Here is a 68,177-nt window from a genome sequence, read left to right on the forward strand (position 1 = left end):
TGTCCTTGTGGTTTGAAGCATCGCTCCCGACACGCCGTCTCTCTCTCTCTCCCTTTCCCGTTGACTTCACATCTCCGGCTCAGCTTAGCCGGGCCACGCTGTTCCAGTTGACAGTAAAGCCCCCCTCACTTGCTTCACTTTCACCACTGGCCGCTGCAGACCGCAGCAGCTTAGCAGACCCGTCGGACCACATGCAGAAAGCACCAGCAGCTAGCCGCCAGCCGCTGACTGGCAGCACTGCAGACCTGACCTTTGACTTATGAGGTGGAAGGGCGGTACCTCTTTGAGTGTGTGTGTGTGTGTGTGTGTGTGTGTGTGTGTTCTCCGTCCATGTGTGGCCCTAGCCTGGGGATCATGGGATGATCCACCGGCTGCATTGGGAGACTACAGCAGCAGTGGCAGCCTTGCCGGTCTGTGTCGCATTATGACCGACCACCTCACATCCACACACTTGAGCACACACACACACACACACACAGACACATGCACACACACACAGACATATCCTCTAAGCTCTAAGTCAGACTGCACAGGAACAACTGTGCTTGTGTTGGCCTGACCCCATGCTTGTGATTCCAACCGCAGGGTTGGTGTCCGTAACTGAGGGGAGGATCCCCCCCCCCCTCCCCCCTCCCCCCCAGGGGTTACTCGCCCCAAACTCAGCCCTCCCTCTCCCATCAAAGGGAACCCGCTCACCGCAAACAGCGGCGGACGTCACTTACAGTGCTCCACATGATTAATAAACTATAGGGCTGGCGCTGAGCCCACCTAAGACCCCCAGATCCCCCCCCCCCCCCCCGTCATCTGGGATGGGTCGGAGAGGAGTGTGGGTGGGTGTGGTCATCATCTAACTCGGATCTCCTCAACAGCCCTCTTTAAAACTGGCTGGAAATCCTTGAGGTACGTGTGTGCATACTGTACACTGTACCCACTACACAGTCAAGGATCTTCTCTGATGTCCTGCGTCAGTTCCACTTGGTCTTGACAGAAGGAGTGGCTGTTGGATTTGTTTTGCTTTCCACTGATCATTCATTGTCTCTTCCAAGTTTCTTGTGTGCCACAATAGCAACAGTAACTTAATATAATACATGCATAACACACACACATGCACACACATGCACACACATACACACACACACACACACACACACACACACACACACACAAACACACACACACACACACACACACACACACACACACACACACCACCTCTGCCAAAAAGTCCATCTTTGAACTACTTCTCCATTTCCTCTAGTGTGTAGATTTTCATTAAGGACAAGTCATAATCAAATATGTGTGTGTGTGTGTGTGTGTGTGTGTGTGTGTGTGTGAGAGAGAGAGAGAGTAAATAAGAAAGAAGAGTGAGAGAAAAAGTGAGTGTGTGTGTGTGTGTTATTATGTTTCACTCCTTGTGAAAATTCATCCATGCCTGCTTCCCAGACAACAGGACAGCTGTGTGTGATTGTGTTCAACTGGTGTGGTTTCATCATGATTACACAACACCATTTCAACACTTTGCCTACGGTACTGAGCGTTGTCTTTTTAATGAAGGCATTATTATAAAATATACGTTATAAAAACTCTATTATTCAGACGAGAATTATGGCTCATGAACCCTTGTGTTGTTTTTTCTAGGTTAACTCACTGACGGAGGGCCTTGTATCCAATTTTGGACAAAACCCCAACAGTGTTTTAGTAGCTTTTATTTTGTGGAGCTTGCCATTACTCTTATCTGTTTATTTTACTACCTGTACAAACATAAATTTGATTACCTCCCATTACACCGTCTGGTTTAGCTGCAGGATAACACAGTAAATCTTTCAAAAAATCAAGATCAAGAACAAAAGCATGCCTCATACATTTGGCATGCCTGTGCACCGAAAAGCAATAAATAAACACCGCCATTTTAAGCCATGAAACAAAGCCAGTCTCCCATAAACATTAACAGGCTTTATCGTGAACGCATACGCAAATAACTACTCGCGGAGCTGTTAAAAGCTGATCTCTCTCTCACTCCCTTTCTGCGTTCGTATTTATTAATTTGGCTGGGGCTTTCATCCGAGGTTTATGAGTGGTCTCCAACCCACACACGCGGACAAAGCGCGATGTTAAACAGGGTTAGAGCTCCACGGTAAACAATTCCAGCCACACACGCGCACACCACAGGGAGGAACATCCAAATAGCAGTAATAGGAAAAAGATGAGCGGACTGTGCGCCCGCCCTATAGTGCGAGGGCTGGGTGCTGGACATCAGGGAGAGCAGTCGCTCGTGCAGTCCTCTGCTGGCAGAATGGTCCATTTTGGCTTCAGGTCTTTTCATCTTTGTCTGGTTAGAATAGGCCTACCACTTGCTCAACACATTTTAGAGCAAGATGAATGTTGTTGTTGTTGCTCCTTTTCTTTTTCTCTAAATACCCTGGGCCTAGCCAAGCATTTAGAGAACACTGAGACAATTAAGTCATAAAAGCGCAGATTATAATAATCAAATTCACATTTATCATTATTGTGTTAAACTGCAATTATTTCCAGCCAATTCTAAAACTCACTTTCATTGTAATGTGGATGATATATACTGAATGATTTAACGACATCTACATTTCTATAACCTTAATAGACATATATGAAACTCATTGTGGCACCCACTTATGTTAATAATGTTAGTTCCTAACTGCTGTTAGGAGAGTGCAGCCTAATTAGTGACCTTATAACAAGATGGGTCCATTTGTGAGTCAATTTGATCTTTTTGTGAACACACACCAAATGTAGAACTGTGTGTGTGTTCTTTCAACCCAACTAGATTATCTTATTGTGAAACCGACTAGATTATCTTATTGTGAACTCCTCAAAAAGCTCTGTTAAGAGCGATGCCGTTCCGTAGGTCTGTACGGATCTCACCCTCGTAGAGATCAGTAAAAGTTCCAAGCGTGTTTTCTTTCTTGCTGTTTTTCTCCTTTCTCTACTTTCCATCCACTTTTCATCCCTCTGCTCTCTCTGTCTTTTAGGGTCACTCCCTCGCTCATTCATTCCTCACTCTCTCTTCTCCCCAAAGCATGTCCAATAGGACACACTAATATTTGGACAGGTGTTCCCTTTTTATACACACCATCTTCAGAGAGAGAGAGAGAGGGAGGGAGAGAGAGAAAGAGAGAGAGAGAGAGAGAGCGCACTGTGCAGAACACTACATCTTTTCTTTAGCATACAGTATGTTAACAGAGGGCATTCAGAAGGGTTACAACCAGATAGCCTACCACCATATATAATCCATTTTCTATTATCTCAGTAATCCCCGACAATAAAACTGTTTAGCGCCAATTTTCTTTTTTGCACTTTTTAAACGTTCCCGTTTTTTCCCCCCCTTGTTTCAAATAACGGAGGCGCCACATCTGGAGGACAGATGTGGGTCCCTGTGCGTATTCCCTCTCTCCTCTCTTTCACTCTCGGTGCAGCTCCTCTCTCTTTCATGCGCACACATAGCCTCCACACAAGTGCACACAGAGCTATCTATTCTATTTTATTTCTCCTCTATAGAAACGCGAGAGCGAGCGAGGCTGATCCTCTCGGTCTCACTCTCTCTCATTGGTGGACCACCCACACGGGGCCAATGCTTCGCCGTGCTGTACAGACGGCTCCAAATACAGAGGTGGGAAGGGTTCTTTTTTCTTCTCCCTCGTTTGACGGATGGTTTTAGCAGACTAACATTTACTTCAACGTCAAAACCATAACCTGCCCTTTTGTAAAAGAGTGACAGGGAGAAGGAGTCCGGATCTCTTTAGATAATGGAGGAGCCGTTCGCATTACGGCTCTATCTGTCTGTCTGGTCATCGCATAGTTTCTGTCTCTCAGCCTCCCACACAGGGTTTCCCTGGGGAAGCCATGTGCGGCATCCCGGAGCGGCGGTACTGTTCCATCGTAAGTCTCTCCCTGTCAGTCATAGATCACAGTCATTATGAGGCCCTTTGCCAACTCGGCAACAAATATATTTAGAGATACACAACTTCATGATTAAAAAAAAAAAAAAAATGTTATTAGTTAATACAATTACTTTGGAGTACCAGGCAGTGGACAATTAAACCCATATATGAATTGAAGAAAATAAAAAAGTGTAAAAGCATAAATTAGTATTTTAACCTCAATAATACCCCATTTTTTGATAACCATCTAAGGTGTTCTCCAGAAGTTCAGAGTGAAATGTAAGTATAATTTGCATTATATCACAGTGTGCAGTAAATTGAAGCCTTGCAATCAGTAGCCAGAGGCCCCATGTCTGTGGAGCTGAATTGACTCAATAACACAGTAATTGCACTTGTTTTAATTTCAAATTCCACTTCTCATATCCAAATTCAAAGTGGATAATTGATTTGTGTAATTTCTTGTCAGGCATACATCATTAAGCTGATATATCATGCCAAATCATGTATGCCTGCGTAATGTCAGGAGGCACAGACCAGGCATCAAAAAAACACGTGCATCTCCATGAGGAAAAAACATGTTAACGTAATATAAAAAAGAGTTAAACTCAAAGTATGCAGAAAAGTAATTTCCTTAAATTTGTGCATGTTTTTGTTTAGTTGAAATGATAACTCTCTAACTCCAAGTTAGTCCTAGATATTTTAATCCTAGAAATGAGGATATTTGTTTTTCTCCTAAAATTTTATTGCATACCAATGAGGTTTGACTCTGCAGTAATCATACAATGAATTACAGAAAACACAATTTAATAGCCTATGTTTTTGTTTAATTCATTAATTAACCTATAGTGTTAATACGTGTTTTTGTAAGCCTGTAGTGTACATTTACATTACATTACAGTGTGTGAATGTGGTTCAGCAGTGTTAAAATGTCCCCATGTGCTCCCTCAAGTGCAAATAAAAGCTGACTGACTGATACAATTAAAACAATTACAGCCTTAAATATGATAAAAAAATATAAAAATAAAAAAAAAGATCCTATTGGACCGAGCTCACTGTGGCTCCCCAGTAAACAAGCTCTCTCAGCCAAACGCCTTTGTGTGCCCTTGCTTAGCAATAGCTGTATACTCTCCTACAGTGCGTAACTAAGCGGCTATGCCTTTTATTTATCAGTGTAAACAAGTGTCTCTGCTGCTGCTTGTGTGTGCACCTTCCCTTCACTGTGTCTTCTTCACGCGCCTCCTCCTGCCCACCTCAGTGGCCACGGAGCCCACCGCGCCCCCCAGCATCCTGCCCACCGGCCCCCCCACAAAGAACCCCACCAGGGACCCCAGCAGGGAGGTGCCCCTCACCAGCCCGGGGATGTTGCTCAGCCACCCGACCAGCGTGTCCCACAAGCCCCGCAGGAAGGAGGGAGGGGGCGCGGCGGGAGCGAGAGAGGGGTCGTCGTCATCGCCCTCCACGAGGTCGTCACCGCCCTCTGTGAGATCGTCGTCGCGGGTCTCCGTGGTGTCCGGCGCCTGTGCGGGCCCAGCCTCAGCCTCAGCCTCTGGCTCTGGCTCTGGCTCTGGCTCTGGCTCTTCCTCAGGCTCTGGAGGTGACGGGGCGGAGGGGGAGGACGAGACGGGCTCTCTGTCCATCTCTGACCTCTCGTCTCTGTCCCTCCTCAGCCCGCCGCGCTGCTCGGGCTCCTTGGGGGCAGGGGGCCAGGCGTGGAAGTCCACCCCGCTCTCCCTCACCACCTGCTCTACCTTCTGCAGCAGCTCCTCCACACTCCTCCTCTCCGTTTCCTCCTGTTCCCCCTCTCCTCCTCCTCCTCCTCCTCCTCCTCCTCCTCTCCCTCTCTCCAGGGCATGGTAGTGGTCCCCGCATCTCTCCACCAGCTTCAGGAGGTCGCGGCGCTCCCTGCTGGTCACGTAGTCCTCCAGACTGAGCCCCTCGGACAGCCGGTCCATGTGAGTGAAGAGGAGCAGCGTGTGGCGTCCGACGGCCCCGGGCCCGAACACCGCCTCCAGGGCCTCCAGCCCCAGCAGCTCCACGGAGGCGGGCTGGTCCACGGGGACGCACAGCAGGAAGGCGTGGGGCCCGGGGGCCACCAGGGCCAGGCAGGAGCGGATCTGCTGCTGGATGTCCTCCGGGGAGAGCTCCGAGCGGAACCAGTCTGGCGTGTCCACCACGGTCAGCTGAGGAGACGTCAGGTAGAGAAGAGCAAACAGTAACACAACAGAATTGATTTGAGAGTTTGTTTAGCATGTGAATTGGATCCTTGATTTGTGAAAGACTGAGTATCAATTTAATTTAAATGTATTATGTATTTATTATAATTAATTTAAAATGAATTGTGAATCAGTCAGAACAAAGTGCTCTATGTCACTCTCTGCCTGTCTGTTGTTTTTGTATATAAGAAATGCAGTGGTGAAAATGATGCGAAAACACAGGACACTATAGGCAGCCATTAAGAGTAAAGTGCCTGAAAGACATGTCAAGGTCAAGGTAGTTCATTAGCTAAGGAAACAACCTACCTGTCTTCCAGCAACTGTCGCTGTTCTGCTCTCACAACCATGCGTTCCAGTTGCTCCCCCGGAGGCCTTGATCTCAAACGCCCGGCGCCCCAAGATGCTGTTCCCCGCGGCGCTCTTGCCCGCGCCAGTCTGCCCCAACAGCACCAGCCTCAGCTCAGGGCCCGCAGCCAGGGGTGGGGGCGAGGAGGAGGCAGGCGGAGCAGAGGCTGCACAAAACACACAACGCATGAGCAGAGGACCAAGCTCACCATTTCAGAACACTTTGATTGATTCAGTTCAGTTAGGTAATGGTGTGTTATGAATTTGAATGGAATTAATAGTGCTGTTGAGGACGAGTACCCACAGCCAAAGGACATGCTTAAATTATTACATTTCATTCTTGTGGGGGAAAGAAATAGAAAAGGTTCCTTGTATTTGTTTTAGTCTGCTACATATTTAATTTCATATGTCAAGATGATATGTCTAAAGTTTCACACATGATTATGAAAATGTTTTTTGCATAATTAACACAGACAAATAATTTAAACTCAAAAGGTGAGATTTATTTTAGTCTTAATTTTTTGCTAAAATCATTAGATTTCTGAGTATATGATTCTCCAACAAATGCAAGAGATCAGGCACATTTTAAAGTCTGTTCTACATAGAACAAGTCATATTTGAATAGACTACATCCTGTGACCCATGTTATGATTGCCAACACTTCTTATTAGATCCGTGTGTTGTGTATGCCATATTTTCACGTTATTTATCCAGAGGGATCATAACAGAACTGTAATAAAAAAAAGATCCGAGACTAAACATCCAACTACTTATAGCCACTTACTGCATATCCTGTTCAATCATGAAACAATGTCGCCATCTACTGGCTAGCCAGAGACATGGCATAGATCCATTAAACAGAAGTGCCTGCCAGAAGCAGAACAGGATATCGCATCACATGTTGCTTTAAGGAATGGATACAGAAGCCAGTCTGAGTATGGTAAATGAAAGGAAACATGCTGTTTCCATCCTCAGACATGGGGGAGACGAGGTGTCAAAACGAATGAACTTCATAAATCATCCTTTATGCTGTTTTGATTAATTTCATTATAACAAATCATGAGTCACAACCAACACAACTATATTCTCTATAGCATTTTAATCATCTAAGGATCATTGATGAATTCATTCTGGCAGTCACATTTGCTATAACATTTTAACAACTGACAGATGCTGTCCTTACCTCCATGTTGGGTTTCCTGCATCTCATCCTTCGCTCCTCCTCTCTGTAACACTGCCTCCATGGCCTCATCCTCCTCTCCTGCCTCTTGATGTCTCTCCTGCCTTCTCCACACCTCTGTTTGTGGAGAAGTTCGCTCATCATACTCTAGAACATTCTCCCGTTCCATTGTTGAACGTTCCAGCTAAATGAGAAGTTAAGTGGATGATTATTAAGAATTATTATTAAGCATAAGTGAACATTTTAATCACCTAAAAAGCTAATTTACTCACTCACTGGTTGTTTGGTAATAGTTGGAATTGGTTAGAGTTTAGCTCTGTTTCACTGGTGGCCATCCAATATCAAAGTTTGCTAGTAAAACTGATTCCAATTCAGTAAACTGATTTTCAATTCCAACACAATACCTTTGTAGGCTTTGTAGTGAATGCCCAAGCTGTCTTCCTCACCTGTTCCAGTAGGGCGGCAGACTAGTCTCCTTCTGTTGACAATTTCTGATGCCTCTCCAGAGAAATGCGCAAGAAAGAGGGAGAGACAGATAGAGCAAGATCAACAGACTGAGAAAGAGAGACAGCGAGAGAGAGACAGAGAAAGACAAACATGAGTCTATTCCATGCACATGACTCATCACATGGGAATGTTTTCTCCTACGCCATCATGAGTGCAGTAGAATCTAACTTCCACACGGATGTATTGCTCCATATTTGCTCCATAACACATCGTTACCATGGTCAACAGTGAGTGACACACCCACCAACTACAGTAACATTATGCCAAAGATAAGTAATTTCTTACAGTTGTAACTACTTAAAAGGCACATCAGGCAAACAGGGTGCAGGGTCCACACACTATGTCCTGGAGATTGTAAAGAGGCAGTTTCCAAAGCACCTTTTAAATGTCATTTTACCTGTTATCAAACGGCCTCTTGTTTCAAAGAGTGCTGTTCACTTCCTCTTCTTGCCTGAGCTCTTAGTACGCTGCCATCACAGGGAGCAGCAGCTGGGTTCCTCCCTTTCTCACATGACTGTATACGGTCAGAGTGCCTGTCTCTGCGGTGCTCAGAGGAGTGTCTCAAAAACCTCTCAGGAATGAAAACAGTGAACTACAAGGGCAGCTGAGCACCAGTGACTCACACAGGAAGCTACCGTCTATACATTTTTTCTCTCATCTTCCTCTTTCAAGACACTCCCTAAGACAGACTGGGCACCCAAACAAACACTGACTTCGCCAATTACCTTCCTGTATTTGCCGACATCTATTCTCTCTCTCTTTCTTTGAAAAAATAAAGGGGACATTCCGGGCGTGGACTGCTACTGGATTCTTTGGCACTGTGCCAAGACTAGGCTTGTTCAATCCAGGCTAGGCTACGCTAACAGAACTGACCACAGAAGAGGGGAGTGTCAAGCATGAGGATGCACTGCATATTGATAGAGCCGGAATGCTGACTATGCAGCAGGTACCTGAGCTATCCATTCTGTCTATGAAGTCATGTTAGCTACATCTGCAGCACATGGACATGCTGCCAGATAACCTAGAGATTAAACCTTCATGATGATGAGTGACAAAAACAACAGAGGGGCGTTCTTAACACTTTGTGTTTTTACTGTAAAACTAGAAATCACCACAATGTGCTTGACCGCACTTTCACTTTTTTTTTGAAAACCCATGCTTTTTCTCTCCTAATTTTACATTTTTTGCATGATTTTTTGGATCATACACATACAAAATACAATGAGAAACTACAGCTGAAAAAAGTGCTATATATTATCTTCATGGTACATTAACAAAAGCATAAAACTAGGTTGGACCCTGACCTGTTACATTTGAGTAAAAAATTATTATTTTTTGGACAAGACGGATGCTTTAAAATGAGGCAGTAACAAATACATCCACATCCACACTCAAACACATACAAATGTACATTAACAATCAAACAATGCATTTTCCACACAGAGACATAAGTGCTCACAGTCACACAAGCATAAAGTAACAGTAACACCTAATGAATTCAGACATAAAATTTCAAAGCGCTCTCTAAAATAGAAATTCCTGTTTTCCTTAAAAAATAACAATAAAAAATAACTAAGAATTTTTTTAAAATGCATTAAAAACATGTCAGTTTGTGGCAGGACACTACAAGTCCACCCTTTAAATTCCAAGGATGCTTTAATGTCTTTTCAAAGAGTCCTTTGACGGACGTCCTTCCTGTTGCGCAACAAAAGGAGGGATGATCCTCATAGTCCAGGCATGATGTAAGCTATGTTGTCCAGCGTCTTTGACTGTAATATTAGAGCACAGAAAAACACACATAATCAGTCACTCAAACCCCTTCAGAAACAAGCACAAACAATCAGATACATCTGCTTCCTTTCAAAAGTATCTCGGCCATAAATGCAGGAGTCCTCACCAGGACATTGCGCGGACAGCCGTTGAGCTGCGGGATCTGAGCTGTTAGACAGGTGAGGGGGCCGAGAGCACACAAGATGGAGTCCAGCAGCACAGACAGGCTTCCGGAAACTGCCACCATACCCTGGACACAAACAAACAAACACAAATAAATGAAATACAGGAATGTCTTGATACAGAATTGAAATGGTGAGTCAGCTAGGTGTCACTGTCTGACTACTAAACAGCACAATGCACTGCAAAATACTGTCACTATTTAATCCGGTCATAGACTGACCAGAATTGTCGACCAATTTGGTTGAAAACTGTGTTATACTAAGCCTTGTATTTCCATTTTAAACAAATGTAAAATATTCATCATGAATATTTGAGACTGTGGGAGGTTAGTTTTGTCCTCTTTCATTTCAGACTAGTGTATCAGGTAAACAAACAAATTCATATGATGCAAGAACCAATGGAAAGTTTCAGAAACTGAAAGGGGCTATGCTAAACGGAAGGAGCAACACCTGTAAACCTCAAAAAGTGCAGTTGGAAGAATGTACATATAAATATGTATTTATTAACAGCAAAGGTAGACTCACATAGATTGTTTCCTGGCTACCAATGCTGTTTTTGTCAGTTTGTTAAGTTGTGTATTGTCAGGAATCCCTGATCAATGTGACTGGTTAGGTTGGAACAATGATTTTAAATGTTAACGATATGTTTATACCCATCACCATGCTAGCATTGTAAATGAGTCTCAGTCGCTAGTGAACAGACTCTATTCACTTTGAGAATGAGTCTTGTTTGCCAAGCTAGTTTAATGTTGCCCTTTACGTTTTGATCCTACAGCTGTTCGTAACTCTTCCCCTGAGTAAAAGAATGTTACTACTTAGCAGCACAGTAAATGGAAAGGCACTCAAATGTGCATGCTTGCTTTTTATGCACTTCTCCCCTTAAAGCCTCTACCACCAAGCAAGTGCTTGCGACCTTAATGAGGGGACATCTGGTGTGGTTAGGTGGGTCCATGTTCTGGGTTGGCTACATGCCCTAATTTGGCAATTGATTATTTGATTTATTGTCTGTTTTACTCCCTATGAACCAAAAATGTGTTTTGAGTTTGTCACATCACAGCCCATGGTGTCATTAACCACTCTGAATCTGAATGAATAAAAAGTTTAAATAAAAAATAGTATCAACAAGCATGTCAGTGTTTCCCATTAATTTACTTGTTTGTGGGAGCCTGCTACAATATTGACCTTGACCGCCACACAATAATTTTCTCTGTTGAGATCAAATCCTTTCATTGTAGAGCTATGTGCACCTTCAAGCAGCCTCTCGTTGCCCCAATCTATCTTTCTATCTCTCTCTCTCTCTCAATCTCTCGATCTCTCTCGCTCGCTCCTTCTCTGCATGCATATAAATCAAAACATATGCACTGAGCACTGCATGTTTAGTTAGTAAAATCATGAAAATAGGAAGGGTATCTTATGCTCTCAAATTGTGTGGGCAGGTCTGCTGACTGTGCTTATATCACGGCTAAACAGTCATAGTTCCAACCATTCTCTAATCCAGCAAAATGCACTTTGAGCTCATCTAACCAATAACCACACAGGATATTATTGTTCATGCAGTATAGCTTCTGATGGTGAACTGGGTACGGGACTCTTTGTGCACACTGCTACTCTGTAGTTGCCTACAACAAAATGTTTATTGCGATATCAAACACTATCATCCTGTGGCCCATATCATGATTAGTGTTTACGGAAATGTTGACTGTAATACTGAAATGTTTTACTGTTATATTAAACACTTTAATTTCATCCCCCTGGCCTACAAGAGCCAAGAGCCATGTATAATATTGACCAGTGGTGTGTGTGTGTGTGTGTGTGTGAGTCCAGTGTCCTCAGTCTCACCTCGGTCTCCTGAAGCCGGTGACCAATGAGGGACAGCGACTCGCCCAGGAGCTGCAGGTGGGCTGCGGCGTCGATGGGGTCCACCTCAGGGACGCGTGCCGGCGACAGTGATGCTCCTATGGAGGCTCTCCCAGGAGACAAGCCTGCCGCTAGACCCTTACTGGAACCTGTCAATCATGTCATGTTGTTTAGACACCATCCAACATTGTGTATTGATCTCCTTTCAATGTCTATGTAATGTTTGTAATATGCTATAAAGTAATAGATAGACAAACATTTAAAGACTGCTAATTCAAATATAACCTTGAAATACAGCACTACATGGAACAACATCAGTCAGTTCTTCATGCGCTTGCTTGACCTGGACCTGTTCTGTAATGACATGGTAAGGCAAGTTTACCTTTACTTTTACTACCATCGGAGGCTGAACTCTTGCGCTTGACAGTGGTGGCCTCAGCTTTGTTCTGCTTATGCTGCAAGTATTGAGCTTTCTGCTTCCATACCTGCAGAGTGACGCATATTGCACAATGGAACATACAGTATTTCATGGAACATACAGTATTTCACAAATTCCATACAGTTCAGAGACGTACAATAGTATTCTGAGATGCCATTCTATGGAATAAAGAAAAGAGACTCAAGAAACGTAATTCTATAAATAAGCTGGCATGTCACTCACACACCGTCCTCCTCTACCATTTACTTCATGCAGAGAATCAAAACGATGAAAAGAGGAGTAAAGGAAAACAACAGACGGAGAGGAGAGATTTGAGGTGGAATATAAAGGACCTGTACAGTTGTCCAATCAAGAGACTCACCAATTTGTCCTTCTCCGGAAGTTGTTTCCACACCTCTGCAAGCTTTTTGCTCAGCTCGCCGAACACTGGCAAGAATAGTGACAGGACTTTTACTTTGACATTCCCTCACTGGGACTAAGAAGTGAAAACTCATCATAAATGGAATAAATATTCGGTCAAACATTTTTTGGATCAACCTTAAGGATATATACTATGCCAAAAAATGTTTTGTGTGTCTCATAATCAGACAAATCTAAAATGTATGAAGTACTTACCCAGTCCAGGCTGCTCGGCGTTGATGTTGACCCTGTATTCCTTACAAAATACCTGATATGCCGTCGTGTTTTTCTTTTTGGGCTGCTAAATAGAGAGATATTGAAAGGTACAGTAGATTAGTGCATGTCTGTCTCTCCACATACAGAACGTGAGCACAGGGGACGTGGGGACGTGGGGAAATGCCTCACCTTGTCTTTGTCATGTTTGTCCCGATCTTTCTCCTCTTTCTTTTTCTTCTTCTCGCTCGTTATGTCACTGCTGGTGTGGTGATGCGAGGGGACTGGGGTGGCTATGGGATACATCCCACCTGAAGTGCTGTGATTGGCTGCGCTATGGGAATGGGAGTGGCTTCTAGAGGGATCTGAGACCAGAAATTGTTATAAACAAGCTTAGTAACACATTTATAATGTCAATTCAACACATATACTATTGTCAATGCTCTAACCTTCATAGTGTTTACTCTAGAGGCCCTACTTTAAATGATGGACAAAGTGCAAAGTCTGTGAAAAAACAATGTTCTCATGAATGTGTTATAGCTATCGTGTGGCATGTGGGAGCATCGTCTGGAGTGAACTCACTTAAAATCTCATCCATGGTGTGAAAGTAGCAAATTGATTTTGCTTAGTTATTAAATCAGCTTTCGTCAGACTTTGCACTTTGTCCATGATTCAAATTAGGACCCCACGTGTCAGTAGCTGGATTTCCCGTCCATCTTATTAATGCACATTTCACTACTATTCCAAAATCATGAAAATGTGCTGATTACGGTAATGCACATTTCACTACTATTCCAAAGAGAAAACACTTCAAAATGAAAACACTTCAAATGCAGTCAATCTTCTGATGCGAATACCAAATTTGATTCAATAGAAGGGGGTGGATTACTGTAACTCTCGATGCACTTCAGTCAGTTGATTAAAGTTTATGAGATGAGTGACGAGAATTGAACATCACAAATAGCTTGGGGTCATAAAGTATTTCAACTCACCTGAGTGACCCTTCTTGCTACTGCTGCTTCCTTTACTATGCTTCTTCTCTTTTGAGCTTTTGTCTTTCTCCCTGTCCCTGTCCTTCTCTTTCTCCTTCTTTTTCTTGCTCTTTTTGCTCTTCTTCTTTTTCTTGGAGAGGTGGGTGTATGTGTCGTCGATGACCAACTCTCCCGCCTCCAGTTCGCCTCCTGAGGAGGAGCTGTCTCCCCCCAGTGAGCCCAGAGAGCTCCCATAATGCCCTGATGAAGAGATGGTGCAGAGGACGCCGCAAAGATATAACATACTGTACATGAAATATGGTGAAGCAAAATAACAAATTTCATGGAAAACCAGGTAAACAGAGGTAAAAAATCTAAAAGGAGATTTAGACAAATTAATCCAATTAATCCATTGAAAAAAATATACCTGTTCAGCTGTCATGCTTTCAGAACACTTAAACACATGAACTTTAAACCAAAACTCTACCAGACAGCCTGAAAACAAAAAGCTCACCCTCCACCTCCACCTCCTTGCCCACAACAGGCAGTGGCTCCAGGTTCTGTAGCTTCTTCTTGATGGGTTTAGGCTGCGATCCCCTGTCCCTGTCACGATCCTTCTCCTTCTTCCCACTGCTCTTCTTCATGGCAGACGAGGAGGACAAGGGCGACGTGAGGCCTGAGGAGGGGTTGGTGGACGAGGACGAGTGCGTGCCGGGGAAGGAAGGGAAGCTCTCAGACGCTGGCGCGTCCTTTTCTTTGGGCGAGAGGATGAGCTTCATTTTGAGCCCCTCCGCTTCCCGGAGCGTCAGGGGCTCCCCTCTCCCTCCACCACCACCACCGCCACCACCGCCACCGCCGCTGCCGGCGTGGAACAGCGATGACCGCGAGGAGGAGGACGAAGAGTGCGAGTGCTTCTTGGAGGAGGACCCAGCGGCAGACGATGACAACGTGCCGCCACCGGAGCGCTGGTGAGGAGGGTAGGAGTGTCCTCCTGACTTGGACGAGCCAGAGCCCCCTCCACCTCCACCACCGCCGCCGCCGCCGCCGCCGCCGCCACTGCCTCCCTCCCGCTTGCGCTCCTTGGACGAGTGGGAGGAATGTGAGGACGAGACGGGGTAGGAGGGCTTCCTGTGCAGATGGGGGCCAGGGTCCGAGCCGGTGGCCAGAGGGGAGGTGATGGCCTGGAGGAGGCCCATGGCCGTGTCCGTGGAGTGGGAGGAGTGATGCTGCGAGGAGGAGGAGAGGGGCGGCGAGCGATCCGATGACTTGCGCTTCTTCTTGTGGGGAGGAGGGCCTGAGCCATGGTGATCTGGAGAGTAAGAATGAGCAGGATGACTGAGTATCACTTAAGCGGTTATTTTCAGGCAGTGAAAAAGTCCTCTGTAGGGTCACGCCAAACTACCTCTGTAATAGTAGTCATCGCTTTTGTGTTTTTTCTTCTTTTTGTGCAAGTCTCCACCCAACAGGAACAGCTCTGAGTCCTACAGAGGGAGATATTATTATGAATAACAAAGTGCAATAGGCCTATAAAAAGATATTACTTGAAAAACACATTAAACTAAATTCTAACTACACTATAGAAGTCTAACATGCTACAGTATCATGGTTGGGGGATGGCATGTATGTGGAATTGTGCTTCGTTTACCCATCTCTTGAGTAACCCAACCGCTAAATGTTACCTTAGGACGTTTCTTTGAGGATTTGCGCACCTGCGCAGCGATTTCCTCTTCCTCTCGTAGAAGGTCTTTATAGGAGCGCCTCTTCTCCCGCTGGCTACGACCCGCCACCAAGCCAATGTCTCCTTCCATCAATGACACGTCTGGACAAGAAAGGTCTCAGTCAGAAGAAAACCTTGTGTAATCTTTAAGATATCTGTCTGTCTACATGCTGGTGTGAAATGTTGTAAAGGCTAGGTAACAAACAATACTTGCCCATAACTCCCTTCTTCTTGACCTCCTCGAAAGCCATAACTCACCCACTCTGCAAACTGCGAGGACAGTCAGACTCTGGGGGGATTCCAGTATTTTCCCTTGTGTTACAGATGTTTGAAAAAGTTAATTAACACGTTTGATGCTCCATATACAGTATACAAAGAGCTGTGTCCCTGTCAATAAAGTGACATTTCCCAAAACAGATAACAGCGGGCATTTGACTAGAGCCTATCATACGCCACCGCAAAATAAAACTTTTGACGCGCATCTGTAGCCTACCATCCGGAACGAAAGCCCGTGCACTGTTTAATTTGTCCACTTCTGGTTACATTTCCTTTTCAGGAAACGAATCTATCTTGTCTCGTAGAATATTGAAAAAAATGACATTACCCTGGCTGTCTATTACATTCAACATTGGGCTACAATTGCTGACGCCAAGAAGCTCCAAAACCTTATCGGTAATTGTGTGTTTGTTACAATAGAGTGATAAGGTCTGCGATGTTGCTGTCAAAATTGGGGCTTATTTTTGAAAGGGCATTTCCCGCCTACTTTCGAAAAGATACACAAACACACCCCCTTCACTTCAGCAGTATCCCATTCTCCCATCCTTCACCAAAGGAACTCTCCCGGCTGGCTCTGAGCGACAGTAGCACAGGCAATTTTGACAAGACAGCTCCTGGCTTCTGCGTATGCAGGCCCGATTCAGGATTAATTCAATATTTAGTTATGATATGCAAGTAATTTTATCTCCGTAATTTCTTTTCTATCAGAGACTGAAAGAATGCATGCACTTCACAGTCCCCGCAAACAGAAAAACAACGTAAATAGCCTCTCTAGTTACCTCCACTGGTCCCCGATAATCAAGCGGCGCCAGTCGCCATCTTTGAATTCTGTCAACAACAATGCAACAACCAGAGGAGGAGGGACCTAGAAGCTACTAAGGTTTACGGGCACAATGAGAGCTGTTTTTCTGAGTGTATAATTAATATCGGCATTCGGCAGTTAGACAAAGCGGATAAATATGACATACACATCCTGTTAAACAGGATGCGTGCAAAGCAACATAGAAACTTAAACGCACTGAAAATTGCAACATAATAACGTTTCAAAGGAAAACACCAAACGCCTTTCTTTTCCGTTTTTTATTCAGTGTTCACATCCATGTACAAAAGACATCTGTTTGTTTTACTATTAACAAATGGAATAAATCAAGGCAACAGAAAAAAGGCAACACAGATGTTGAGACAGTAAAACAGGATGTTGAGAAGTGATCTAGGGAACATGGTATTGAACAAAAAATAAATGGAGGGAATGTGGCTCCAGTATGTAAAAATTATATAATTTTAAAATGGTCAACAATGTCAAAGTTATCTCAATCAGAGATGCTCTCTCTATCTCTACCTCCCTCTCTCTCTCTCTCTCACACACACACACACACACACACACACACACACACACACACACACACACACACACACACTCACTCACTCACTCACTCACTCACTCACTCACTCACTCACTCACTCACTCACTCCACATCGTACCAATGTTATCCACTTGGTGACCTGTTCTACCTATCGCCTAAATTCTGTAGACTGAGTGATGTGAAGTTTGCCAACAGGTCTGTCACCTCATCCACCTTTGTGAAAAAAAGAGAGAGAAAGGAAGATTTGTATGCTTTATTCATACAGTAATACTTTGTTAATGCTGACTTTGTGTTCCTAGAGATGACTAGCAACAAACAAATAAGCATTTCTTATACATATGAAAATAAAGCAATACACACAAAATAGCCCACTTACGCAAACGTATTCATTCAGTTGTGAAAATCACAACGGAAGAGGGGGATTTACGACACAGGAAGAGGTTTCATGAAAATATTTCCTGTGATTAGCTAGGTTTCCATTCATCTCATTTGCCTATTTTAAGCAGATTTTAAGCTACTGTAAAGGGAGTTGAGCTTCCATGTCTGTCTGTGTCTGTGTCAGCAAGACAGCCACCAACAATTTTGAAGACATAGTTATTATTAAATTACATAACATTTGGCTGACGCTTTTTATTCCAGTTTAAAAAAATGGTATTCCTAACCTTGTTGGAGACTATATCTCCTACTGATTTCTCTGAAATTCAAACAAATGTTTACATGGAAAACACAAGTACATTTTTATGTGACCCCAAATAGAGTGGGGTAGCAACAGAGAGGAGGGGGAGAGATACCTGTTTCTTAGTGCGAGTATGCTGCAGTTGTGTTGAGATGTGCTCGAGCCTCTCTCTGTCCTCGCTTTGTCCCATCACGTTCAAGTACTCCCTCAGCATCTGAATGATCTGCACAGAGAGGGTGTTATGTTATTAATGTTAGTTAGAGTCAATCTAGAACCTCCATCTAGATCAGGTACAGTAGGAGGCTGGTATACCCTCATTCTACTTGTTGAGGGAAAATAACATGTATTATGATCCACTGCACATATAAGAAGGACAACCTCATACAATAGACCTGACAAGAGTTTGCCCCAGACCTCTGGAAGGTTCAGAGTCAGCAAATGTGCTTCACCTGTGTCACTTCCCCTCGTAGTGTCTCCAAACTCCGAGAGTCTCCATCCTGTAAGATGTTCAGTTTAGAGCGCGCTAAATGCAACGGGGTCCGTCCAGCACGGTCCAGAGCATCCACACGGGCGCCTAGGAAACACATTTTACTTGGTTAAGTGTTATGGCTGCTATCTACTAACTAATGTTTCACAATAAAATGAATAAATAAAATAAATAGAGGTCAAAACGTTGATATCAAAGTGCCTTTCCTGCTACATTGTTCTGCAATATTAGTTGTGTTCCTCAGCAACACCTAAACTTCTTCCATAAGGTCTCATTTATCTGAGAAATGACTATGGATGAATAAATGACTACTCTAGTGCTTCACTACTCACCTCCCCTCAGCAAAGTTGTGATGACAGGCACGTGATTGGTACAGGCCGCTGTGAGGACAGTTATATTCAGGTAAGTTCTGGGAAGTATTTGAATGTAATCTTACCCCCCCATCTACACAAACACACACAACACAACACAACACAACACAACACAACACAACACAACACAACACAACACAACTGCTCCAGTCATAGTGTGGTACTAGTTCTTATTAACAGGTAATAACAAATACTATGGCAGCATTGTAGCATGAGAGTGAATAATCGTTTCCCATTATGACGTTAAAATCTCTGCAGGCTTTACATTGCACACTTGTGCCTCTTCTAATGTCTGTTTAGCTTACCCAGGTGTAGTGGGGTGTTTCCAAGACTATCCCTCTGGTTTGGGTCCGCTCCATAGCTCAACAGCAGCTGGACTGAACCACCCAACAGATAAAAAGAAATGTGTTTTTTCATTGTTATTATCCAAGTCAACCATACTGTACATTCACCACATTTTACACAATAAACCACCAGTGTAAAGTATCAGGTTAAGACATCCTGTTTTACTCCATCTTCCCATTGTCCCTGACCAAAACTACATCAACACGTTTGGCCTAAGCCATGCTTAGCACAAGCAATTGACATACTCCAAAACATAATGTACACCGTTACACTTACCAATAGTCTCATTTCCATTGCAAGAAGAGAAATGTAAGGCTGTTCTACCCTTGTCATCTGCTGCACAGGGATCAATGTCCTCCTCCAGAAGCCGACGCACTGGTTGACATATGGAGACAATTGGTTATACAAAGCATTACTGGTATTTCATACAGACATATTACCATCAGACAAATTTGGTCTCTCACCTGTGTCTATGTCATTTCCATTTGCAGCTTCTCTGAGCCTCCTCACAGCTGAGGAAAGCGATGACAGAGATTAGGTTAGACAAGTGGTGCTGCCAAAACGCTCTGCTGGCCACGATGATGACGGGCCATGTTTTGCATGAACCACTGACTACTCTTTTGTTATGTGCCTAAAAGTGTCCTCTGATCACAGTAACCAATGGCATTACCTAGCTCATGTAAGGCCCCATTCAGACAGCAACAACATTTTAGTAACAGTAAAACATTACGCTACGACTTTTAAAAGGCGTGATTATTACCATGCATGTATGTGCACATTACATTAAGTATGATTGTGACATCCACTCTGGACAGCTGTAGAAATTCAGCATTAATCAACAGTCTTAACTTACCATATAAATCTTTCCCTATCGGCCCCACATTCCGCCGGACTCTGATATGGCGTCTGGCTCGACTCCCTGTCACTTTCCCCGCTTTGCTTCCGACTACCGTTGAGGCGCCAGCTCGACCTGGTTCCCAAAGCAACTGTAAATAGCGGAGTTCTTGCTCGGCTGTCGTTCCAGTCCGATTCAGCCTCAGTGATTTGTCCCCAAAACCAGTGATACCAAATCCGGCGGTAGCTCCCTCGGCTACCCCCGTCTCGTTCGGTCCTTCTTCAGTGTCTTTAGATTGTCCAGTTCCGATTGTATACTCGCCTTCAGAGCTTGACCGCTCGTCGTCGGAAAAGGTTGCAACAATTGGACTCCACCCGTCCATCTTCAGGACATTTGCTAAATCTAGTCACTGTTCTACAATAACGAGCGTCTACTGAAGATGATCTCACGTTAAATGCATTTGATGACAGCAATTTTCAACACGCTTGAACAAGCATCTCTCGTCTGACTGCACACATTTGGCATCTACCAACAGTTGCGAATGAGGAAACAACTACATCTCCCGTGCCATTTCGGCTCAAATATTTGAGTGCAATTACAAGTGTTGTCCTTCGCAGTAAGATCCAACATGTCCTCTGTTTCACAGGAACGCATCATAGACCTAGAAGAAACGCATCCGCCCAGTACAAAACTTCGTTGTAGACATAGCACGAGAGGAACCAATGGAATCTAACGATACTCATATGTCATCTTCCAATGACAAGGGGGTAGGCAGGGGAGACGCATGCGACCCTGTACTTGAAAACATTTGGGGCACGGCGATTTGATCATGGACAAAACATACAAATTACTCCATAAATATTTCGTGACTCCTATTAAGAATACAGTCCAATATGCAGAATTGAAGTTGGCCTACGCATTTAAAGAGATATTACCCATATTACGCTGTTTAGGCCTACATATTTCTGCGTCAATCCTGTGAGTGCATGCTTTAAATGTATTTTACTTTGATAATCAGAGGATTGTTTTTGGTAATGTACAGATAGCCTACAGAATTACAAAAAGTCTTCAGTGTGACTTTCGTTATACCTTAAATAAAGTTTAATAGTGACTGATGCAGATAGAGCTTTGGGTTATGCTGAAAATATTAAACATTATGAACATTTAAAAAACAAAAAGTACCAATAATGCAATAATGATTTTTTCCCATATGAACAGTCATTATATATAATAGGCTATAGTAACATACACAAAATGCATCTTACAACGTAAACATTCATCCTCTTAGAGGAAAAAGGGAAATAAAGGAGGTAGAGGAGTTCTAGACTTGTCCCAGATCTTTGGTTCTATCTGGACATTTTATCAAAGGCCATCTAAGTTCATGGCAGATGTGACTGCTGCTCCAGTGTGTGGTAAGGACTGGGGAAGTTGTGGATTTTCTCTCAGAACCTCAGTGTCCTGAAGGTCAGGCATAAGCCCCGCATCACGTGCATGTTGCCATAATTGCTGATTGCCCACAATCCCTTGCTTTTTGAGGTAGCTCTGTCGACAGAAGAGAGGAGGCTTCTGGCTTGTCAGAGAGAATCGGAAACAGGATTCTGGGGGAGAAAAGGTAGAGCACAACAGTCACAAAAGGAATAATACAACGAGTCTGCAGAACACAAACAACACATATTATACAACAAAACCCAGTTTAATTAGTGTGAAGAATGACATTATGCCAGCATGATCAGACCTGCATAGAATGTCCGGAGGTCCCTTTGGAAACAGTGCTCTAGGAAGCGCCGCAGTGGCTGGCTGTGAGAGATTGGCTGGTCCCACTCTGTCAGGAAGTCTTCGATCATGTGGTGTATTGCCTTAGGGCGTGGTAGGGGCCAGCCGACGGGACGCAGGCGCATGTCCTTCTCTATGAATCGTGTGAAGGAAATCAAATATTTCAATGTATTCATTTATATTCAGTCTTTTATAAATGCATATACAATGCAGTTGTACAGTGTTTCATAAAGGTGCTTACAGTTGTCAGTATGTGTACTGTTAGTCTTCCCAAAGGAAGTTCCTGTACTAAATCACAGTGTGAAGAGCTATGAGTAGGGTTTATTTTAAGGTAACAGATGCATAATCCTTAATGTTTTACAAACCTCTGCAATCCGTTTAAAACTGTGAAATATGATCATAGGCAGTCTAGCCCTCAAAAAGGGCTGACAGAAATCCTAGATTACGTATGTCCAAGTACAAGCAGTTTCAAATAACAACATTAATTTAAGCCTGAATCCTTGATACATGGGCATAAAGCAGATCTGAGAAATCCCTGTCCCGCCTTTAGCTTTAGCTCACCAGTGGGTAGTCTGTCGTAGTAATACAGAACCGGGTGAAGGAAGCTGGACCTCCAGGCCCGTGTCCACTCGGACTCTGCCCGGCCTGGCCCCAGGGTGTCTGTTCGGTTCAGGCCATACTGCAGCACCAGAACCAGCAGGCCTCTCTTTGGGACGTGATGGCCTGAGAGAGCAGGCAGCTGTGACAGGGCCTGAACAGGGAACTCCTCCAGATACTCACAGTACGATCTTATCAGAGAAGAAGAAACCAAACACACATCACCATTACATGAATACTAAATGAAAGCAGCATGCCTACAGTATAATCTCTCTAAATGTACACTGAGAGACTGACAGCCCTGTTATTTCCATCTGAACACAACATTTACATTTATTCATTTAGCAGACGCTTTTATCCAGAGCAACTTACAGCAAGAGAATAGCACTCAAGCTACAGTGCATAGGAGACCTTGACTAGAAATTACTGCAGCATCTGTCAATACTACACTAGAGGATAGTAATGACATTACAAGTACTAGTCCAAGTGTGGTAGGAGGAGAAAGTTGCAGAAGAAGGAGGTAGAGGGGAAAAAGAAACATTCACGGCAAGTGCGTATGTGGTGAGTCAGGTTGTCAGATGCACTAGGTGTCGGGGCTTTCAAGAGGTTTTTTTTAATAAGCCTATGATACTATGATACTATGTTGCTGAAAGACAGGAAGTCTAACAGGAAATGCAAAGAGTCTTCACAACCTCCTCTTACCCATGCAGTAATACTACATCCCCCAGCACTCCAAACATTTGGTAAGGTCCAGATGCTTCATTAACCCTTTTCAGCAGCCAAGAGAGCAGCTGACTGGTTGGGAGCTTGGTGGTAGGCCAAGCATTGCCATGGTAACGTTGCTCTAGAACTCTGTGGACTGCACGCGCTGAAACACAGCAGAACCAGAGGGGAGGTACAGTATGGTACAATGAACATTATCTGTGTTTCACTCCGGCTCAAACAGTGACCAGAAAACAATCTGACCTCCATACCGTACTCTTACCATATAGAATGCCTCAGCTAAATGAGTAAAACTATAGGACTTTCAATAGGACATCGGTAAATGAACCCTTTTTTATGAATGTAAAAACTGTTTCTCATTAATGTAAAACAAACAGAGATTGAGTCAGAATGTCTCGTTTAAAAGATACCTGTGTAGCGGAAGCCATGCACAAATCCTCCAGCAGACATGCGGTAGTCAAGGGAGTGGCCAGCTGTCCCCAGCACGAACATGTTGGGGGTTCCCCTGCCCTCGTACCAAGCTGTGACCGCTGGTAACCGCCCTCTGGCACTTTTACTGTGCACAGGACGTGCTGAGCTAGACATTTAATTAAAAAAGAGAGATACCGGGTATTCTGAAGAACGTTTTTGTTGTGATTCTATGCAATGCATGATTTACATTTGAATACACTTCAACGATGTCACCAGAGGGACTTTTTTGCTTGTATATGAAAATCAAATCTCACCCATCAAAAATTGAGAAATTGAAGCGGAATCCAAGGCAGCGGATCACCCGGTCATAAGGCTGACGAAGGGAGAAGTTGTCGCTGTGGTAACCCGGCAGGTTTTCTGCTTTGACCTTTGCGCTGCGGTTCCTAGAGCTGTCGTCCAGAAGTTCGGCCAGCGTGAGGTACAGCTGACCTCTCCCCTGGCCCTCCTTCGCCCCGGCCTTCTTCCTCTTGTCTCCCGATCTCCTCCTTCCATTCCCCCTTTCTCGTCTCACGATGGCAATGTCCTCCAGGCTTCCCTCCACCAGGCCATCCAGGGACTTGAGCTGGTATGTGTCCAGCAGCTCATTGTTTACAGCCCTGAAGAGAATATGGGCCACACACACACACACACACACACACACACACACACACACACACACACAGACACACACAGAAACACACAGACACACACACACACACACACACACACACACACACACACACACACACACACACACACACACACACACACACACACACACACACACACACACACACACACACACAGCATCAGTGATCAGCACAACAGCTACAGGGCCGACAGGAAAAATGCCTGACGGGAAGATATAAACATGCTGATAAAAAGCAGGAAAATAAAGAGAAGATGTGAGCATTTGGACTAGAAATAACATGCTTCAGATATGTCAAAGAAATATGCTGTGATTCCAATCCAGGTTTTGTGTTGTAGTCTTTTCCAGTTTATGTAACCATATTATGAATGTATGTATAGCATGTTAATAAAAAAAATCTCTTTAACAATGTACTGTCATGATTGTAAATATGGCTACAGCTATTAATATCCAATACAACCAAAACAGAGATCAAGCTGTCAGTTCTCACCTAAGGTCTCCAACATAATGCGTCTGCCAGGCTAGTCTCACAGGGTTTGGGCTGTACAGATGCACACGACTCGCTCTGCTCATGATGCTCTGAGCAGTCTCAAAAGCCGCATTGCCCTTGCCAAGGATCAGGACAGCTTGGTCCCTGTACTCCTCAGGATCCACAGGAATTGACTCATAACCTTCCACCAGATCTGACCCCTCAAAGTTCACCTGCTGAGGTACCCACAAACCAGTGGACATCAACAGAACACTGTGGATAAGAGAGAGAAGAATATGTGGAACAAAACCATTTCTCATTTCATCTCTTCAAAGGACAGCTTAAATAGGAGAACACAAAGCAATGTATTTACTTATCCAATGTATACAGCCTACAGTTAGCACATTACACACAACGTCTGTGTAGATAGTACAGTTAGCCAAAGTTTCTGCTTGCGGGAACATGGCGCCTGAGGTCATTTATGTGATTCACACTGAATTTCATCTCTATCCTTAGACTGGACATATGCCCTTAGGTTCAAGATCCATACAACTCAATCACTGATGCACAAAACTGCATGCTTTCCTTCTGTCTTACAACTACTATGTTCAAAAGCCTCTGTTTAATAACTAAATACAAATGGAAAAGAAAGTGTCATTAACCACATGACATCTATACTAGATACGCACACATACCTGCATCTGTAGACAGATCCGTGCTGATCAGTCAGGCTGTACCCTCTTTTACGGCTCAGATCAGTGGCCCGGATCTTTCCAACGTCCACTCCATACCGCACCTTAAGTCCCAGTTCTTTCACATACGTGGAGAGATAGCGGGGAAAGTCATCTGCGTCTGGGTACAGTTGACGACTGATTCGTTGAAACAGCAAGTCTGGCCTGTCGCTCAGCAGAGAGTTCCAGTCGTGGCGCAGATTGAACTCTCTGTTCCTCCTCCCCGTGTAAATTTTGTTGATGCTGATGAGTTTTCTATGTCGTGGATATCTACAAACATAATGTGCAAAATTAAGTGTAGGGTACGCAATACACATTAAAGTTTTTTTTAAAAAGCTTTTCTAATGTAATGGCAGACTACTGACCCCACAACCAGGTTATTTTAAACACTGAATGAACTCAAACCAACTTAGGACATTTTTTGCAAGAGTATTTTCCATGAATCAAAAGCCACGCACACATTGAAAAAGCTCCCAGGGCCTGTGTTCCTTTCCAGAATTATGTAGTCCCTTCCACTTTTCTCCAGGAAGTAGCCCATCTGAAGCCCTGCCGGTCCACCACCCAGAACACAGTAGTCATGGTGATGATGGGTGCTGTTGGGACCCAGCTGGTCCTTGGGGTTAACGTTACAGCTGATGAGTGTGAAAAGAAAAGGCAGGAAAGGAAAGAGGTCCATCTGATCTAAGGAGAGACATGGGAGACAGGGTGATGTACATGGATATGGTGATGCACGTAGCTAAATGGACCGACCACTGTCAGTCACCAAATATTGTAGCCTACAATAGTGTTTTCACCATATAGTCATTTGATTAGGCTACCATTCCTCCACAGAATATAACATACAAAATACAGAATGGCCAAATTAACCAGATGTTACAGAGACTTCTCTATAGACACACGAGGTATTCCAATAAGAAAACAAGCGCTAACATGTTGTTTATAGGTGCCTGGTAGAGGGCCCTGAGGATATGGATCCACGCGCTGTGCTTCGAACAGCACCCAACTCCGATGTTGGACTCCGGGGTGGCATCATCACTACCCCCGCTAATTTCCCGCAGCAGAGCGATATCTCTAGAGAAGAAAAGACTCTTCAGATATGTTACTTACCTACCGACGGAAAAGGTCCCGATCCAGAGCTAAGGCAAGAAATTAATGTGTCAGAGACGCCCACTAAGCCCTACATTTTCCCGATGTTATTCCGATTTTGTAACTGCATGAAACAGCTGGAACTGGACCTCTCAAATCACAGAACTCCGCTTGCCGTCAACCCAGATGACCAATCAGAGGGCGTCATATGTAAAAAGAGGCGTGGCTACATTCGATTACTTTGCAGCCTCTATTTTCATAAGATAACTTAACAGGTTATGATTAGGCTATACTACTAGTTGTGTTAACACCCCGAGGGATGATCTTACTGCGCTGTAGTATGTTATTATTTCGAACGAATAAACCCTTAGAATAATAGCATTGAACATTGTTTACATTTGTAATATTGGTGGGTACTAAAATAGCCTTATGTTTCTTCAAGTAGATTTCTGCTTGCTTTGTTAAGGAATGTATTTTCAGTTAGAGAGAAAAACATTGTTTAACCTGGGAAGAGGAGGGAGATCTTTAGAATTCTTCATACCTAAGTCAAATTTCAGTGTGATTGTTTTTGTAAATGAACTTGAGTAAACTATGCCTAGGCTAAAGTTTTAATGTTATAATAGTTTAATGTAATATTAAACACTAGTGTAGCTTTAGCCCTCCAGTTGTGTTGAAACACTGACAAAGCAGAAACAGCTGTCCTGACTGCTGATCCATAACATTAGATGGAGGAATAATGAATCCCTGTGTCACGATCTAGTACACTTTTGCACAAGTCACTGTAACAAAAATATGCCTGGTCATGGTAAACTGAGGCAAGCTGGATATGGGAAATGAGTCAACAATCTCTGTTCCTCTTGTTTCTCAACACAGCGCCAGGATATAAAAGGAGTACTGAGAGCCAAAGAGCCAAACACTTCAGAACTCAAACTGAGGATAGAAGAGGTTCTTGACTACTTCATTCACAGATACACCAATTCAAGGTACAGTACATCTTGGTATGAATTTAATTATAATATATAAAACAGTGTGTTGTCATGGCCTGTTTTTAATTTAAAAACAAATCTTTTGAAGACATGGAGCTGAAGAGTAGTCGCAGAGATGACACCAAAATCACTGACAGGTAAGGGAGCACCACAAGCTTTCCAGTTTTGACGTTGCTTTTTCATTCACATTCATGGCTCAGCCCTGCTAAAGTCTTCTTCTCCCCTCAGGGATGACTAAAATAGCCACTATGGGCCTGTTTCCTGCACACGGAGCCTGGTCCTACACTAAAAGCTTTTTCTCAATACAGAATCTTTATTGAAATTCTCTTTTATAGTCCAGCAGGCTTAATCCATAAATGGGAAACTGGCCCTAGGCTATGTATCATTTCGAAGATCTTACCACATAGATTAGTCTATGTAATTTTCTTATCAAATAATATGTCGTGTTCTTGATATATCTTTTGGATAATTTTTAAGTAGGCAACTTCTAACTTCTGCCGACCTTCTTTTTGACTCTATAACATGGTCAATTTGGTTCTAGGCTACCAGTAATGTTGATGAAAGTTTCTGTTTTGTTCCCTTGCAGTGACCTGTCAGAGCAGATTAAAGCAGTGACCAAAGACAGTCACATTCGAGCTGAGAACACGGAGTTGATGCTAAGCTACCAGAAGGGAGAGATCACACTCCCACAGTATCAGGTGACTGACTGCCTGCTCTCTGTAATACTAATGAAGTCAACAAATGAAGTGGATGAATTAGACTAATCCTGATTCCATGTCAGATGAATGCTCAGCTGTTATATTAATTATGGCACAATGAGTCAATCTCACAAACAATGTCAACAGAAAGAAACTGAAAAAGGCAGAGATATTATACTCTCAGGCTGTGATACATGACAGTAAACCAGATAATTACATGTCCAGGTACCAACAAAGAATGATCATATTTACCCAACACCAAGTAAAAAAAATATTTCCCTGTTTGTTCACAGCTCCTGCTCTGCTCCTTGTATGAGGTTTATCGTGCACTGGAGGATGAGCTGGACAGGAGTTCCTCCCACCCGAGCGTGGCTCCAATCTACTTTCCCCAGGAGCTGGCCCGACTGGAGACCCTGGAGGAGGATCTGGAGCACTTCTTTGGACCCCACTGGCGCAAAAGGATAACTGTGCCTGCCGCAACACAAAGATATGTCCAGAGGCTCAGAGAGGTATGCAGCAGTATAGGCATTTTAAAATGTTAAAGGATACAAAGAGTATTTATTCATCTACTTTCCTATTACCTAAAACTGTCATCAAAAATCATCAAAATGACTTATCTCAATACAGATTGGTAAACATAATCCTAGACTCCTGGTGTCCCACGCATACACCCGTTACCTGGGTGACCTGTCTGGTGGTCAGGTCTTGGGGCGCATTACCCAGAAGTCTCTGGGGCTGACCAATAAGGAGGGCCTGTCCTTCTTTTCCTTCCCGGCAGTGCCGAGCCCCAACCGCTTCAAGCAGCTCTACCGCAGTCGCATGAACAGCATCGAGCTGACCGAAGACGAGCGGCAGGAGGTGCTGGCCGAGGCCGTCCTGGCCTTCGAGGCCAACATCGAGGTGAGCGGAACAGACACCAATTGCAGTTTCGGTTCCCACGTTGAGAACCTCACCGCAGGCCAGGGCCCGGTTCTCTGGAAATGAACTTATACCCATGGTTGTGAGTGAGAAGAGGCTGTTTTAGCTGCCTAGCAACAAACTCATTCTCTCCATACTTCCTAGTATTCCAGCTCAACCCAGAGGGCTTGAACAGGGCGAGGAACAGTGAACAGGGCAGAGGAGTACATTAGTAAACAATGTCAGGAAAGATGTAGGAGCGCACAGGCTTACAGGCAGAAACATTTCTTGCCTTTTTTCTGAAATAGGCAATCATGCCAAATAGGAAGGGAAAAGAGGAATCATAAATGTCTATGTAAGCATGTTCCACAAATGTGACTCAAAGAGGCTTTCGCTCGGGAGGAATCAGTGATCAGACATTAATTGGAGTTTGCTGTTTTTTTCGCCCCTCTTCATCAGATGTTTGATGACCTTCAGAAAATTTTGAGTCTCACCAAGGACACAGGTATGATTTCTAGTTCTCTTCATATTTCTCCCCATGATAATCTTAAAACAATTAAAATATAATTAAAATAATCAACACTTTGAATATAGCCTCATGAATCTAGCCAATTTATTTACCATGAACCCATGGTTACTCTTACTTTTTCAGGGGTGTTGAAGGACGCTTCTACAACCACCCATCAAAAGACCCTGTGCAATCCTGTCTTACAGTTCACCGCGGGTGTATGTGTTGCCTTGGCAACAATTGGAATGGGAATGTATGCATTTTGAGTGTCTGTGCTGAATGCGTGTCTACCAGTACCATGTACCTTTGTGCTGCCATTGCTTTGAATATATTGGTTGCACATCCTCGGCAAGGCAAGTTAACATAAAATAATTGCATAGATGTTATATAAATTCATCTACCAGTATGACATTTTCACTCATGCTATTAACCCAGTAGTACCATTGAAAGTTAGACTACTACCAACATTAACTTCTGATACCTGAAGTATGCAAACATATCAACTGTACATTTGTATTGTAAATGTATATAAACTTGTAAATTAGTCAATAAAATTGAAACGGCATTGTGATGCATCACTGTCATAATTTACATAGGAATCAACAAAGCATTAACAATAACTTTTTATTTAGATTTTACTTTTTGCTAAGAGATACAAAACATGAAGCCATCTTTAATCATTGATACAATTTAATATCTAGCGCTGTGCTTTCTCCATCTCCACACATGAAAAGTATTTCCACCCAAACATTGTTATCTTGGAGCAAATGTGTTGGCAAAGGCCCGAACTTGCAGCTTGACTTTTTTCTGATCCATCACAGGGGTCAAATATCGGTTTCAGAATTGTATCCCACTTCGGATATCACGAGCAATACCCCTTTAGTCTATTTACAAACACATATGAAGGATTACATGTGTTACCATGTACTCCCTCACAGCATACGGTCCAACAAGTCACAATAGGAATCACGAGCCTGTGGTTTCCATCCATCTCCAAGAGACCTCTTTCAAGAATCTTGATGGAGTCGTAGAGCAGCTCTCTACTTGACTCTGTAGAGAACCTTCCTCTGCATACGGTGCTGGAGCTCTCCCCTCCTCAGCATGAGGTGCAGCACCTTCAGGATCGCATGCTCCGGGTACTTCTGCAGAGGCACAGGGGGGAGACAAAGAGCCAACAGGGTCACGTTAATAGGCGAGAACAAGGGCACCTTAAAGAACAACATTTTCTTTAAATAGCAATATTACATATTGCTCAGATATAATTTCACCATGCTTACAAACCATTCATTGCTTATGATGTACGTACTAGTGTACATGCCATAAAATGCGCAAGTCACACACCTGTTTGGTGAAGTCCTGGACGATGCTGTGCTCAGACACTTGGGAGCCGATGGCAAAGCGGCGCTTCATCTGCTTCTCGATGCGAGAGAGCATTTCCTGGTCCTCCTGAGAGGTGAAGCCCTCCACACCTGCAGAAACGGCACCAAACACAGTAAATTAACACCACTGCTGAATGACGTACATACATTTATGCAGCAAATGTGTGATAACATTCATTCCAATTCCTACACTTGCTTTAAAGGATTCAAAACTGCCAGAAAACAAAAGACAACACCTCACTGTAAATGTAAGTGTAGTTCATCTCATAAGTGATCAAAAATAATTAAAATAAATAAACACATAAATAATTGTTGACACAAACACACACCTGAGAGGCTTCCAGATTGGGCTGCATCTAATGTCGACACCTGGAACAGGCGGAGGGCCTCGTCCACCTCCTCCTCTCCAGCCACGGCCTGTAGTTTCATTTTGGCCAGAGACTCTGCAATGCGCACCACTGCCTCCAATTGCCTGCAGGGGGCGATAGTGCACCAATTACAGTCAACCCTGAACCGCACTCAGGTTACATCTAGTTCAACAAAGGCAATAGTAACAGATCTAGACATCACTGCATTTTAAGTATATTCCTGTTTTCTATTTCTATAAACATATACTGTAGACACTAGTTTTATTATAACACAGCCTAGTTTACTAGTTTGTAAGTGTCGCTCTGAATGCAAATGGTGGCTGGGGGGCCTGGGGGCCAGGTGTGGCCTACTGTACCTGACTGTGATGGGGATGGACGCCCTCTTGTCACTCTCCCGCTCGTGCTCCCTGGCCCCACTCCTCATGACCACGTAGCGGTTCTTCAGCTTCTCTGCCGCTGCTGCAGTCAGACGTGGGCCACACTTCCTGTTTGGAGAGAGCAAAAAAAAAGAAAAATGTAATTGCTGGGTGATCAGATTACTGCATCAACAACACTAGTGCAGTGCCCGTGCAAACAATGTTTTCCAAGAAACGTGTTGCCCAATGACGTTGATGCAGGTAGATCATGTTAGATTGGTGATGAGAATCAGGCCCGTGCTGTTAGAGCTTTTTACTCTTTGCAAGGTAATAAAAAAGTGAAGGGGAAAGGCGTTTGAGTTGCAGCTAATGGCTATTAGACACATTACATACCCGTGCGTTTTTGCTGTTGTTGGGAAATGATAGCCTAACCTAAAGCTAACCGCATGCATGGCCCGTCTATGCCATGGCCATGCCAGCGCTATGAACCGCAAGGCAACCGCGGTTGTTGATGAGTAGCCTATGCAACGTTACGTGACTTTAACAGCCTGCTTACCAACATGGGTGCATGTGTGTCGGACTCAGCATGTTTATCCAACATGAAAAATCTTGAAACGGTCCGTTGTTTACATGAGACATCGTAATTTCCATGAACACGGAGTTTGTCAGCGAAATGGGCTTTTTTGTTTCTATGCTGGAGTAAGTGAGAGTGAGGGGGAGTGGCTAGTGCAGAGAACGGTAGAATTGTGGGATTGCTGCAGAGTTGTATTTTGTTTAATTTAACGATATCGTTGTCATTTTTTGTCCAAACATGACCAAACTTTGCACTGCACTCACGCATGTCATTAGCAATACATGTGTCAAATTTTAGGTCAGTTGGATGAGTGGTTTGAGAGTTATGCGTGGAACACACAGACACAGACAGACAGAGTGACACACAGACAGACGTTCCTTGCATTAATAGATAGATGATAAAAACTAAACCTCAACATTTCCAAGCAGTTCAAACCATACGTTTTGAGACCAGATAAGTGGTAATGTTTCGGTGACCACTATGGATGAATCTGATGAAAAACGGACTGTAAACTCACGCTCTGACATAGCCGATGTATTTCTTCAGCGTGGCCAGAGGGACCTCGCCCTCCACACCCTCTGTCTGGGTCTGGGCACTAAGATGGACGTTCATCACGTGACGGGCCAGAGTCTGAACACAAAGCAACACACATTTAGCACATATGCCACCTACACAGCAATTTAGCATGATCATCCATGGGCAAAAAAACAGTTGGGTTTTAAAAGTAGGTTGATTTAAATGGTTTTGGGTTTAAAAAAAGAAAAATAAACTAGGATAATACTAAATAAATATATATGAATTAACTCAAGCAATCAAAAAATGCCAGCCAAGCTCACTAACCATGTCCCTCTCTTGGTCGTGATGGTCTTTGACTATGAAGATCATGTCGAAACGGGACAGGATGGTGGGCATGAAGTCGATGTTGTCCTCGCCCTTGGTGTCGTCCCAGCGACCAAACACGGAGTTGGCAGCTGCCAGCACGGAGCAGCGGGAGTTCAGGGTGGTGGTGATGCCAGCCTGAGGTGGGTAGCAGAGACCAATATAGTACAGTGAGAAACACGGCCTCTAAAGCCCAATTCACACCAATATAGTACAGTGAGAAACACGGCCTCTAAAGCCCAATTCACACCAATATAGTACAGTGAGAAACACGGCCTCTAAAGCCCAATTCACACCAAAGATTCCCGACGCGACGAGACTGAGTTGCAGCGGTGTGAATTAGAAGTTGCACGTAGTTGCAAGCCGTCGTAGAGCATTAAACATGTTGAGTCGCAGTCGCAAGGTTTTAGAACGTCGCGGCTCGTCTCGTCGTCGTGAATCTTTGGTCTGAACCCTACTTAACATATTCCAGTGGTGATGATGGTGTTACACGTAGTAGCATTTAGTGTACCTTTGCAATGGAGATGGTCTGCTGCTCCATAGCTTCATGGATGGCAACTCGGTCATCTTCCCTCATCTAAATGGAAGGTTACATTGCTTAGATGGTATCAACTGAACCAGTCAAGGGAGGGAGCCCTCAGCGGTATTCATTAGATGCATTTTAAACAAATCTTAGTTTCAGGCAAGGACAGGAATTTGTTTTCCTGATCCGCAATGAACCGGACCGTAATGAAAGGTTCAAAAGTAAAAACAACAGCGTCCTCACCTTGTCAAACTCATCGATGCACACCACACCACCATCCGCCAGCACCATGGCTCCTCCCTCCATGATGAACCCGCGGGTGTGGGGGTCACGCAGGACTGAAGCGGTCAGACCAGCTGCACTGCTGCCCTTCCCTGAGGTGTACACCTGAGACAAGACAAACACAGGACAATAAAAACACAGCTCCTACTGATCACATCGCAAGACCACACCTACATAACGTTTAGGTAGTTACAGTTGCTGCGGTTTGCTATTGGCTAATATCAAAAACAACAGACAGTGCCTTACCCCAATAGGAGAGCACCTCTCCACAAACTTCAACAGCTGAGACTTGGCCGTTCCTGGATCTCCCAACATCAACAGGTTGATGTCACCTCTGCGAGTGAGTCCGTCTGGAAGCCTGTGTTTAAAAAACATTTAAAAGGCTCAGTTTTGAAATTGATATTACACAACGTGAAAAGGCAACATTTAACTGTGACAAAATCAGATGATGAGGAATTTCATTCTCCCTACACACCTCTTCCTGGAGCCTCCGAACAGCAGGCAGGCGATGGCCTTCTTCATGTCGTCACTGCCATAGATGGAGGGAGCGATGGAGCGGGAGAGGGAGGAATAGACGTCGGGGGAGGCGGCCAGGGCGCGAAGCTCCTCTTCCTCCTGAGGGGTGACCGAGCCAGTGGCTCCACGACCTGGGAGAGGAGGACCGCACGAAACAGGGGGTCAGGATTTGACTGATTAGCTTCACCGATTAGCAAGGCACTTCGTCGTCGCCATTTTCCAGAAATACATCATGTCCGGTGCCGTTTTCCTCATGCCGATTGGTGGCTGTTCCACTGTCAGCTCATGCACAAGCTTAGTGTGGACACGAGCTCTCCTTCTGTACCTTACGTCAACCAGTAACCTGGCACTTAATTGGCTAAGTAAAACGGCACCGGAAACAAGCCCCTTGAAACGCCATGTTGAAGCCTGAAAAAATCGTTCAATTTTGGCAATTTTCACTAGCCTAGCATTCCCATTGAAATGAATGGGGGCGGGACTTGTTCACTTTCTCCAGTTCTTATAATACCTCCATGGCACAAAAGAATGAGTTCAGAAGAGTGCCTAGTGGATTTGGTTCCATTTACAGGCGATTAATGACTCGATGGCTACAGTAAGCTTAAAAACTACAGCAAGATTGATCTTTCAACCTCCAGTCCACTCACCTGCTCCCTCTGTGTCCACTTGGATGCCAACCACACGCAGATAGGCCGAGCGGATGCCCACCGCTGCCATCTTGTCGCGCCCTTTGCCCTTGGTGGCAGCGCCCTTCTTGATCGAGTAGATGCCCATGATGGTCACCCTGTTCCCTGGCACCACACGGTCACACAGATACCTGGGGAGAGAAAGGGACAGATTTGGTGACTCTAGCGTACACTCACTCACACACCTAACTATGAACTGGACATCACTGGACACACGTAAGCACTTTTTGATTCAGCTCTTCCAGTTCAGAGCCATAGAGAGAGAGTTGCGACACGTTGTAATGTTGCCGCCACGCGATCAAAAGTTCCAAAAAACCTGCGCTGGATGGCTTAATTGCAGGAGGGTGGGATGTACTTCTAGATGCTGGAAGGTGTAATCAATTAACTCATTAACTACTGACCAAGAGATTGGCTGTAAACAGTTCCAAAAGTCCCATAACGAGGAAATAGCCTGGAAAAGGCGCTGCCATTTTTTCCTATGGAGGTCTTTGGGAGTGTCGCCACTCTGTTTTATCAACCGCTCTGATTCAGTGTTCATAACCAAATGGGTGGGCGGTTCTTCATAGCGGGCCCTACCTGTCGCAGTACAGCTGCATGTGTCTGGGCATGTCTCCGTGGGGGACAGCGTCTGGGGACTCCTGCAGCCGCAAGGTCTGGAAGTCCACGCACAAGCATCGGTCGGGAATAATGAAGTAAGGATCCACTGGACACTTCATGCGGCCTGCTTGCTCACTGTGGGACGGAATAAAAGATCAAACTGATTAAAGACCGTATCAACGAGCTCATTGCTTTACTAAACTGACACATCACAGCTAATATGAATATAAATCTTGAATTTCCCCATGGGGATCAATAAAGTATCTATCTATCTATTAGTCAGGTAGAACCCCAGGATAGGTGTGACATAAGGTACTAATGCAATTTTTTTGCATAATCTGATAGTTTAGGGGGTGTAGACTCAGAATCTGACGGGTGCCGCTCCGGCACCCTTGAGCATTTTCCTTAAAATGACATCATCTGCCACACCCCTTTTTGATCATAGAAAGTCGTCTAAATATACATTAACATATAAACCCATCATGTATGGTATCAAATTAAAGCTCTTCTCATGCAGGAATCAGCTTTGACCATCAAAAAGATGAAAAAAAAAAAAGTTTTTAATGACATAATCTGCCACGCCCCCTTTTGTTGACCATAAAAAAAGAACTAGACTCACATTACTGTATAAAACCCATCATGTATGGTATCAAATGAAAGCTCTTCTCAAACACAAATCAATGATGTCGATTTAAAAAAATGCTCAAAATCATCCCTCCAGAGAACATAATAACTGTAAAATCTGGTACGGTCAAACCTCTGAAATGGTAGGCTGAGCAACAAATTGTATCAACCCTCACCAATTAATCAAATAGACAACAAAGTAGTACTTTATCACAGATTTCTGAAAGCAACTATATCAAGAACATGTTGCCAGGCTGGCCTTGTACACATCACAAACATCAAATGTCTCCTCCAAAGAACATTCATTCAATCAGACATTTCTCCCTCGCTGTCATCAGTATCCTCCACTGAAAGTCGAATTTTTATTTGCACACTGCTCATCACCTTTGCAATGGATCCCTGAAGCAGACGACCACCTCGTGACCCAAAGAGAGAGCCATTAAGAGACCAGGAAGGGCAGTACATCTGCTACACATGTGGAGAGTCCGGTCACACCAGTCAACAGTCATGGCCAAGTCACCCGGCAAAGACATGCTCCAGGAGAGGCAGACAGTGCACAGAATACTCCACCAGAGAGCGAACCAAGGCCCCCTGGTTAATCAATGATCAGGAGTGGGCTGGCAGACTGTGTTGACACTGAAGTCGACCAGTTCCTGAAACAAAATGCATTTGGTCACTGCTGGACGGTTGACCTGATGATCTCTGGAGTGAAGACAAGCTGCCTTTGGGACACTGGGTTTGAGGTCACCACCATCAAAGAGTCTCACTTTAGAGAACACTTTGGGGAGGAACAGCTAAAGTCCACCCATTGGGTGGAGCCTATGGACTGAACATGCCGGTCCTTGGTTGTCTTGAAGCAGATGTTGAGTGTTTTGGAACCACTCTTTAGTGGCGGTGCATCTTCATACTGAGAGACACCCATCTGGATGTTGTAAAGATGTAAAAATGGGCTCCCTGGCATTATGGGGATGAACATCATCAAAGATCTAGTGACCTCTCTGCTGGGTGTGGATGCAATGAGGATGAAAAGGCTGCTCCACTAGAGGCAAGTGTCCGTCGTGTGTTGGCTAGGGTCAAGAATTAGGTGGAATTCTTGGATTCAGATGGCAAAATTGGGTTTGTCAAGGTGGCTGGCAGAGAAGTGAACACCATCCCACCACACAGTAAGAAGGTGATTGAAGGCTGGTGCCTCCAACAGTGGAATGCCATTCCTGGTGGAAGCCACGCCAAAGATCAGCATCCAGAAGGGGCTTCTGGTTGCCAACATACTCGGAAAGGCAGCAGGTGGAAAAGTCCCTGTCGGGGTTATGAGTACCTGTGAGAAGGCCATAAAACTAATATCCAGGGCCAGGGTAGCTGTGGTGTCCAAGTCACAGAGGATCTGTCCAAAAGAGGTGGTGAGGTTTGATGAAATGGATGGGGTATTGCATGTTGAACAGTGTTCAGGCTACCGAAGATGGACACCAATGTATGCCTCTTCCAGTACAGGTAGCTGCAGGAGAGCTTAACTCGGCACAGCATGTAAAGCTTAGTGCACTGTTGAAAAGCTACGGGGATGTCTTCTCAAGCCACGACAATGACTGGCTACACAACTACAGTGACACATGACATAACATATAAACTGGTGACACCCACCCGATCAAAAGTTCAAGCGACATGTACAGGACATAGTGGGGCAAAGAGAGTAGCAGCCCCTGGGCATCGCCAGTGGTCATTGTGCGAAAAAAAGACGGGAGTGTGCGCTTTTGCTGTGACTACAGAAAGCTGAACATGGTCATGTGCAAAGATGCATACCCACTTCCACGGATAGAGGAGGCGCTTCATGCACTGGGCAAGGCACAGCTGTTCCCCACTTTGGACCTGACATGGGTTACTTTCAAGTGGCTATGGGTGACCAGGATAGAGAGAAGACAGCTGTCTTTACCCCGTTTGGTGTCTATTCTTAAAGCATTAAAAAAAAATGATTGGATGAAAAATATTGTTTTCTGTAATTCTTGGGGGGGATCCAAGGACAGTCATAATTAATGTGCTTAACTACCTGGGAAGTACCTCACAACATTGCTGTCAAATTCAGTGACAGATTCAAGGGAAATTATAACTAACATGCTAACTAACAGTCAAGGGTACATCAGACTTGCTATAATATTCACAATAAAATGAATTACTATTGAATGATTGTATTCCTGTATGTATTAGGCCAGGGGTTCTTAACCTTTTCAACCTTGAGGCCCAATTTGTTATAGTAGAAAGTGGCCTGGGGCCCATTTAATATTCATCATTCACATCCAAAAAGCGCATGTTTTTGTATTTATTGGTAGACATTTCACAAGTGCAATTTCATTACGTTACGTTAACGGTATTTGTTTTTAGACATGGCTGGATTCACTTAATGGTAGCTTTCTGGCGATGAACTTCTGGCCATCCATTCATTCTAACACATTGGGCAAGTCTCCCCTTTAGTGAAATGTGTAGTGTCAGAATCCCAGCAGTTTTGTAAGGATTCTTGTGAGTGCATAGGTATAACGACAATGTGCTAACGTAGCTAGCAGCATTTGCAGTACATATCCTCGATACGGATATACCCACAAGGTGAATGGCAGAGGTGGAAAACTCCAGCTTCAGAAAGTAAAAGTCCAATCATGTATTGGTTCTACCTGTGCACTTAACAGGTGATCTCATCAATTAGCTGCTTGACCTGGCTGAAGAGTTGTGTTAAATAGAATCAGCTGGTTTGAGTGAGTGGTTGGCACAGATATGTGGTAGGACTTTTACTTTCTGAAGCTGGACTTTCCCACCTCTGATGAATGGAATTAAGTCTCATGCATTACATATCTCTGATGTCTTCATTTGATAATCTACCCAGTACCGCGGCCCTTGCGGCCAACAGGTGCAACACTGAACATGTCTTGCGGCCCTCTGGTTAAGAATCACCGTAAGTCTGGGCCGCGGCCCTGTGGTTAAGAATCACTGTATTAGGCTAAATGGCAGTTCCATCATTTATTCAATTTAATACCAAAATATGGTATTAAATGATTTAGAGTCAGCTATTATGCGGCAAAAAGGAACGTAATCTGACCTTAAAGGTCACTTTGCAAATGGTATTTTGTTCTCTGAAGGGACCTGAACTATTTTTTTTCATCTTTTTGATGGTCAAAGCTGATTCCTGCATGAGAAGAGCTTTAATTTGATACCATACATGATGGGTTTATATGTTAATGTATATTCAGACGACTTTCTATGATAAAAAAAGGGGTGTGGCAGATGATGTCATTTTAAAGAAAATGCTCAAGGGTGCCGGAGCGGCACCCATCAGATTCTGAAAGGACACCCCCTAAACTATCAATTTATGCAAAAAAATTGCATTAGTACCTTATGTCACACTTATGCCCAAATTCCACAAAGTTCTACCTGACTATATCTATCTATCTATCTAATAATCTAGAACATGTTTCACTCAGATACAGCTGCAATACGGAACACCTACAAACAAATTACACCTTTTAAATGGATCTCTTCATAAAACTGTGAAAACACACACACACACACACACACACACACACAGCACAATACTAACGTGTTGCACTTGCGGGGCAGGGCATAGCCCTGCAGGCCAGGGGGGATGGGGATGTTGCTGATGACCGAGCGGCAGCCACGGCACTGCAGACACACGCGGGTAGCCTTGGCCCGCACCGCCGTGGAGGAGATGATGATGCCAGGGATCTTCACCATACGGGACACCTGCTCTGACTGTAGGGGGAAATACAACAAGAGATCAGATCAGAGTAGGACAGGGGTGGTCAACCCTTCATCAATAACACCTAACAGTACTGTACTGTAATTGCATTCCTTTTCTAAACTGACACATCACAGCTAATAATCTGTAACAAATGTAAAGAATATGCACAGAAAATAATTGAAGTAAGAGTGGGAAATTGAACAAGTACAAGTGTGTAAAAGTACAAGTGTGAGCCGTACCTTCAGGTTGCGAATGTTGGAAGGGTGAGCGTCGCTCTTCAGCATGACCTGGATGTCCTGCACAGTCTCCTCCTCTACGGGACGAGGGCGAGTCACCTCATCGGCAACTTCTTTGGCGGCCTCCTCCAGCTGTGACAATGAATGCAAACGTTAGCACACACCAATCAAAACACGGGATGGGGACGAATTAATGGCAACTGACTTCGAAAATAGATCGCTCATTACTATACATACCAGTGGCAAATTATCTGTGGGGAGCTTGTGCAAGCAGTCAGAAAGGTCTTCATCAAAGCTGGCAAGATCCTCCATTTCAACTTCCACCCAGTACTCCCCCAGAGTGTAATGCCTCTTCAACTCATCTCTAGAGTGATCAAAACGATGGATTGAAGGTTTAACGAACACATAAACATAAACCTGAAATAGATCTTTTATTTTTAAAGAACATTATGACAGTACGGGTGACATAACCTACCAAAGTATGCATTAGGCTAGCTAACGTTAGCATTATTTGATCTGATTATTTGAGCTAATGTTTTCTTTAGCAGTTCGGTGAGTCAGTCGACTTGCAGGTACAATTTTAAATGGACTCACCTGTATTTGTATGTGAATCCAGTGCGATCAGTACCAACACGAAACTGTCTAAGAAATTCGCGAAATCTTTTCTTTATATGACTCCTTTTCACTGTTCCCTCATCTGCAAGTGAGTCGCCGCCACCGCCGAAACTATCGCTGAAGTAGATTCCTGGGTCGTCAAATCCGGACATCTTGTTCAGGCTGATTCAGGCTGTACCCGACAGTAAAAATATTTTAGATTTTGATAAATATTGACTATTTTCACTCCGTCTCTGGTCCGTGTACCCTCCTGCAAACAATACCCACCACGCTTTGTAACTTTCGCGGCAAAACTATGCGTCACTATTCATTTGGACACCGCCTTCTTTCCCTCCTGATATTTTCATTGGCTTACAACATGACCAACTCGCGGGAATGGAGACATGTGACCAAAGGGAGGCGCTTCAGTGTCTTGTTGGCGCGAATTCTGTGTCACCGGTTAGTATGTATCATAGACCTGAATTCATTTACTATTCAGCGAGAAATGTCTTGAAGCCGTCGTGACTACCCCTTGGTTTGTGCGTAAAGGTTTTTATCCTATCCAAAATAGTGCTAATAGAAGATAAAGTCTACGAGTTTTTTGTTTGTTTGTTTGTTTGTTTTAGCACATATGCATAGCAGAATAGGTCTGTTTGCCTTCTTTGTTCACAGTTGCCATTCGTATTTCTGAGGATACAGGTCAGTGTCAGTGCAGAGGGCAGTATAGCTGTCTGTGGATGTGAAATTTGAGAGATATTACAAAAATATCAACATAGTTGACCTCAACAAAACAGCTACAGCAGCTGTCTTGTGCATGCTGGCAGGTGGAAGATCTCTATCTCCCAAACAAGCCTGGTACTTTAAAACTGCTGAAAAATCCAGAGTGCTAGTTGTTCCTGTCGAACTAGAGGACACTGCTTGGGGCCCCCGGCCTCGAACTGCCTGGATCCAATAAGCCTCATCAGGCCATATATTGCTGCCCAAAGACGTCGAAAGGAAGTTGAAGCTATAGGGCTCTCTCACTGCTAGTTCAGACCACAAGGCCCATGGGTAGTGATAGAGGACTAGTCACTTGGCATGAACAGATAATGGGCCATTGGGCCCCTGGGCACAGACATGAAAGTGACCTCCTGCCCACCTCAGAAAGTTAGAAGATTTACATTTATTACGTTTTTTGAATTTCATTAGGCTATGTAAAACCCCTTGCAAGGGCTGAAAGCTATTATTTTTTCTAAGCAGCCTCTAAAATGGAAAGTTTTATATAACATTGGACACAACGTTATTTATAATTGAATTGAAAAAAAAATATATAATAATAACATGAGAAACATTTTACAGAAAAATAAGCAGTTTAATACTGTTTCAAATTTAAAACTATATTTTGATGGGCAGAGGTGAACGTTTAGCCGCCCTTGCAGCTCTGCATATCTCTCCTTTTCCTCCTGGCCGTGACTGTGTGATGACCAGCTCTTTTCTGGACCACAGGGCAGGTGCCAGGCAGATTCGACCCTTTCTGACCCTTTCCCTCGGACTTGGACTCTTCTGGCGCATTTGTGTTCTGTGAGAGGAAGAAAGAACAGATGATGAAAACATCAGCAACAATTTATCCCACACATGGTATAGCTTGGTTTTCCAAGCTATAACAAACGGAAAAACCCAGACCATCATCTTGAACCTAATCACCCTTGTTATTACTCCTTCTCCTCTGCCTTGAGTTTTTACCTGCAGAAGTATGCGGATGGTGATCCTGGCCAAGAGGCCCATGGTGACCAGCAGGCAGACGCGGTGAAAGGAGATCACCCATATAATGGCAACAGGTTTCCTAGTATCGGTGTCCACTCTGTGGACAGCTTCTTTCCCTACTGTCCCTCGGAGAGACACTTCCCCTGCTGTCTTCACCTCTGTCTTAACCTGGCTGTTAGGGCGTACTCACACTAGGTACGTTTCACCCGTACCGTACTGGAGCACGGTTGCCTCTGGTCCCTGGTCTGCGCTCACACTGCATATTATCAAACCGTACTTGAGTACGATTGAGTTGCTGTGTTCTAGAATCTTTATGCAACGTGTGACTGATAATTGGAGCGTTATTGTTTATTTCATCATTAATGACGTCATGCTTCCATGCGTACCGTACCAGAGTCCACCTCCTCCAAGCGTACTAGCGTACCGTACCCCGGTACGGAACGAAGTGATCACACTGGTCAAACGAACCGGACTTTAGGGGCAAAGTGTACTCGGGTACGGTACGAATTGCCTAGTGTGAGTACGCCCTTAGTTTTGATCTGGCTGACCCTGCTTCTCTTAAACACTTTCAGGATGTTTCCTCTGTCCAACAGCAGGTCCTCCACCACCAAGCATGGTTTGTGCTCCTTGGAATAGGGCTCAGCATCAGTGGGTCTAACTCCGGTCATCTTGACTCTCTTATGTGCTTCCTGATCCTGTTTAACTGTCAGCTGCAGGGCGAATTCAGTCAGAGCATCAAAGGGATTCAGTGAAATGCCAGGAGTACTGGCCCACTCCTTGGGTGGCATTAGGGTTGTTGTAACACTCCAGCCAGTGAAATCTGGCTCAATGTAGCACAGGGCACACACCAACACAATGAAGGTGAGGCGTTTAGAAGCCATTTGGAGCAATAAAAGACAAAAAATGATGAGTAAACTCAAAAAAGCAACCACACTCTACAAAGCAAAGTGAAATCTGAAACTTCATTGTATTTTCTGGTCTAATTAGAACTCGTTTCCAAGGTACTACTGCCACATAGAATTTGATGACAGGACAATCTCTATGACATCACAATCATGGATGGATTATTGGGCCCCTGGGTACAGACATGAAAGGAGCCTGCCCATCTCAAAGTCAATTTATTTGTATAGTACATTTACAAAACAACAGTTGACTGGGGGAATCTCAGAAATGGGTGGATGGGCTTTGATCTCAGAACGTTAGGTTTACATTTATTCATCTAGGCACTTTTCATCCAAGTGACTTATAAATGTTAATTATATTACAAGGCACTTCATCGACTCCAGAGCAACTTTGGGTTAAAGCCACACTTAAGAGTTTTTTGTACCTTAAAACAATGTTTCCAAAATAATTTCAGTGGTTCATGAGCTCATAACAGGGTGAACTGTGATTCTGCATTAGCTTTGTGCCCCTCTGTCGGCTATAACCACACTATTTAAGTTTACCACATCGGGTAGCGGATCTGTAGTTAGATGGAAGAGACATTAAAAACTACAAATTTGACTTGCTTCAAGGGTCGTGATACATCATACTTTCATAAAAACGTTTTTGCAAACGTGCCATAGGCGCAGTGATATCGTACGCAGCATCTGAAAATAGTCCCCATAGACAACATGCAGTAGTAGTGCCAGTAGTTTGCAAGTTGCCTTGATTATTACGCCAGATGAGAGTGTAGTTCCATGTCAAATCAGCCTAGAAAAACGCCAGGTTTCATTTTCAGTTGGTCTTATTGCACTTTCTAACTTGAGAGGAGACACGTTTTAAATGGGAAAATTACCAGAAATCTTAGTCACTTTTAAACATGAAGCTAGCAGGCGAGAAGCTAATGGTCTAATCCGATTCAATGATCTATGCTAGGCTGAAGCTAAAAGTTGTATCGCCAGACTCACAGAATGGCTGGATGAACGGGAACAAGGTAAATATCGATTGTTTAGTTCGAGGGGAGGTGGAAAATGAGCGTATTTCCAAAAATGGCGGAATATCCCTTTAAGTGCCTTGCTCAAGGGCACAATGGTGGAAACAGAACCAACAAATGATCAGGCTATTGCATGCTAGCCCAGCAGTGCTAGGGGGTCCAGGTTATGCCCCCCGGAACACTTCTTTCTTTCTTCGTCTTCTTTTTTTAAATAACCCTTTAAATTAAGACTTCCTTTGATTTTGTGGAAAGAAATGGACAGATTGAGACTTGAAAAAATTAAGGCATCCTGTTGTGAAAAAAGATGCAGATGACAAAGCATCAGGGGTGGAGAACATAGAGTAGTAGTGACCTCAAAAAGTGACTTTGGCCCCTGGGGCCCGGTAGGCCCGTTCAGTAATCCATCCCTGCCCCTTGGTGTTTACAGTGTGATCTGACCATAATGGAAATATGGCATAAGTGTGAGGGTCCACAGTTTCCGTAAAGCACCAGTTCACTCAGGCCCCTGGGCCCTAAAAAACTTGTGTAAGGGCCCCTTGGTGCTTGAATGGAGTTTTGGGAGGTGGAGTCTTCAAAAGACATGTCCAAGAGCCCCACAGAACCATCCAGTCTTGAGTCACTCTGAGCCCTTTTCCACCGACAAAGAACTGGCTCCGTTCCTGTTAACAAACCACCACTTGAATTGTTCAGAGCATTTTCACCCAAAAAAATATTTGCCACTTTGGTTCAGAGGATTTTCACAAAAAAAAAAGTGTTTTTTTTTCCGCAAACAGCAGTGGGCATAACATGCTACCATTCAAAGAGAATCAGGCCAAAGTTAAATAAATTCTCAATGGAGCTGGTTCAAGAACGCGTTCCCTGTTCCCTGAGCAGTCTCAGTGTATTCTGGCCACTGATTTAAGGTTTAAAATGCTACTAGTCTTAATCCAGAATGGTACAGGTTGAAATTATGCATGTGGAGAGGCAAGCATTAAATATGCTGACATAATTTGTTAACAAAAGTTATTTATTAAGCACTTTTTGAAGCAAAAACAACACCCAGTTGGCCTTTCATTATTGTAAACACTATCAGCTTTCTCCACACAAAGTCTCTCAATCTATGAGATTAGCGTTTTTTACGTCTGTCTGTAACAGAGGCAGCTGTGCAAGCCACCCTTCCTGATTCCGGTAGCTGTAACAGTCGATGGCGTTCTAGCATTGCTGTGTTTATGAGATGACCCCGTGCTTGCGGCCTGTCTGAATGAAGGCATTCACGGTGCGGTCAATGTCCTCATCAGTGTGGGCCGCCGAGATCTGGACACGAATACGGGCTTTTCCTTTGGGCACCACAGGGAAGGAAAATCCAATCACATATACACCTGAGCACAGAAAGGTGAGAGGGTGAGAAAGAAACGATTACATTATCTGATCTTAAAGACCTAGAAATATGATCCAAATCAAATCAAAAAGCAGAAATATTTTTCAAAACATTTCAGATCTGATCAGAAGCTGACTCCTCACCTAGCTTCAGCATGTCATCAGCCATCAACGAAGCTAGCCGTGCATCACCTAACATCACAGGGCAGATGGGATGGGCCGATCCGGAAATGGTGAAGCCAGCTTGGGTCATAGCATTTCTGAACCTGTGGAAATCAACAGTGGTTTCAACACATTCATGAAGCGATATTCAAGTTATGTTTGTTTATTTTTTAGCAAAAACTGTTTAAGAGATAGCAGTCTTTTAGCCCGCCACCTCAGATAATGAACATAACAGACTACTACCAACCATGTGGGTACTAGTAACAGGTGGTTAAAGTTAACAGGTGGTTACCAACAACTATCCACCTGTTATTAGTTTTTGAATGTTTTACTAATACAAAGTTAATACAGAGCAAAGTGCATTGCAGTGTAATGCGATAATAAAGCACAGCAGTTCAAGAATGACCTCTAGAATATGTTGGCTACTATCTAGAGGTAGTTAGCAAACAACCTGACATGGATCCAATATCAACAAAGAACGGTGAGCGGTGACCTCTATAACTAACCGAAAACACCATTATATATTATGCTTTACTGGAGAAAACTGAGAGATAAGTGTGTGTGTATTCTATTCTGCTACATGTTCATTGAACAAAATCTAATGTCACAATAAAGTACGGCAGTTCAAGAATGACATCTAGAATATGTTTCCTACTATCTAGAAGTACCGGTAGTTAGCAAACAAAATGACGTGGATCGCATATCAAAAGGAAAGGTGAATGGTGACTTCTCTAACTAACCAAAACATTCTATTTCTAATCTCTGTACTGCAGATCCATGTCACCTTATAAAGAAAAGCGAGAGATTAGTATGTGTGTATTCTGCTACACATTCATTGAAAAAAATCCTGCCTTTTTAGAACAAAGACAAACACTGGGGTCTTATCGTCTTTCTGCAGGGAGATCAGGTCACCGTCTGAAACAGTTGCATAAGCAGTCGTCCGGGCAGCCTTGGACACTCGCCACATCAGTTAAATTCCACCCCTGGAATCCTACCTCATGGTTTTGGCTGCCATGCTCTGTGCGATTTCATTGGACGCCAGGAGCAGCTCCACAGCTCGGGTGGCACAGGCCACCACAGGCGGGGGAAGAGAGTTGGAGAAAAGGTATGGGCGTGACCGCTGCCTGAGAAGGTCAATTAAAGGTTTGGGTCCCACGGTGTACCCACCTAAAGAATAAAAACATCCAACATAATTGTTTTGTTTTTTTTGTACTTAGAGTGATACAATATCATTACCAGCGCAAAATTAATCATCTTCTGGTGAAGGAGTTGAATTGAGCATGTAAAGCCTTCATGATGCACCCCTCTTGTGAAACATGTCGGTGTAAAACCGGACATAGACGGGTTATCTGATCCACTCACCAGCGGCTCCACCCAGCGCTTTCCCCAGGGTTGAGTTGACAATGTGTACGCGGTCCATGACTCCTAGTAGCTCATCTGTACCTCTGCCAAATCAAACAACAACAAACAATAAACTCCCTTTCCTGCAAACAAAAAGGCTCCACTTGGCAAACTATATTATAAGTAGATGACTTTGATTGAAATTTTAAATCTCAGTGACTTTTGCTGTCCACATCCGTGTCCTGACATCGACTGCTTTATCAAACCCTGACTTTGCCACCTACCTGCCCCTAGGCCCAAGGAAACCTGTGGCATGGCACTCATCAATGAAGACCATGGCTCCATATTTCTCTGCCATGTCACAGATTCCCTTCAGTGGTGCCACATCCCCGTCCATTGAGAACACACCATCAGTGACGACCAGACGCATGCGTGACGACTATGGATTTAAATGACAGAATGTAAAAAATTATGACATTTAAATGACCGAATGTATCGTTGAATCCCAAACACTAATTTTTTCAACTTTCATTTGGCTCATATTCGGTGTTGTGTTTTGAGAGCAGTGTATGTTGATGAGATAGAATAAAACATATACCTGGGCCTCTTTGAGTTTAACCTCCAGGTCATTCAGGTCCATGTGCTTGTATCGCATTCTCTTGGCTCGGCACAATCTGATGCCATCGATGATGGATGCATGATTGAGTTCATCAGACAGCACGGCATCATCAGGTCCTAACAGCACCTGAGAAAAAGAAGGAAAAACACACAATTTAAGCACTTGCTGGCATGCTGGCTAGAGAACAATGTGACAAACACTGAGAAAATATTGTATGATTTCAAATACACAGAGAGAGATGTTAAATTCCTAGTCCTGTAAGTAGGGGATTTAACACAGCGGCCAATGGACAACCAAGCCTATTTACCGTCAAAAACAAAATCACTAACAAAACAGCCTTTGTGGACAAAAAGAACATCACCAAAAGAACACCCTTCCAGAACGTTTCACTGGGGGTATCAAGAATTAACTCCTGCCTCTGTATGCTGATCCTGGATCATTATGATGGTGGATTGAGATATGCCAACTCTCTACCTAAAATTTGAAGTAAATCTGACTAGTGCATGTTATGTGGGAGGATACACACACACACACACACACACACACACACACACACACACACACACACACACACACACACACACAAATGGACACAGCTGATTACAATACCCTCTGCCCCCTGTCGGAGGCAAGGGTAACAATAGATTTCACCATCTTGTGTTGTGTGGGAAGCCATGAGCCAAAGTATACAATGAGGTCAGAGGGGTCGAACAGAGAGAGAATATTGGCCAAAACCTCAAATAGTCCAGCGTTGGCGTCGAAACAGCTTGCATAAAGGATGCAATCCTCTCTTTCATGAAACTGGGCAAGCTTAGTCTCCAGATCTTTGTGAATATCCTAGGAAAGAAGAAATAGAGAAATTGATTGGTACTTTATTAATCCATCCAGGGGCAGGGATCAAGAAACCTGCACATAGTGAAGGTGCATTTGTAAAATATACATAGTGTAGTGTAGTGATATCCTATCCACTAGAGTCAACAAAAAGAGCTGTTAAGATAATGGAGTATGTGCCTGTATGTGCCAGGCAGTGCAATAAGTAAACCAGGCTGTGCAAATGGTGATTCCCATAAAAAGAGAAAAGTGCCACTTGATATTGAAAACAAAAAAAAACACGTCATAATAGAATCCAATTGCAAAATTGTGTACATAAAGGTCAATATAGCCTGTAGAGAATCCAATAGCATGGTAAGAGCAAAGAGGTCCTGCACTCTCTGAGATGTGTGGAAAAGCTGTAGGCCTATAGCCCCCGGGAAGTGAATGACTTCTCAGTCTGTTCAGCATGACAGTAACAGCAATCTGTTGGGGACATAACTGAGCTCTTTTTGCTTTGGTCTGGTATTTGACATGATATTCTCATTCAAATAGTTAAATATACCATTCGAGAGCATTACCTATAAAACAAATTCTCTACTGTAAACAAGACTTCAAATGTACTTAAGAATGTTTATAAATAATATTCATATATTCTAGGGACAAACTGACTGCTCTTTTCAATTAGTGAGAGACATCCTGATTGAGGTTACCTGTGTGCCGCAGATGAATCTGACAGAACTTAGTCCGGCACCATACTTTTGTAAGGCCTCAATACCTGCCTTTACAACATCTGGGTGACTGGACAACCCCAGATAGTTGTTTGCACAAAAGTTCAAAATATCTGCAAACAGAGAGATACATTAAAGGGTCTTTTATAATTGGTGAATAGAGAGCCGAAGTTACGCCCTTCTACTTCCGGTCTATGGGACCTATTTTACGATTTTTTATGCATGGGAGTCAATGGAGAGATAACAATTATTTTTTGGTCCCGTTCGAGTTGGACCGTGCATTTCACATATGATGTGTGGGAATTTAAAAGATAATTTTTCACATTAATAAAGTTCTGTTTTTCATTAGACTTTAAAAGTTATCTAAGTTTTGTGCGAATCCGTTCAGTGGACTACATTTTCTCGTCTCAAACGATGCACGTCACCAACTGAGCCACCAACTAGCAAACGAGAGGCTGGCTAGTTAGCTAGCTATTATGCTAGTTAACGGTTACATCTTGCTGCCAGCTAAGTCACTTAACAGTAGTGTTTGTACAGTCTATGAATGAAATACAACTTATCTGATGTGTTTAATCCTCTGACTCATGATATTTTCATCGGCAAGGGGGAAGCTCAAATAAGACCTGTTGCTGGCGCCCGTGGCTGTGAATTGGTCTAACGTCACTAACGCGACTGATGTGTTTGTAGTCGTTGGAAACACGATATTTCACAATGTTGTAATTCACTAGTTACGACATACTTTTCAAATGTCTTTACATGAAAAATTGTCATTAAAATTGACAAACATCATATGGGTAATTCAAGGCACAAGACAATCGGGACCAGAAAATAATTTATATTTCTCCATTGACTGCCATTGAAAAAAAATCCAAAGATAGGTCCCATGGAGGCAATCGGAAGGGGCGGGACTTCGGCTCTCTATAGCAGAGTCACTGGCCTGAAACTGTAGCCACAACAACAATACACAGCTGAAACTGTAGCACTACTGTAACATCTGCGTGAGTGTTGTGTATGAGGATGTATCACATGATGCCCCCTCTTGTGAAACATGTCTGTGTAAAACTTGACATTAATGGGCTATCTGAATCTGTGTGAGGACAGGCAGAGATGTAGGCCTACTGTATTGACATCTGACCTATGAAACAACAGCGTGGAAATAATCAAAAGAAGAATGACAAAGCTTTATAATGTACAGTTAGCATTGTGATACCATACGGCTTGACAAAAAAAATGCAACAGCTTTAACATGGAAATTGCTGTAACATAATTTCATGTCGATATTTTGATACTACTTTTCATTCAAAACTTCAGGCTACTTGTACGAGAACAACGTATCTGCGTTTAGCACATGGCAACTTTCAGATAAAGCTGGGTATCATTTATTGGCTAGGTAGTTAGCCATGCACTTTCGGAAGACCTAGAGGTATGCCCTCAAATAGCAAACAGACGAACGTGAACATGGTTCAGTATTCAGACATGTCCACGTAATGCATGGAAAGCGCATTTCTTTCGCGATGACTCCAAATGCTGAGTGGTCACTTGTTAATAAGGCTAGGCTGTTAAACTGTTGCTCACCGCCACGACTGCCATCCACGTAGATGTGTGGTCCCTGCTTGGAAGTGATCACCCGCTCTCCTTTCCAAGTGCCTGCCGCTCGGATTGAATCTAGTTCATTTTCCAACACAGAACGAGCTTCTGCAACAGCAGCGTATCCCCGGCAGCTGTTTGTCGCCGAGGGTCGAAGAACAGCCCTCAAAGGGGTACTAATAACACGTACAGCTGATCGTAGCGGCATGCTTTCTCCTGTCTTTGCCCTACAGACCCACGCAGGCACACACAGTTGACAGAGGTAGCGTAGCTGAGGCGTGGCTTATCGTGACAGCATGACGTCAGAGAGGATATGTAACTTTCATGGGCGTTACGAAGTCAACCAATGAAATCCGCCGGGTGTATCTGATTTTGTGCTTACACTCAGTAAGTAATGTAAATAGACGTACATCTCAGTCTGGTAACTGCCTCAGACTGTTTGGGATAATGTTGCTTGAAAAGTGGCAAGTCTTCGAGAAGTGCATCGCCTTCAATAAAATCCCCCCTCCCCCCAAAACAGTTTCGCAATATTGGAATAGTGGTGAATACCGATTTAATTTCCTTTTATTAAAAAAAACCATGCTTTTTATTACTATTATTATTATTTGTTTTTTACCAATTCACAGCCTCCTCTCTTCTATGTGAAGAACCCTGAATGCAATTAACCACTGTGCAATTATTCCACACAAAAAGCTGGTAATAGGCTATTCATATTAGTGATCACTTGACCTCCACACTTAGTTTACCAGCAACAGCTCTGGTGGTCATTTCTGCTACCATCATGCCATTGCCCACTCTCCCAAACTTCAGTGGCATTGTGTTGTGTGATAAAGCTGCACATTTCAGAGCGGCTCTTTCATCTATCTATAGTGTGGAACACCATTATTGTTCATCCATATTTGCATTCCTCTCGGTAATCTGTGAAAGTGCCTCGGAAAATAATAACTCTGTGTTAGGTTTCATTTGAACTTTAATATTTCTTTTTAACTTAAATGTACACACATACATATAGTACGTGTGAGAAAAAAAAACAGTGTTCTGACATTTTGACCAGCTGAGCAGTTATCAGCTACGTTGCATCAGTGCAGTATAGAAGTCAGTGTGACACAACAGTTTTCCAGTAGCTAAGAATAAGCTGACCTAATGCTGGTTGAGCTAAGTATGTCCCCTTAATACGCCTGAGGTGTGCAGGTCTAGAACTGAAACTGCCATGATTAATGTCTTCATTGTAAACAAGTTGCAATTCAGGAATGTAATTACTCTTACTCATATCTCATAAAATACATGTATTACTTTTCATTTTTCAGGTGTAGTGCTTTTATATAGTCTAAAAAATATTAACTTCCTTCAAAATATTATTACCTCAGTAGAGTGCAATGTGCATGACAAATATGTACAACGCAATGAGTAAAGTCAATGCAGAGTTTGTGCTTTTGCAACCTTGACAATTGGTCAAAGAAATGATGGCTAGCACGTATCTCTGTAAAATGTTAATACATCATGATCTACAACTTTCATATAAAAATATTAAAAGACTAAAACAGAGAGCTCAAAGTAGCCTATACAGTTCACTTCTGAATGTATCTGAATTGAAATAGCAAGGTAAAGGTGGGAGGATGCATTCAGAATATAGGCCTAGTGCGCAAGGTAGGAGGATGCATTCAGAATATAGGCCTAGTGTGCAAGGTAGGAAGATGCATTCAGAATATAGGCCTAATGTGCAAGGTAGGAGGATGCATTCAGAATATAGGCCTAGTGTGCAAGGTGGAAGGATGCATTCAGAATATAGGCCTAGTGTTCAGGGTGGGAGGATACATTCAGCATGTATGGCCAGTGTTCAGCACTCCCCAGACAACCATCTCATTATGCTAATTGGCGTAATGAGCCTAACCTGAAGGTGAAGGTAAGGGGTCATATCTAAAGTAGTGTTAAGGATTTGAGCCTTCAGTGAAGGGTTAGAGTCGAGAAACAATGCTCGATGTTAATGGAGCAATGTAGACAAATACAACTGGAAACCTACTTTAATTGATAATCAGCCGATTCAATAATGAGGTATGGTTAGAGATGCCTTGTCCTGAAACCTGAACGTTTTCTCCACACGGCTCTGATATGACACTTCTGAAATGGCTGGCCGTGGTTGTTTGAAGTCACTCGGTTGGCCACTGTTTGTTGTGGTGGAGGTTATGTGAAGTAACAGTTTTCAAAGCAACAGTCAGGCCTTGGGAGGGTTGTCGCTATTGACAGATTGTGGAAAGGAGACTCTGTAGATCAGCAGTTCGACTGTGGGTCGCTTGGGTCTTGTGATGCTCTCACTGAAGGAAGACGGTCTGCTGCTCTCGCTCTTTCTGCCAGAAACCTATCGAACTCTGGAGGAGATGACGGGAAGAGAGGACAATGAAGAAACATTGACACACAGTATGATATATTGTGAAACACACAGACAACAGGATAGGGAGTTTTACACACCCTCACTGGTTACGCCTTCAGAGTCTCCCATGTCCTCTTCCTGTATCATTTAAAATAAGACGGAAAATGGGGGGAAAGAAATCCTGTTATGTTACATATATAATATATAATAATAATATAAGACTTTGGCCAAATGTATTTCCTCAGATATTAGATCAGCCAGGGAGAGTTCACAGAGAAGGGGATAGATACATAGAAAATACAAAAGGAAAGAGATAGACAGACAGACTGACTTACATCATCATCAAATTCAAGCCATTTCTCAATGTCATCCATTGCTGTAGCCTGACTTACAGGAATCTATCAGAGAGAGGGAACAAAAATTAGCCATTGGGTAGCAAAGTTAGTCCTTTCAGAGAGTAATGTGATTTCCCGAGAAGTGAATCCACAACCAATCAGACTCCTATTGAAGAGTAAGTGCAATCACAGATCAATTTCTCTTTGTCTCCACCACCAGATGAAACCTAAACACCATGCAGAGGCCTATGAAGTTATCCACATACTGTTCCCAAGTGAAACGTAGAAGCGTGCATGAAAAAGAAGAAATGTCCCTTAAAAAGAGATTTCAGTGATTCCAATAGAGATGTCACTCCCGAGTCCCGCCTGAGCCAATTATCCCCAAAGGGTACAGTGAGTTGGCAGAGGGTACAAGAAGCACGTGGACACGACCTTAAAAGGCCAGTCAGACCCACCATTCCCTTTTCCATCATCCAATCAAACTGTGGAGAGGAGCTGAGGAGGTTGGAGTCTGGGCTGTCACTCTTCACATGCAGTCCAATGAAAACATTGTCAAAAATAATGCAGTGAGATAAATAATAAATGAATGTCCAGTGAAACAAAGCTTTTAAATAACGCTATTCTGGAATAACACATTCAAGCAAAACAAACATCAGATTTAATTACTCTAGATTTACTGGATTGCATGCTACTTTAGATTTAGCTGAGCAGGATATTCTGGATTTTTTCTATTTATGTCTATCCGCTGGCTGTAGTATATTGTTATTTCCCATGGACTGTTATATCTTATGCATCTCTCTACTTTGTATAACAACAATCTTGATTAAACATTGACATGTACAGTACTTGGGTGTTTCAGGGTGTACTAATTAAGAACAGTGTATGTTTGTGTTGTATGCAGGTTCAAGGTTAAGATGAGGTGTCACATTTAGTTACAAAATCTCCTTTCAAAAAGGTGATGAGGGAGAAGAGATACTGACCGTTCCACTGTTGTTCCGTACACTGTTAGAGGCCGCAACTGCAGAATTGCTGAGGTGCTCACTGAAAGACATTCAAGATTTTCAAGTTATGAATGAATGTTTTCATTTAACCTGCAACAAAAATCATTCTTAATAGGCAAACATAGTCTTCATTCTCTTGTCACTTTTGTCACTTTTGTCTCAAGTGGTTGTAACACTTATTCATATTCAGAATACTCAACCTGTTTATCTGTTGGCTCCCAGTGTTATTCTGTCTGTGTGCTGATATAACTTCTTCTGTATCTACAGAGGAATCCAAAAACAAAAATGTTGACACTATCTCATATAATACTGACATGGAGGACAAGGACATAGCATATGAAACGGCTGATTAAAGGACACTTACGAAGAGTTGCCAGTTGGCTGCAAAGAGTACTGATTGGTGGCTGTCTACACGGCTTGAGTTCAGATGTACCAACGGATTGGTTAGAGGCTGGGTCGAAGTCTTTGAGGTTAGTATAGGTGGGGCACTGATGGTTTTAAGGAAACAGAATCAGCAAGGGGCAAAACAAGAGTTACAACATATGCAGTTTGTGGTTTGTGGCGTGCAGATCTTCTCTTTACCTGCCGAGGTGTGTTCGAGTGAGTGTAAAGTCTCTCAAACCTACAACAGAAGCTATAAGTTAGCATTCCTGCTCTCTACCCATTGACATACAGTATATTGCTGTAAGTGTGGCTACAGTGGAAATCCACTGAAAGCGGGATATCTGTGCAGCTGAGCTGACCTCCTGTATCGTGTGAAGGTGGTGTTGATGTCGTCGTTGGTGACCAGCAGCTCCTCCACCAGCTTCTCCTCTGAGAGTCGTGGGATCAGCTCCACCAGCTTCTCCTGCATGTCTTTACACGTCCCATACAACTGCTGCAGACACAAAGACACGGCAGATCACACAGGCCACTCACGGGGTTAATCACATGCTTCATAAGGCATCATTTGAGGAATACTTAAATTACATCCTGATACAAACCTTGGTGGCAAAAATATCTCATAATATGAATCAAATGTCCCATTTCACATAAATATCCCATAATATTAATCACATTAGTTTCAAAGCGATCATACACATTTTCATGGTGAATAAATGCTTAGATGATAAGGAGAGCTTACCAGCAGCAGTTCTTTGTCGGACGTTTGAGCACACCCTGGATGCATCTGCGTCATCATGTCGGACATGATCGTCAAGTTGCCCTGCACCACCTGAATGTCTGCCCTCAACCTCTTTAACTGAAAGATGGAGAATAGAATGTTCTTGTCTCAACAGATTCAACATCTATCAAAGTTTTACGGGATAATGATTTTATAATTAAAAAGAATTGTCATAAATCATATCAATAAAGACAAATCAATAATATAAAAGCAGGACTAGTCTTTGATAGTTATGCAACAGAGCATACGATATACAGTAGGCACAACACAGCTCCTTCCAGTGTTTTTTTCAACCAGCGTTCTATTTTAAGCCTCTGGGATGTAAAGACTACAATCAGAGGTGTCACACTTGAAACAGGGTGGAGTGCTGTTTGTTCCTTTAGTCGCTGGACTCTGACGGCTAAACTCTCCTGTCAGCTACTCCAGCAGTCATGAGATACCATCATTTCTATAGCCGAGCAATGTGTCATCAATCCACAGGGCTTTTTTTTACAACATACATACAATAAACTGAGTGTGTAGAAGATAGCAGTAGTAAATAATGCTGCCGTGTGCAATAATAATGAGTATGCGGTCATGAGGCAGTCGACATTTTATTAGTCCATTCCTACAAACCACCATCTAGCCCATCTACACGTCAGCTAGCTGGCAGTTCACGACAAAACAACGAACCCGGAACACAGTATGACCCGTAATAAGCACTTTACAAACCTGCTGAGGTGAGAGTATGACTGGGCCATCTGGGCTTTGGCTCTGTGGGGGTTGGGACTCCGGTTGGCTGGGTGGCTGAGATGATGGCTTCGGAGAGCGGGGCGCAGAGTACACAGTGACTGGAGGGCGGGGATCCTTCACACTCTGGACAAAGGGGACAACACACAGTCTGAGAGCAGTGGCGGCCGCACAACCGAAAGTCATGAGCTCAGCATGCTCTAGATCAGTGGTTCTCAAACTTTTCACAATGAGTACCACCTCAAAGAACAATTGGCTCTCCAAGTACCACCATTATGAACAGCATGAAAATACGGTAGCGTAGGCCAATTTAAATATATTTTACATTGTACATACTGTTTTGCATTGGGGTTTTCTCCAAGATAGATAAAAAATAGTTTCAATTTAACAATTTTTCATTATATAGTATAGTATATATTTATATCATGATTATTTTGTCTTCATGAAATACAACATCTTGGAGACTCCCAGAGTACCACAACGGAGTGTCCGCATACCACCAGTGGTACCTGTACCACAGTTTGAGAACCACTGCTCTAGATGATACTCAGTTCATCTGACCTATCAGAAACATCTTCCTCTTATTGGAGGAGTGGACTCATGAGCAGCCTACCCTGGTGGGGGTGGGGGTGTGGATTGGAGGCAGAGCCTCCAGGTCACTGTTGGGGAACTCCAGGCCTTTCCTCCTGAGGTCTTCATACACAGACACCACACCCGTCAAGTCGGGAGAGCTGCGGAATGCGTCTGCCCACGCCTGTGGCACAGAGAGATACAAAAGAAGGCGCAGACGCACACGCACACACACACACACACAATCCCTTAAACAGACAGCCTTGAAAGAATCATACCCTGCGGAGGCACACACCCACACATACTGTACATGCCTGATGATATATTGCAGACGTTTAAAAACTCCTCTAGGACAGAACACAAGACACAAGCAGATCAGATACTATGAGTCTCCCAAGTATGAGAGCTGACTGAATCAAGATATTCTTGCCTGAATGAGGCTGAGTACGCGGTCTTGCATCACCAAAGGAGGATTGTTCCTTGGCAAAATAGCTCGTACAAGAACCCCCTCTATGAACTCTCGGGTCGACACCAGAATATGGAATCTGTGGCCACAGTTCTTCACACATGCCTCCAGTACCTGAGCCCGAAAAAGCAGACCAAACCATCAGCTCTGCTTATTATGAATGGACATAAATATTTGCTAAAATAGGTTTAGGTTTAAGAAACAAAAAGGAGAAATGTGTGATTATGCACTCACTGTTAGCGCCAGTACAACTTCTTTGAAGTTCTTATTTCCCACGATCCTCTTTTTTATTGCTCTAACAGCATCTCTGGGTCTTAAGAGAAAAATAAAACCAATACCATCAACATCCACTGTCTCATCTACAGTACATGCATGCAGTAGGCCTACATATGTTATACCATAGCTGTTAGGTAACAAGAAAGCCACAACTGTAGACGCAACAACGCAAACCACCAGTGGCACATTAGAGGCCGCACTATCAGACAACGTACCCCTCTTCAGTTTCGTTGACAATGTCACAGATCTCCATATTGAGTGCCCAATCTTCTGATGGTAACGCTGCGCTGGTAGCATGCTCTATTGAGGGGGAGCATTAAGCACAGCACACAAAGGAAGAACACACTCTGTGGTTGATTTTATTTCATGAGAAAAACAGAACAATACTAGGTTCTAACAGTCATAAAATGCAGCCTTGCACAGAACTGCGACATTAGTGTTAAACATGGACGGTGTGATAGAGGGACTCAGTGCAGAAGTGCAGTTTAGTCGATGTGAGCTTTAGTCAAGTCAACATTGTGGTTACAGTACGAAGTTACCATGACAAACACAAACAACCTTTGGAAAGTCCTGAGGCAAACAGCTGACAATGTAGTGATAGATTAAAATTCAAATCAACCTTGACTGAGACTACACACCTACTTTGCAAACAGCCAACTGTACTCTAACTGCCAGTATTCCGTGGCCCAGTCAGGCTTTTGGATGGCAGGCCTAATGCTTATCTGTCTGCAGTTAACATCCATTGTTACTCTAACCTCTCTCATTTTATCCCACGTCCATGTGACAGTCAGCTGCTGTTGCCTTTTTGGCACGCATTTTTCTCTGGCAAATTGAACTCATTCCATTCATTCACAAGGTAGCCTACAGAGTGGAGTGGTGGTGAAGAGGGAATTTACTCAGAGCAACTAGGCTGGCTATCCTGCTTCACATCAAGACAAGGCCAAGCAATTAATCTTATCATCTCAAACCAACCTTTTCCCTTTAGTCTACACTTCTTCACTACGATACTGACTGAATAGCCTTCAGGTTTTAGTCCCTATACGATCCTATTTGGAACATACAATGTTTGACAGTGCACATCTCAGAATATGTTTTACGCAGCACACCCAACAAAATGGCCTATCTGCCAAATCTGTATTCTAAAATAAAAGATTGCGGCATTAATACAATTGCACACAAATTCACATCTAGGTCAGACAACTTCAATTTGAGTCGCCTACATGGGCTATAGGAAGTCCATGCAAGTTTTCGCCTCATATCTCGCGCCTATCACCAGTCGAGAGAATATCCATTTCACCAATCAAGTCGCAGATTAAGAAAAGTTAGGCCCGCCTCCGTATGTAGATAGCATACAGAAGGTGTCAGTCCAGACCGTAATCATTTATTGTACTGTCAATCTTGATTAATTAGGTACATTTCTCACGGTTCAAGATGTGCATATTTCAATCGAACTAGATGTTTCTTTGCCCGTATCAACCAACGATGGACTTGGAGTTTCTCCCCAGCACTAGTCCATACAGAATCCATTCGAATGGAACAATACTAAACTAGTTACTTGGATATGGCATCAGTGTAGTCGCCAACTTGCACGTTGATTTGGTAGTTTTTAAAATGGCATAGTTACCTATTCGCTGTCCCACTGGAGTGGTAAAGGGATTTCCAATTAAAAACTCCATCGTTTCGATAACCCGGACACACCAGTGTCCTTCTTCTGCCGCTCTGTGATGCACAGTCTTTATTTAGGAGGGAGTTGAGTCGGCGATGAAGAACGCCAACTAAACCCTGTTACGTCACCTGTTAAAGGGAAAGTTTGTCGTACCCGGGATGAAAACTATTCGTGTAGCCTAATTGTCAAAAGAGGGTAGAATTATTTTGTCATACAAACGAAAAATTCAAATAGCCTATGATGTAAATCTTCGATAAAATAATATTGTTGTAGGCCTATATGTTTACATCAAATAGACACATAGCTTTATTGTCTTGATTTCTGTCTGTAGGCTATTTCCTTAACATGAACGTGTAGATTCATGCTAATTAGTATGATGGGTTAAGTAATTATAGTGACTAGGATATAGGCCTATGCAAGAAGTTTGCAAATAATCCTAAACACTTGTTGAATGTATGGCATCATTGGATAAATCCGACATTATCATTATCGTCCACACAGTGACGCTGTTTCACAATAAATTGGACCTCAACAATCTTTTTTTTTTTATGCATGCATTCTTTTTTTGCAGTGGCCAGTGCCATGCTCTAGGCCGATAATGTCATCCATAATGGCATGTTCACGCTACTGTATGTCTATTGGCAGGGCCGTTTTATAATATATGACAGTATAGGCTATAAGACTTTGTGAAATGGTGCAGGAGATCTGCAATTGAACACCTCCAAGATAAGAGAGATGGTGTCGAACCGCAGGAGGTCCAGGCCCTGTAGAATAAAACTTGTGGCACCTCAAGCCGAATTTGAATATGCTGTAATTGCATTTGATTGCCGAGTTTGAGTAGTGAAACTGAATTCATTAGACCGGAACTGCAGTCAACTTGAATTTGAATATAATATTTTGAAATTGAGCTAATTTCCTCTGATACAGATATGGTCATATTTAGTTCTCTGAATTCAGTTTCAGAATGTGAAATTCAATTTCAAGGCCCCCTCTGCATTCTAAGGTGATGCACAGAGCAAAAGAAGTGTGGTAGTTGTTCATGTTTTCCACAAGTGTGTGCATCTAGTGGCATTATCTATAGCAGAAATAGTGTTTTTATGAAATTTCAAGCACACTTAAGATGTGAGTGCATTTCGTACACACATCAGATGAGTGTGCTTTGCTCTGTGGTTGACGGAACAACTCGTGCCCATTATTGCTGCTTGCAGCTACTTTGACTTTGTAAGAGTTTGTATAATTTCCCCCCTATCAAAGACAGCCAGGAGCCATCTCTGCCTCTTCAGCCAGCACTTTTGAGGATTTTCAGTTTCTGTCCCCAAGATGGCCATTATCCTGAAGAAGACATGGCATTCAAGAGCTGACAAAGCTCTGATGGTGTATTGGTATCATCAGCAGGCAGCAGTTGTATATTGTATCTTGCTTGTGTCTGTTGAGGTGTCCACAACCATGGCAACCTGACAGGGACAACAAGAAGGCGGACATTCCCAACTGACAATTGCATACCCACCCATGGTGTCTATTTATTGCAAGTATACGGTAGGCCTATTATTCTTATACATTATTCTACTGCCCTTTATTCTATTCTTACTGTTATATTTGTATTCTTTTTTATGTTATTGTGGAGTGTTGTAGGCTACTTTGAGAGCAAAGATTAACGGGAGTCGAATTCCTTGTTTGTTTACGTGAACCTGGCCGATAAAGCTGATTCTGATTCTGGTGTCCTTACAATACCTTCATCGTTTCTTTTTTTGTGGATAAAAGCATCTGCAAAATGATTCAATGTAAATGTAAATCTTCTGGCCAAAGGAGGGCGTCATGCACCTCACCACAATCCCTGTGATCTACAGTTAAGGTCAATACTTGGGAAAGGCGAACAAAATAATCTCCATGTCCAAGACGTAGTCAAGGACCACTATAATCTATCTCATCCCCCTATCAAACCCAAGCCAGATAGATCCCTGGCCCTTGTATCCTAGGGATTACTCTATTCTTTTCTGATGTCTGCCAGAGGCTTGAGCATAATTAGATGCCTGGCATAATAGAATACCACACCTGTGTTGACTTAAAATTCACAATCCACTTCTGATGCTTTCAGGGCCCAGTTTAATTACAGAAACCTGTAATTAACCTGAAGCCAAAAATGAGCACAGACTCAAAAATATGCGCATGAATGTGAATATTAACAATTGAGAGTCGTCCTTTTCTTTCAGTAATATGATAGAATCATTGCATGTACATATTTTGTATTTCTTACGTTAATATATGTTTCTCTGTTTCTTAAATTTGTCATAATTATATATTCTGTCCATACATTATTAGTTATGGGGTGCAGTTCCACCTTCCAGTCTCTGGCCGTGCTCTGAGCCTTACCCCAGTACAGCTCTCAGAAGTACTCAAAAGTACTCAGAAACCATTTGATGAGCACAACATTTGGCCAGGTGTAAGGTGGTGTCCTCTTGGGTAACAACCTTCCAGGATGACCAGCCCTTGTGACTGCCCCTGGACATCTATCATATTCATGTAAGGTTGGACTAGGGCGACAGCCCCTTTGTGTGCAACATGCTTAAGCTCAGGCTACTACTCTGTTGAGTTAGAATGAGAGAGATATAAGGGTGAATGCTCATGGTCCGTCTCTCTCCCTTAATGTGCATCATCAAAAGATAAAAGCCTGCCTTCTGATTGATCATCATCCTGACTTCATCCTGAGTCTTCATGCAAGGAAAATTACGCAAATTAATCCAAAATGTGAAATCACTGAAGTTTCATGGGTTTAAAATATGGAACATAATGGAGATATAGAGTAAAATTACACTTTTGTCACAAACTGTTGTCGATAAGGTGAAAAACAATACCTGTCATTTCCAAACAAATGATAGTTAAGACCTCCAGCTCCTCCCACTCCTTGTGATGTATCACACAGTAAACTGGCAAAAGACTCATGAAGAATATATTGGTATCGGGGCAAAAAGACCTTAAATTAAAATGTAATCTGTTAATAAAGTGTCTGCAATTTAACTATTAAATTAAAAACAAGAGGTGTGGCTGTATGCTTTGCGCTACAAGCCAATTTGTATCGCATAAGACCATTTCATTTCATCCCAACACCATACTCTCCATTTTAGCTTTCCCTTTGTGGAACATGGTGCCACACCATGTTCCACACAAAAGTTGAGACTCCAAAAAGAATACAAGAAGTGTGTAAATAGTATCCCCTTAACAGTCCATCAATATCAACACTATGCTCTGGCTCACCTTCTGACAGGTTGCTAGGGAACTAAACTGAAAAGCGTGACTGCCTCCTATTCTGGAACATGTATGGCATCAAGGCGTGCTGTGATCTTCCTGTGTCCTTGGTGCTGTGGCATGAAAAATCACACTGATAAATCAGAACTCTACCGTTGAATGGTCTCCAGCTGATTTCCCTGTGTATTCCTTTTTGTCCTCTCTCGAACTAAGTATACTGATTTGTATTTTTGTCTTTACTGGTTGGTTCTGCAGTTGTGGAGGAAAAAAAAGTCTTATAAAGGCTTATTTATTGTATTAGATGTTTGCAGAAATATCTGGTTGCAAACTTCTTTTATGAATTACACTTCTGCTAATGATGGCAAAGAGGACAATATGACTCTACTGTACCTATGGCTGGAAGAGAAGCAACAAAGGCAGTGGCTGATAATGTGCCTTTGTGTGAAGCTGCAGTGGAGCCAGCTGTTTATTGCCACTAGAGGCTGACGCTGATTGCTGTGATTTACCATTCTCTGTATTCTCTCCATTTCAGACATCTTGGGTTTGCAACAACTGAAGTGCTGGAGAATGATCAAATATTTTATTTTTTGTCTTTTTTATATACAAAGAACACAATATTCACTGAAGAATGCACAGATTGTTTTGGTTTGAATATAACATGTAATAATAAGCTATATGTCTGACACTGTGTCAGTTCTGAGTGAAACGGTGGCATTTTACTCCCCCCCCAGAAACGTGTTGTCGAGAATACCTTCTAACACTGTTGAAGTTTCTGGATACAATACATTTCATACATTTGACTTAACAAAGCAAACTCTCCCGAATCGATGCACATTTGTAATTGCTGCGATTAGGGAAAGGGGAAGTCATGATGACTAGGCTGACGCAGGAGCCCAAGGGGGTCCACGGCTGAAATGTGTGATTAAGGCCACCGGATCTCCTCCATCAAAGCCTCACTCTCTGCCAGTATAGGCGGCTCCACGTTCAGATGCTGCATAGATACGCAATGCAACCCCACTGCCTTCACATCACAATGTGTCACAGCACCCACCACCTCACCCCCAGATCCCCTGTATGAGTCATGCCGCTGTACTATGAGTAGGTGGATAGTTGGGGGAGAGGGGGGTGGGGGTGGGTAGAGCTGTTTTTTTTCAAAGCTGTGACCTTTTTCATGTGGTAGAACAGGAAGGGGGAAAAAACTAAGAATGAAAACAATAATGAGGTCATGGCTGTTGACATGGCAATAACTATGGGTTATTATCCTCCTCCACAAGGTCAAAGGTTAATTCAAATCAAGCTTTGTCAAAATCCCCCCTCTCCAACACACACACACACACACACACACACACACACACACACACACACACACACTAGATTGGTGCTCATCCAGACAGTTACGCACATACCTTCACTATTTTGAGATACAGTATAGCTGTGGCTTAGCAGTATTGAGAAATCTTACACTCACAATTTTACACAGTGATGTGCTAAAAATGACACTTCTGAGTGTGCTCAGGGACAACACATTTTGTGTGATTTTCAACACAGCAATTGTGTGGCTGGCTGCACGGAACACAGATTTCAGCTATATCTCAAAGACAAACAAAATGTACCTGTTCGTTTGTTTGCTTGTTTTTTGTTTTGTTTTGTTAGATAGCTGAAATCTATCTTTCACCTTTCACTCATGCAGCCACACAATTGCTGCATTGAAATTGACTCAAATGTGTGTTGTCACTGAGCTCACACGTGATGTGTCATTTTAACACATCACTTTCTAGAGTGTGGGAAACACCCATCATGACCCAGAAACACAGACATCACACAACATTAATTTCAAATATTCAGTGATCAGTGTGGTGAAATACATGGTTTTGAATTTATTTAATAATTCAAAAGAACAGATATTGCCAACAGATAGGACCAAAACTTGTGAAAACATCACCTGGCTTAATTTACAGAGTGCACGAGTGCTACACTTGAGAACACACTACAAAAACTGCAGTTCTGACAACCTGTGCAATGAAGCAAAGACCAGACTACAACAGCACTGTGTATATCTCTCGGCTGCATTGCAGTTGTGGATGGGACTTCTCTGAGAAGAACTTTATATTCTTTGCACAAACATTCATTCATTGCGCTAACGACTGTGTGTAACATCTGCATGGAGTTCTGCTAGTTGAAATAGCCATTTTAAGTCTCAATACTGATGTGAAACGACAAAATACATTCATATATACAGCTAAAATGTATCTTTTCCAGCTAACATCACTTAAAACAGATGTACTACATCAAAAGCATAGTGGTGGAGTGAAAACCGGTTCATTTTGCACACAGATCAAACAGCAGTCTTTGAGACGCACACTTCTCATACTGCATTAATGGCATTTTCCACATCCTCCTCCTGTGATACAGTTTAGCATAATTTGGCAATCACAATTGAGTCATTGTAAGTAGTTGAGGGGAAACTTGCTCTGTCCAAAGTGGCTTTAGATTTATCAAATTCAAGCTGGGCTCCAAGGCACATTCATTCTAGGCACTATATAAAATAAAATCGACTTTAAAGAGTCTTGTTCTATGCTGGACATCTTGTCCTTCATTTTCCCATCTGTTATACAAGTAAATAATTACATCCTATTTTTGACATCCACAATACCTCCAAAACAAACCCTTTACCTCCAAAACAAAACATTTGTGAAAGGAGAAAAGCACCTGAACATTAAATAGATGTGACCACTTGATTACTCTTGGAGACCTGTACCTGGGTTGGCATCAGTTAAAGTGAACGCTCAAGTTTTAGCACAATGCTTCTAGATTTCCCTTGAGAGCCTGAGACCGGGATCTGACTGAATGCTGCAGAACCACTTTAAAATGATGAAACTGTTGTTCTCAGCGGCTCACTATATAACCTGCCAGACAGATTGCACATTGTACTGTACATGGTTGTCTGCTTGCTGCAATTCAACCCACTGTGCCTTTGCATAATCAGCTTTGCATTCATGTGCTCTTTGCATTCATTCAGCTGTCCAGCAACTACTGAGTATACTGAGTGTTGACACATTAAATACGTAACCCCAAGTATGTAGTAAGTAGCAATATACAACTGTGTCTCATTTTAGCTTCAGACAAAATTGTACACACACACACACGCTCACCACACACACACACACACACACACACACACACACACACACACACTTATACTCCTGAAGTTGCCTGAGCAACCATTAGTGTATCTTTCTTATCTTTCCCTCTCTTCTCTCTCTCACACACTCACAATCATGAACTCTCCTATAGTCTCCATCTCTCTCTTGCTCTACATGACGGAGCAGGTGAACCCACAGCACTCCTTGAAGAGTGTGAGCCCTGTTTTAGTGAAGAGCGGCGAGGAGGCCTGCTGATGCAGGGCACTGGGGGTCACTCTTTGGTCTTCAGCTGCATCTTAAAAGAGAACACAGAGAACACACAAGTAAGCATATACAGTATATTTATGACTACATTACATAATATATTTAAACATGAAACTGCGAACAATCAAGCTGAGATTGATGGATAATAAATGCATAGAGTCTTATAGAGTACAGGAAACACTGAGGTCTTGGGAGTTCGCTGGTAAGCTCCATGGAAACAATGCTGATGTGTTCTTACGGCGTTTCCTGTAGCTCTTGGGGAATTTCGCCTTCAAGAAGTCAGCCATCTCTTTGTCTTCCTCCCTCTCCCTGTGAACACAGAATTAGAGGTCTGACAACATGCTGTGATAAATAAACCTGCTTGTCTTGAATTTTGCTCACATTTTCATCTTAAAAGACAAGCATAGTTACACCTGTGACTACGTCTGCATGCAGGTAGCCCCGGCTTTAAATAAGTTGCCAGAAATGTAAATATGTATTAATGTAGTGAGATAGAAATGGAAATGGAAAACAGCAGGTGTCAGCTGATAGAAAGAAAAGATGAAATGCCTAAAGATTGAGGATGAAACTTTTGAGGGCAACCATTAGATTTCTGTTGCATGCATATGAGTCTCTGCACTCTAAACCCAAATTAGTTGTCATTACTAGATCATTGCGTGGAAACCGATTGCCTTAAACCATTCTAGTTTTGGCAAAACATAAAACTAAACATGTTAAGTTGTGTCAACAAAGAATCTTATGTGGATGCTGTAGACCAATTAAACTACATTAGTAGTCTGTACTTAAAATCTTTAGTTCATTTGAATGATCTGTTTCAGGAATTGCAGTTGTATAAATAAATAAATATTATAGGTTACGGTTTGAATATTAAAAAGGCTCATTAAAATAGGCTATAAACTAAGTTCTGTATTGTTGTTTCATGATGAGATTACTGTATTCAATTAATTGTTTTATTCAATGTTGAAGAGAAAGAATTCATCTCAATGTAGGAATGTTTTTTTATTATTGATAAATTAACAACCAGCATCAAAACTCGTAAATAGTCCACATCCACTGTATCTCCCAGATGAAGAACCTATCAAACAAAAGAACACAAGAAAACAAACTGTTAGTCCATGATCGTTTACTCCAAAACAAGTCTGTTAAATCATCACCATGAATGTAGCCTACTTCAGCTAACGTTAGCCAAAAGCTAACCAACGTGTGCTGCTATTGTTAGGCAACTGTCTAGACAGAAACACCAATTTCAACGATAAGGTCTAGTTATGCTAAATCTAAAGCAGCAAGACAAGTATATTTACACAAAAATACACGTGTTAATATTATAAACTATGATCTGCCATACACACCAATTTGAATGTTAGGGTAGCTATGAGCTAACATCTAACCGAAATACCTAGCATGCTAACAACCAAGCCAACTTTACTGGAGTTTTCTCACAGTTTGTAAGTTAATCACACAAACGAACATTTAGGTAACTATCTGTCAACTGAACAGTATTTTGGATAATTTCATCCTAATTTGTCACAAAGTTAATCAGAAAGTTCACCCACCATTTAATGTTGTAACAGCAGCAAGATGAAGATACAGACTGTGATGACTCAGACGTGTTTGAGTCGGGAAGAACGGTTGGTGGCATGGTGGGCAGAATTTTGATTAGACCCCTCCTCCGCCTTGCAAAAACATAAACTTTATAGTTGTCTACACTTAACATG

General features: G+C 43.0%; 9 protein-coding genes across 16 annotated transcripts in view; 1 reads left to right on the forward strand and 8 right to left on the reverse strand.

The window, feature by feature from the left end:
* Nucleotides 1-4,072: 4,072 nt before the first annotated feature.
* On the reverse strand, nt 4,073-8,721 carry si:dkeyp-69e1.8 (uncharacterized protein LOC100001340 homolog). The gene is made up of 5 exons (XM_062532077.1): nt 8,557-8,721; nt 8,099-8,206; nt 7,656-7,836; nt 6,434-6,639; nt 4,073-6,094 (listed from the first exon to the last, which is right to left on the reverse strand). Exons 3-5 carry the CDS (start codon nt 7,819-7,821, stop codon nt 5,129-5,131), a joined length of 1,338 nt encoding a protein of 445 aa, XP_062388061.1. The 5' UTR covers nt 7,822-7,836; nt 8,099-8,206; nt 8,557-8,721; the 3' UTR covers nt 4,073-5,128.
* Nucleotides 8,722-9,312: 591 nt separating this feature from the next.
* Nucleotides 9,313-16,882, reverse strand: hmgxb4a (HMG box domain containing 4a). 3 transcript variants are annotated; one of them, XM_062532080.1, is made up of 13 exons: nt 16,763-16,882; nt 15,922-16,019; nt 15,700-15,809; nt 15,393-15,471; nt 14,505-15,299; nt 14,012-14,251; nt 13,212-13,384; nt 13,023-13,107; nt 12,769-12,833; nt 12,351-12,453; nt 11,951-12,117; nt 10,057-10,179; nt 9,313-9,928 (listed from the first exon to the last, which is right to left on the reverse strand). In XM_062532080.1, the coding sequence occupies exons 2-13, from the start codon at nt 15,956-15,958 to the stop codon at nt 9,884-9,886; spliced, it is 2,022 nt and encodes a 673-aa protein (XP_062388064.1). In that variant the 5' UTR covers nt 15,959-16,019; nt 16,763-16,882; the 3' UTR covers nt 9,313-9,883. The 3 variants fall into 3 exon arrangements, with proteins under 3 accessions (XP_062388064.1, XP_062388063.1, XP_062388062.1); XM_062532079.1 differs by having other exon boundaries at nt 13,023-13,104; nt 15,670-15,809; XM_062532078.1 differs by having other exon boundaries at nt 15,670-15,809.
* A 166-nt stretch (nt 16,883-17,048) lies between these two features.
* ankrd54 (ankyrin repeat domain 54) lies at nt 17,049-20,646 on the reverse strand. Of its 2 annotated transcripts, XR_009938632.1 has the most exons (9): nt 20,080-20,646; nt 19,691-19,738; nt 19,503-19,601; nt 19,187-19,258; nt 18,843-18,890; nt 18,473-18,597; nt 18,139-18,246; nt 17,435-17,560; nt 17,049-17,398 (listed from the first exon to the last, which is right to left on the reverse strand). XR_009938632.1 is itself a non-coding variant. In XM_062532082.1 (8 exons), exons 1-8 carry the CDS (start codon nt 20,441-20,443, stop codon nt 17,492-17,494), a joined length of 933 nt encoding a protein of 310 aa, XP_062388066.1. In that variant the 5' UTR covers nt 20,444-20,646; the 3' UTR covers nt 17,049-17,491. The 2 variants fall into 2 exon arrangements, 1 of the variants encoding a protein (XP_062388066.1); XM_062532082.1 differs by having other exon boundaries at nt 17,049-17,560.
* Nucleotides 20,647-21,141: 495 nt separating this feature from the next.
* Nucleotides 21,142-28,563, reverse strand: foxred2 (FAD-dependent oxidoreductase domain containing 2). 3 transcript variants are annotated; one of them, XM_062532086.1, is made up of 10 exons: nt 28,476-28,563; nt 25,912-26,134; nt 25,418-25,723; nt 24,744-24,995; nt 23,880-24,221; nt 23,565-23,731; nt 23,134-23,299; nt 22,396-22,622; nt 21,797-21,967; nt 21,142-21,659 (listed from the first exon to the last, which is right to left on the reverse strand). In XM_062532086.1, exons 2-10 carry the CDS (start codon nt 26,127-26,129, stop codon nt 21,424-21,426), a joined length of 2,085 nt encoding a protein of 694 aa, XP_062388070.1. In that variant the 5' UTR covers nt 26,130-26,134; nt 28,476-28,563; the 3' UTR covers nt 21,142-21,423. The 3 variants fall into 3 exon arrangements, with proteins under 3 accessions (XP_062388070.1, XP_062388069.1, XP_062388068.1); XM_062532085.1 differs by lacking the exon at nt 28,476-28,563 and adding an exon at nt 26,565-26,704; XM_062532084.1 differs by lacking the exon at nt 28,476-28,563 and adding an exon at nt 26,561-26,704.
* hmox1a (heme oxygenase 1a) lies at nt 27,432-30,193 on the forward strand. The gene is made up of 7 exons (XM_062532087.1): nt 27,432-27,522; nt 27,614-27,662; nt 28,112-28,223; nt 28,517-28,732; nt 28,851-29,123; nt 29,580-29,625; nt 29,773-30,193. The coding sequence occupies exons 2-7, from the start codon at nt 27,616-27,618 to the stop codon at nt 29,892-29,894; spliced, it is 816 nt and encodes a 271-aa protein (XP_062388071.1). The 5' UTR covers nt 27,432-27,522; nt 27,614-27,615; the 3' UTR covers nt 29,895-30,193.
* A 45-nt stretch (nt 30,194-30,238) lies between these two features.
* mcm5 (minichromosome maintenance complex component 5) lies at nt 30,239-41,277 on the reverse strand. The gene is made up of 16 exons (XM_062532083.1): nt 40,976-41,277; nt 40,619-40,745; nt 40,385-40,513; nt 39,984-40,156; nt 35,765-35,920; nt 35,150-35,319; nt 34,465-34,636; nt 34,236-34,347; nt 33,951-34,094; nt 33,696-33,761; nt 33,146-33,322; nt 32,823-32,935; nt 31,732-31,860; nt 31,337-31,479; nt 30,970-31,097; nt 30,239-30,770 (listed from the first exon to the last, which is right to left on the reverse strand). The coding sequence occupies exons 1-16, from the start codon at nt 41,146-41,148 to the stop codon at nt 30,669-30,671; spliced, it is 2,214 nt and encodes a 737-aa protein (XP_062388067.1). The 5' UTR covers nt 41,149-41,277; the 3' UTR covers nt 30,239-30,668.
* A 4,344-nt stretch (nt 41,278-45,621) lies between these two features.
* gcat (glycine C-acetyltransferase) lies at nt 45,622-51,496 on the reverse strand. Its single transcript, XM_062532088.1, has 9 exons — nt 51,228-51,496; nt 49,635-49,765; nt 48,847-48,948; nt 48,091-48,237; nt 47,777-47,931; nt 47,514-47,596; nt 47,147-47,318; nt 46,134-46,255; nt 45,622-45,991 (listed from the first exon to the last, which is right to left on the reverse strand). Exons 1-9 carry the CDS (start codon nt 51,445-51,447, stop codon nt 45,840-45,842), a joined length of 1,284 nt encoding a protein of 427 aa, XP_062388072.1. The 5' UTR covers nt 51,448-51,496; the 3' UTR covers nt 45,622-45,839.
* Nucleotides 51,497-52,191: 695 nt separating this feature from the next.
* Nucleotides 52,192-59,849, reverse strand: tom1 (target of myb1 membrane trafficking protein). 3 transcript variants are annotated; one of them, XR_009938633.1, is made up of 17 exons: nt 59,771-59,849; nt 58,362-58,446; nt 58,105-58,183; nt 57,835-57,984; nt 57,448-57,588; nt 56,817-56,960; nt 56,067-56,183; nt 55,687-55,820; nt 55,526-55,565; nt 55,308-55,431; nt 55,144-55,204; nt 54,923-54,983; nt 54,398-54,466; nt 53,943-54,005; nt 53,706-53,745; nt 53,431-53,605; nt 52,192-53,375 (listed from the first exon to the last, which is right to left on the reverse strand). XR_009938633.1 is itself a non-coding variant. In XM_062532089.1 (16 exons), the coding sequence occupies exons 1-16, from the start codon at nt 59,820-59,822 to the stop codon at nt 53,508-53,510; spliced, it is 1,458 nt and encodes a 485-aa protein (XP_062388073.1). In that variant the 5' UTR covers nt 59,823-59,849; the 3' UTR covers nt 52,192-53,507. The 3 variants fall into 3 exon arrangements, 2 of the variants coding, with proteins under 2 accessions (XP_062388073.1, XP_062388074.1); XM_062532089.1 differs by having other exon boundaries at nt 52,192-53,605; XM_062532090.1 differs by lacking the exon at nt 54,398-54,466 and having other exon boundaries at nt 52,192-53,605.
* Nucleotides 59,850-66,023: 6,174 nt separating this feature from the next.
* The window catches only part of zgc:171844 (uncharacterized protein LOC100151763 homolog), a 10,143-nt gene continuing 7,989 nt past the window's right edge, over nt 66,024-68,177 (reverse strand). The window contains exons 5-6 of the mRNA XM_062531135.1: nt 66,701-66,771; nt 66,024-66,493 (exon numbers count right to left, since the gene is read on the reverse strand). Of these exons, the coding sequence (XP_062387119.1) occupies nt 66,369-66,493; nt 66,701-66,771 (196 nt within the window). The 3' untranslated portion in view covers nt 66,024-66,368. The remainder of the gene's footprint in view (nt 66,494-66,700; nt 66,772-68,177) is intronic.

Source organism: Sardina pilchardus, chromosome 3 (assembly GCF_963854185.1).
Source record: "Sardina pilchardus chromosome 3, fSarPil1.1, whole genome shotgun sequence".
Lineage (NCBI taxonomy): Eukaryota > Metazoa > Chordata > Actinopteri > Clupeiformes > Clupeidae > Sardina > Sardina pilchardus.

Coding starts and splice junctions, on each gene's coding strand:
- tom1 (XM_062532089.1), bottom strand. CDS start 59,822: ATGGAGTTTTTAATTGGAAATCCCTTTACCACTCCAGTGGGACAGCGA. Junction 55,432..55,525: donor ACTCGAACACACCTCGGCAG/GTAAAGAGAAGA, acceptor TAAAACCATCAG/TGCCCCACCTATACTAACCT. Junction 54,467..54,922: donor TACGGAACAACAGTGGAACG/GTCAGTATCTCT, acceptor CTGCATGTGAAG/AGTGACAGCCCAGACTCCAA.
- mcm5 (XM_062532083.1), bottom strand. CDS start 41,148: ATGTCCGGATTTGACGACCCAGGAATCTACTTCAGCGATAGTTTCGGC. Junction 40,746..40,975: donor GGATTCACATACAAATACAG/GTGAGTCCATTT, acceptor TGATCACTCTAG/AGATGAGTTGAAGAGGCATT. Junction 34,095..34,235: donor AGAGGTGCTCTCCTATTGGG/GTAAGGCACTGT, acceptor GTCTTGTCTCAG/GTGTACACCTCAGGGAAGGG.
- gcat (XM_062532088.1), bottom strand. CDS start 51,447: ATGCCGCTACGATCAGCTGTACGTGTTATTAGTACCCCTTTGAGGGCT. Junction 48,949..49,634: donor GATTCATCTGCGGCACACAG/GTAACCTCAATC, acceptor CTTCTTTCCTAG/GATATTCACAAAGATCTGGA. Junction 47,932..48,090: donor TTAAACTCAAAGAGGCCCAG/GTATATGTTTTA, acceptor TTAAATCCATAG/TCGTCACGCATGCGTCTGGT.
- foxred2 (XM_062532086.1), bottom strand. CDS start 26,129: ATGGACCTCTTTCCTTTCCTGCCTTTTCTTTTCACACTCATCAGCTGT. Junction 23,300..23,564: donor GCATGGCTTCCGCTACACAG/GTATCTTTTAAA, acceptor GCTGTGTTTCAG/CGCGTGCAGTCCACAGAGTT. Junction 21,660..21,796: donor CCTCCGGACATTCTATGCAG/GTCTGATCATGC, acceptor TTTCTCCCCCAG/AATCCTGTTTCCGATTCTCT.
- ankrd54 (XM_062532082.1), bottom strand. CDS start 20,443: ATGGACGGGTGGAGTCCAATTGTTGCAACCTTTTCCGACGACGAGCGG. Junction 19,739..20,079: donor GATAGGGAAAGATTTATATG/GTAAGTTAAGAC, acceptor CGCTTTCCTCAG/CTGTGAGGAGGCTCAGAGAA. Junction 18,598..18,842: donor CACAACTTTGCTGAGGGGAG/GTGAGTAGTGAA, acceptor TGTGTTTCCTAG/GCGCCCGTGTGGATGCTCTG.
- hmox1a (XM_062532087.1), top strand. CDS start 27,616: ATGGAGCTGAAGAGTAGTCGCAGAGATGACACCAAAATCACTGACAG. Junction 27,663..28,111: donor GACACCAAAATCACTGACAG/GTAAGGGAGCAC, acceptor GTTCCCTTGCAG/TGACCTGTCAGAGCAGATTA. Junction 29,626..29,772: donor GAGTCTCACCAAGGACACAG/GTATGATTTCTA, acceptor TTACTTTTTCAG/GGGTGTTGAAGGACGCTTCT.
- hmgxb4a (XM_062532078.1), bottom strand. CDS start 15,958: ATGGCTTTCGAGGAGGTCAAGAAGAAGGGAGTTATGG. Junction 15,810..15,921: donor CAAGAAGAAGGGAGTTATGG/GCAAGTATTGTT, acceptor TTTCTTGTCCAG/ACGTGTCATTGATGGAAGGA. Junction 13,108..13,211: donor ACAAACATGACAAAGACAAG/GTGAGGCATTTC, acceptor CTCTCTATTTAG/CAGCCCAAAAAGAAAAACAC.
- si:dkeyp-69e1.8 (XM_062532077.1), bottom strand. CDS start 7,821: ATGGAACGGGAGAATGTTCTAGAGTATGATGAGCGAACTTCTCCACAA. Junction 6,640..7,655: donor GCAGGAAACCCAACATGGAG/GTAAGGACAGCA, acceptor TGTTTTGTGCAG/CCTCTGCTCCGCCTGCCTCC. Junction 6,095..6,433: donor CGACAGTTGCTGGAAGACAG/GTAGGTTGTTTC, acceptor ACGTCTCCTCAG/CTGACCGTGGTGGACACGCC.